General features: G+C 36.1%; 1 protein-coding gene and 1 non-coding gene across 3 annotated transcripts; one reads left to right on the top strand and one right to left on the bottom strand.

Moving 5' to 3' along the window:
- Positions 1-21087: 21087 nt before the first annotated feature.
- Positions 21088-69408, bottom strand: Itgb1 (integrin subunit beta 1). 2 transcript variants are annotated; one of them, XM_076832388.1, is made up of 17 exons: positions 69286-69408; positions 51520-51586; positions 48715-48800; positions 46986-47208; positions 44684-44854; positions 42861-43099; positions 39646-39801; positions 38498-38593; positions 37980-38069; positions 36369-36509; positions 36006-36205; positions 34667-34905; positions 34236-34458; positions 32335-32567; positions 27082-27248; positions 25900-25980; positions 21088-21452 (listed from the first exon to the last, which is right to left on the bottom strand). In XM_076832388.1, exons 2-16 carry the CDS (start codon positions 51584-51586, stop codon positions 25906-25908), a joined length of 2406 nt encoding a protein of 801 aa, XP_076688503.1. In that variant the 5' UTR covers positions 69286-69408; the 3' UTR covers positions 21088-21452; positions 25900-25905. The 2 variants fall into 2 exon arrangements, with proteins under 2 accessions (XP_076688503.1, XP_076688502.1); XM_076832387.2 differs by lacking the exon at positions 25900-25980 and having other exon boundaries at positions 21297-21452; positions 69286-69369.
- Positions 62312-62384, top strand: Trnaa-ugc (transfer RNA alanine (anticodon UGC)). Its single transcript has one exon. It is a non-coding gene; the product is annotated as a tRNA-Ala (tRNA).
- Positions 69409-72089: the final 2681 nt, after the last annotated feature.

Here is a 72089-nt window from a genome sequence, read left to right as displayed (position 1 = left end):
GTAATGGGGCTATCCCTGAAACACCATGTCATGCTCCTTGCTGAGACAGCTGCTGGCTCTTGAACTGGTTCATTCTTTTCTGTGACACTCTCATGACTATTCCTCCTCTTTCAGTGACAAACAGGTTAAATTCTTGTTCTGTAGGCAAGTTGAGAGGAAGGTCTTGAAGTAAGGCCCCTTTTAATGCTTTAAAGGTTTTAACACTCACTGGTTCCCATATTAGGGTAATTGTTCATTATGTAGAGTTTCCTTAAGGAATTTAAAGAGGCTTAACTAATTCCCCATACCCAAGGACCCAAAACCTGCCATATCCAGTTATTCCTAGGAAGCCTCTGAGTTGTCTTATGGTTTGGAGTAGAGGGTATCACCTTATGTGGGTTGTCCTCTCTTCTCCTAGCTTGATTCCCTGAGACAGCTGGAATCCTAAATATTAAACCTGTTGTTGACATAATTGAGCTTTCCTTTTTGAAACCTTATATCTGCTATCAGCTAAGAAATTTAGGAGTTATGTAATGACCTCCTGGTACTCTTCCTGGGTTGTGGTACACAGGAGGATGTCATCTACATATTGATGAAAAACCAAAGATGACATTTCTTTGAATCTGTTAAGTCCTTGGCTAGGGCTTGTCCAAACGGATGGGGAAAATCTCTAAATCCTTGAGGCAACACTTCCCAGGTTAATTGAGATCCACTATCAAATTCCTTGAAAGCAAATAGTATTGTGATTGAGAGTCTATGGGTATACAGAAAAAGGCATCCTTTCAATCTAATACAATAATCCAACCTGTAGAAGTTGGGATCTCAGATAATAGAGTATATGGATTAGGAACCACCGGATGGAGGGGAATGACTGCTTCATTAATTATTCTAGAGGTCTTGAACTAGATGCCATTCCCTTTTTGGCTTTTGAACTCCTAAAATGGGTGTATTACATGAGCTGTTGCAGGGCAATAGAAGTCCCTGCCTTTTGAGGTTTTAAGTGATATCCAATAAGCCCATTTTTGCTTCTGGGTGCAGGGGTTATTGTCTCTGATGTGGAAAAACAAAGGGATCCTTTAAGACTATTTTTACTATGACTGTACTTTTTTCTCACCCAGTCTTGCTGTCAGTGACCCAAACATCAAGGTTTATATCACATTCTGATAGAGGGAGACATAGTGGTCCCAGGGGTCCTAGATTCATCATGATGGAAGCCTGAGGCTTTGAAAAGAAATCTTTCCCCATAGGTAGAGCACTTGGACTATAAGAAATGCATGAGAAAACGTCATTCTATCCCACTCAACTCAGTAGGGGGAGTGAAGTTCCTGAATAGACCATCCAGACACCCCTTGCACCATCATAGTATTAGAGGAAAGGGGTCCAGGTAAAAGATGAGTACCGAAAAGCTAGCACCAGTGTCCAGGAAGTAACAGACCTCTTGGGGTTCATGTGTGGTGACAGGAGTTACAGGAGCCATTAGAGTCAACCCCCGGCCCTGTCAGTCCTGTGTGGGGAAATCTAGCTGCCCTGAAAGCCTACACACCTAAGGAAATTCATTCCTCCAGTGATTGCCACAGCATATAGGACAGGGCCCTGGAAATAACCATTTGGCCTATGGGCATTCCTGTTGGTATTGTTTCTCATTCCCATAATGGAAGCAAGTCCTTTTTGTGACTTAAGGTCCACTCCATTTCTCCCCTTTCTTACCTGGGAAGCTTACTCTTTGCAGGGCCATAATCAATGTTTCAGCCTTCTTTTTGTCTCTATGTTCATTTTCCTTCTTTTCCCCCTGATCTTTGTTATAAAAGATGAAAGTTTCAAGTCAGAAGATGTTATCTAAGGATTGTTCAGGGCCATATGCCAAGTTTTGTAACTTCCTTCCAATGTCTGGGACCAACTGAGTGATAAATTTATCTTTTAAAATTAAGTGGCCCTCTGTGGGCTCAGGATCCATGGTGATGTGTTTTCTCAATGCCTCTATGACTTTCTCCAGAAAGACAATCGGATTTTCCTGAAGGCCTTATTATGTCTCAGACAGCTGGGAATAATTAATAAGTTTTTGTCTGGATCATCTGAGGCACTCGAGGATTAATGTCTGGAAATGTCTAATTTTTCAGTTTTCCTGCTCATCATTTGGATCCTTTTCAGCATCAGGTCTAGGAACCACTTGTGCTCCAGATGGATAATTAGGTTTGCTTCTAGTTTGTGCTGCTGGGGCATTACTGACATGCAGGTCACCCCCAAAACGTTCAGCCTCAATGGTAGTTAAAGTCTGGTTATATCTGGTTACAGCATAATATCCTGCCAGGTGAGATCAAATACCTGACATAAGTTCCGAAACACTACGACATGTATTTAAATCCTCGGAAAACCTCCTTAAATCTCTCTTTATCTGTCTAAGTCTTCTTGGAGGGAGAAAAGGGTACGTACTTTAATTAGTCTGAATTCTCCTCCTGGCAGAGGGGCTTTTGGTGGGTGAAAGAAGAAGGTGGAAATTCCTGGGGTCTTTTTAGTTTTTCTCCCTCAGTAAATGATTCTTTAAGGCCTCCTGTCATGGTAGTGACCACAGAGTCTAATCAGCATTGTTGGCATAATTTGGTGTTTTCCCTACAAGCAACGAAAGCATGAACATAGGGAACTTCAGATCATTTCCCTTCCCTTTTCTGAAACACACTAGGCTGTAAAATAGTATTAAAGTTCATACTTCCCCGTGGCAGTCAAGATTCCCCATCAGAGAGTTTGTATTGAGGCCAGGCCTGGCATCAGAAGAAAATGAGATGCTTTTTCTCAAGAAAAATTTATGGATGAAATTTATCCCAACTTTTCAATATGGTTTGGCGTAGAGGGTATCACTTTATGGGCAGGCCAGTGGTGAACCTGGCATAACTGTTACTCCCACCTAGGTAAGAGAAAACAATTCTGGTGCTCACACCAGAGAAACCACCCACTCTGCTAGGGACATCTCCCTTATGAGTTTTTGATGGCCAGCAAACCAATTTATCACTTTTATGTCCTGCTGTATTTATTGCAGCATCAGCAGTAAGGATGTGAGGGTCTTTGCTGGCCACGTGTCAAAGACCCAGAGAATTCAGACTCAGTGGCCCTTACTGGTTTCCCCGCACCACTATGAAAACTTCCAGATGTGATGACCCATGATAAAGAAATGACCTATGATAGGATGCATTCCTCTGCTCAGTGCATCTATATGATTATGGAGTCTGGTCTGTAAAAAAGTTGCCACTCACGTAGACTGGAGAGCCAGAGTCGCCAAGGGTAAAAGCTGGAATAAAGAGATTATGCTTAAAATCACTGTAGGTCAAAGGAATCTCCCGAGAGCAAGGAGGACATCTAGTGGTTGTTGAATGTTTAGTGTCCTGTTTCTGGAGTCATCTAAGGAAAAAGTGAATTGAAAGGGTATTGGCCCTGTGATCTTGGGAGTGTCGAGAGGAGATTGTAATTGGGAGGCTTCATCATCTAGAGGGTGATGGGTTAAAATATGTCTTCCAAGATCTCTGAAAAATAGGAAAGTATAGGTATAAATCTCCCATCTGCAGCCAAAGAAGCACAGAAACAACAATGGGGACAGTCTCTATAGGCTTGTGATGGCTCAATGTAAGAACCCGGGACTTTCTTATGAACATTCCATGTAAAATGTCCCTCTCTCAGTTTCTGGAGTCTCACTGGTGAGGGAAGGAGAGTGCTCATGAGAAGCAAGTGTGGAAGAGTGTGGTCAGCTCATACAGAAGTGTTTTACTGGGGTGTTTACTCAGCACCACTTAATTGCTTGGTCACTACAGGATACCCAGAGGGCTTTTGGGAGATGGAATCAGACAGAGATCTGAGAATCCCTGAGGAGTAGCTTTAGACAGGACCTCATAATTGTTCCCTAATTTTGCCCAAATCCTCACATCCAAAGGCAGGCCAGGATCAGGGGCCACTGTCTACTAGTGCCAGACATGCTCCAAGCCAGAATAGGAAAGTAGGAAATAACCTTTGCAGAGCCCAATATGTCTGACGTGCAGGGCAGGTGATTAGGAACCCAAAAAATTTTGAAATTTTTCACCCGAGATTTAAGATTGACAGCCTTCACTGACCATATTTAAATGACTGACAGGTGCCCTAAACTGTCATCCAGAAAGAGAAAGAGACAGAAAAACACACAGAAAGATGTAAGGTATGGTGAAACAGCTTATCTCCATGACCATCCTGGGTGAGCCTCCAGCTGATACAGGTCCATTGGACTACCACTCAGTAGTCCATTCAAATCATTAATCCATTAAGTGGATTAATTCTCTTCTCTTCTTTCAGTCTAGCTTTCAGTCCATTGGAGATCAGGAACTGGTCCTTGTTCACTAGTGTTGAAGATGAAACACCCAAGAAATATTGAGCAAGCATACAAATAAACTTTTATTTAAGAAAGGAACAGAGACAGAACTCTCTGAAGAGAAGGGGCCCCAGAGTTGGATGTCCATGGGCAGGAACGGTCTTGTCTCTCCTATAAATCCCAGACCCTCCTTTTAATTATTGTCTTCTCTTTCTTCTCCATGTATGTGTTAGGGCAGGAAGGAGCAGAGCACAGAGTCATAGTGTTAGCAATGCATTGTTCTTTCTTTGACAACCAGGCAGGCCTCATCCTCTCATCCCCGATCATTCATTACCTACACTGAGTACTTGATCTTCTCCCTCTATCTCACTGACTGGTATTTTTTCCTAGTGAGTTATTGCTGGCTATGAAATTTTTTGATATTATTAGTAGAGATTTATCTGACAATCTTCTGAACTATTTTCCTGATCTTAGTAGTTTTTCTGTGTAGATATCAGCATGTCATTCTTTTACAAATCTTTTATCTATGTTGCCTCATTGGTTCTCCATTTTATAAAAGTACTAGTAATTAAAGAGGTCATCTTTGTCTTGCTCCCAAAAGTAAATCAAATCAGTCTAATTTTCTTTCTATTGAATAGATATTATCTTTATATCTATGAAAGATGGGCTTTTAAAGTAAAGGATATCATGATATAGTCTTATTTTTCTTTTATGAGATATCATTGACAAATTAAGATTATATTTAAGGTATACAGTATGATGTCTTACTTTGCACAAAACACACTGTGTGGTATCTTTGGTTGTTGGATGAAATTCTCAATAGATGTCTGTCATGTGGTCTAGGGTACAATTTAATTCTGCTATTCTTTGTTGATTTTCTGTCTGGATCACTAATCCATTAATTAAAAATGTTGTGTTAAAGTCATCTACTGTTTTTATATTGGTTTCTATCTCCCCCTTTTGTACCATTAATATTTGGGTGCATGGATGTTTGTAACTGTTATTTCCTTTTGTTGAAATGATCCCTCTATATAATTATGTTCCTCATTGATTTTTACTGCTTTTGATTTAAAGTCTAATTTATCTAATAAAACATGGCTACTTATGTTTTATTTTGGATTCCATTGGCATGGAATATATTAATTATTCAATCTCTTCACTTTAGTCCATATGTGTCCTTACAGTTTAAATGTTAAGGAAGTTTACATATATATTCAAAACGTATTGGGCTGTAGTTTTCTTTTCTGTGTTGATGTTTATAGAGTTGGGTTTTGTTGTTGTTGGTGGTGGTGGTTTGTTTGGTTTTGGTTTTGGTTTTGGTTTTGGTACTGGGGATTGAGCGCAGGGGTGCTTAACCTCTGAGCCGTATCCCCAACCCTTTATACATATTTGCTTGAAGACAGGATCTCACTGAGTTGCTTAGGGCCTCCATAAGTTACTGAAGCCGGCTTCTAACTCACCATCCTCCTAATCCAACCTCCCACAGGTGTGCACCACCTTGCCTGGCTTTTATAGAGTTTTTGCATCCAGATAATGCTGGCCTCTAAGAATTAGTTACAAAGTGCTCCTCCCATTTCTATTTTTTTTTTCTTGGAGCAGTTTGAGAAGTATTAAGATCACTTCTAAAAATATTTAAAAATATTCATCAAATGAAGCCATTCTGGTCCTGCACTTTTCTTTCTTTGAGAGGTTTTAATTACTGATTTAATCTCAACATTATAGGTGAAAGAATGAACAAGGCTCGGTGTCGGAGAAAATGCCCATTTATTGAGGAACAGCTCTGCATATTTATGGAGCCGGAGGTAGTTTGACAGTTATGACAGTTTAACAGCTTAAAGGTTTGGGGTTGGCATGGGGTGCTTTCTGATTTGTGGGTAAGGATCATGTGAGCCAGCAGGGCTAGTCTGATTGGTGGGTAAGGATCATGTGAGCCAGCAGGGCTAGTCTGATTGGTGGGTAAGGATCATGTGAGCCAGCAGGGCTCACCATTGGATGGCTCTTCTCAGCGGATGGGGAAGTTAATCTTTGGAGCTGGGGCCACTCCCAACAATAGGTGTGTTCAGATTTAACATTTATTTCTGAATCATTTCATGTAATAGTTGTGTTCCTAAGAATTTGTCCATTTCATCTAAGTTTTCTAATTTTTTATCATAGAAATATTCATATTATCCTTTAAAAAATCTTTTTAGTAAGTTTAGGTATAACATCCCATCATGTTTTTCTCCTTTTCTTTCAGTCTAGCTAATGGTTTTGTTAACCTTTACTAAGTATAAACTTTGTTTTTTTTTGAATCTCTCTTGTTTTTCAATTCTCAATCTTTGCTCCAATTTTTATTATTCCTCTCCTTCTGCTAGATTAGGGTTTATTTTTTCTTTTCTACTTTCTCAAAGTATAGTTAAGTGATTGGCCTGAGGTAGTTCCTATCTAATACAGGGGTGGATACCTATAAACTTCTCTCTGAGCACTGCCTTTGCTAAATCACATACATTTTAGAATGTTATTTTTAAAATTTTCATTAGTCTTCAAGTACTTTCTAATTTCATTTGTGATTTCTTCTTTTTTTTGTGGTATTCTTTTTTTATTGGTTGTTCAAAACATTACAAAGCTCAAGACATATCATCTTTCATACATTTGATTCACGTGGGTTATGAACTCCCATTTTTACCCCAAATACAAACTGCAGAATCACATCGGTTACACATCCACGTTTTTACATAATGCCATATTAGTGACTGTAGTATTCTGCTACCTTTCCTATCCCCTACTATCCCCCCTCCCCACCCCTCCCATCTTCTCTCTCTACCCCATCTGCTGTTATTCAATTCTCTCCTTTGTTTTTTTTCCCCCTTTCGCCTCACAACCTCTTATATGTAATTTTGTGTAACAATGAGGGTCTCCTTCCATTTCCATGCAATTTCCCTTCTCTCTCCCATTCCCTCCCACCACTCATCTCTGTTTAATGTTAATCTTTTCCTCATACTCTTCCTCCCTGCTCTGTTCTTAGTTGTTCTCCTTATATCAAAGAAGACATTTGGAATTTGTTTTTTAGGGATTGGCTAGCTTCACTTAGCATAATCTGCTCTAATGCCATCCATTTTCCTGCAAATTCCATGATTCTGTCATTTTTTAGTGCAGAGTAATACTCCATTTTGTATAAATGCCACATTTTTTTTATCCATTCATCTATTGAAGGGCATCTAGGTTGGTTCCACAGTCTAGCTATTGTGAATTGTGCTGCTATGAACATTGATGTGGTAGTATCCCTATAGTATGCTCTTTTAGGGTCTTCAGGGAATAGTCCGAGAAGGGCGATAGCTGAGTCAAATGGTGGTTCCATTCCCAGCTTTCCCAGGAATCTCCATACTGCTTTCCAAATTGGCCGCACCAATTTGCAGTCCCACCAACAATGTACAAGTGAACCCTTTTCCCCACATACTCGCCAGCACTTATTGTTGTTTGACTTCATAATGGCTGCCAATCTTACTGGAGTGAGATGGTATCTTAGGGTGGTTTTGATTTGCATTTCTCTGAATGCTAGAGGTGGTGAGCATTTTTTCATGTACTTGTTGATTGATTGTATGTTCTCCTATGAGAAGTGTCTGTTCTAGTTCTTGGCCCATTTGTTGATTGGGTTATTTGTTATCTTGTTGTTTAATTTTTTTAGTTCTTTGTATACTCTGGATATTAGGGCTCTGTCTGAAGTGTGAGGAGTAAAGATTTGTTCCCAGGATGTAGGTTCCCTGTTTACCTCTCTTATTGTTTCCCTTGCTGAGAAAAAACTTTTTAGATTAAGTAAGTCCCATTTGTTTATTCTTGTTATTAACTCTTGGGCTATGGGTTCCTATTAAGGAATTTGGAGCCCGACCCCACAATATGTAGATTGGAGCCAACTTTTTCTTCTATCAGATGCAGAGTCTCTGATTTTATATCAAGCTCTTTGATCCATTTTGAGTTAACTTTTGTGCATGGCAAGAAAGGGGTTCAGCTTCATTCTGTTGCATATGGATTTCCAGTTTTTCCAGCACCATTTGTTGAAGATGCTATCCTTCCTCCATTGCATGCTTTTAGCCCCTTTATCAAATATAAGAAAATTGTAATTTTGTGGATTGGTCTCTGTGTCCTCTATTCTGTACCATTGGTCAACCCGCCTGTTTTGGAACCAGTATCATGCTGGTTTTGTTACTATTGCTCTGTAGTACTGTTTGAAATCTGGTATCACTATACCGCCAGATTCACAATTCCTGCTTAGAATTGCTTTTGCTATTCTGGGTCTTTTGTTATTCCATATGAATTTCATGATTGCTTTAACTATTTCTACAAGAAATGCCTTTGGGATTATGATTGGCATCGCATTAAACCTGTAGAGAACTTTGGGTAATATCGCCATTTTGATGATGTTAGTTCTGCCTATCCATGAACAGGGTATATTTTTCCATCTTCTAAGATCTTCTTCTATTTCTCTCTTTAGGGTTCTGTAGTTTTCATTGTAAAAATCTTTCACCTCTTTTGTTAGGTTGATTCCCAAATATTTTATTTTTTTTTGAGGATATTGTGAATGGGGTGGTTGCCCTCATTTCCATTTCAGAAGATTTTTTGCTGATATACAGGAATGCCTTTGATTTATGTGTGTTGATTTTATATCCTGCCACTTTGCTGAATTCATTTATTAGCTCTAGTAGTTTCTTTGTAGACCCTTTTGGATCTGTTAGATATAGTATCATATCATCCGCAAATAGTGATAATTTAAGTTCTTCTTTTCCTATTTTTATGCCTTTAATTTCTTTTGTCTGTCTAATTGCTCTGGCAAGTATTTCAAGAACTAAATTGAATAGAAGTGGTGAGAGAGGGCATCCCTGTCTTGTTCCAGATTTTAGAGAGAATGCCTTCAGTTTTTCTCCATTTAGAATGATGTTAGCCTGAGGTTTAGCATATATAGCTTTTACAATGTTGAGGTAAGTTCCTGTTATCCCTAGTTTTTCTAGTTTTTTGAACATAAAGGGATGTTGTACTTTGTCAAATGCTTTTTCTTCATCTATCAAGATGATCATATGGTTCTTATCTTTAAGTCTATTGATGTGGTGAATAACATTTATTGATTTCCGTATATGGAACCAGCCTTGCATCCCAGGGATGAATCCTGGTGGAGGCGATCCCCCACTCACTGTCTTGACAGGGTCACAGTGAGGATGAATGCTGGCAAAGCCACGCTGGTTGGTGGGTAACCGAAACCATGAGACCCTTTTTTATGTAATTGGGACTTTGCATTTTCATACTTATGTTTCTCACAGGAGGCATGAGTATGTTAAATGCCAAACAAATTAAATTTCAGATGGCTAGAACAGAACAGGTAGTTCATGCCTTGGAGGCCGTTCTACCCACCCCTCACCATATCAAGGACAAAGTAAAAGGCTATTCTTCTATCTTAGTACATTGTGAACAAACCTAATAATGGACAACAATCATCCTCTGAAAAACAAACTCTTTGAAAACTAGTGCACCTTGACTGAAAAACAAATTCTTTGAGAACTAGTGTACCTTGACTGAGAAACAAAGAAACTCTTCGAGAAAGCAGCTCAACCAGTTTTATGAGAATAAATTTAGGAATCAATTAAAATAGGTTTATAAGACACAGTTTTAGAATAATGTTAGAAATATTATTTTATTTAGATTCTTAAGTTTAGAAATTCTTAAGTCTTTAAGTTGTATAGGTTTCTGATATGTTTTAAGGATGATTCATAAACTTTAGGATATTTTAAATATAAGATTTAAAGGGACTTTTTTAGATGGGAATTTTAGATTAAAAATAAAGTACAAGTGTACTTTAGGTTAATGATTGGCTAGGAGACTTAGAGTCTGGTTACGTAGTTTGGCATTAGTTAATAAGGAAATAACATATCTTGGGAAAAATAGTAAATCTTGGGAAAATCTGAAGGATGTAAATTGGTGACATGTTTTATTGATGATTCTGTACTTTGATGATTATATGGCTGGGGGTCATATCCTGGAAGAATGTAGATCGGTGTGCTCTCAATCATGTTTAAGGAAATGTCATGTCTTGGCAAAGTTTTAAATTATATAATCAATGATGTATTGTGAATCTATAATGATGAGAAAATTGTAATAAAAAGGGGACCCAGAGAAAGCAGCTTTAGCTCTCTCTCTGGAGATTGCTGAAACGGAACGACTCCTGTCTCATCATTTCGCCGACGCCACTCCTCCTTCAGGACTCCCTGGACCCCGCTGGGGCTGGAACCCGGCAGAATCCTACTTGATCATGGTGCATAATTTTTTTGATATGCTTTTGTATTTGATTCACCAGGATTTTATTGAGGATTTTTGCATCTAAGTTCATTAGAGATATTGGTCTATAGTTTTCTTTCTTTGAAATGTCTTTGTCTGGTTTTGGGATCAGGGTGATGTTGGCCTCAGAATGAATTTGGAAGAGCTCCTTCTTTTTCTATTTCTTGAAATAGCTTGAAAAGTATTGGTATTAGTTCTTCTTTGAAGGTTTTGTAAAACTCTGCTGTATACCCATCCGGTCCAGTGCTTTTCTTGGTTGGTAGTCTTTTGATGGCTTCTTCTATTTCTTCCTTTGTTATTGGTCTGTTTAAATTGTGTGTGTCTTCCTGACTCAATCTGGGCAGATCATATGACTTAAGAAATTTATCGATATCTTCACTATCTTCTATTTTATTGGAATATAGGGTTTCAAAATACTTTCTAATTATCTTCTGTATTTCTGTAGTGTCTGTTGTGATATTGCCTTTTTCATCCCGTATGTTAGTAATTTGAGTTCTCTCTCTTCTTCTCTTCGTTAGCATGGCTAAGGGCCTGTCGATCTTATTTATTTTTTCGAAGAACCAACTTTTAGTTTTATCAATTTTTTCAATTTTTTTTTTGTTTCAATTTCATTGATTTCCGCTCTGATTTTAATTATTTCTTGTCTTCTACTACATTTGCTGTTGTTTTTCCTCTTCTTTTTCTAGGGTTTTGAGATAAAGTGTGAGTTCATTTATTTGTTGGTTTTTTCTTTTTTTGAGGAATGAACTCCAAGAAATGAATTTCCCTCTTAAGACTGCTTTCATTGTGTCCCATAGATTCTGGTATGTTGTGTCTGTATTGTTGTTTATCTCTAAGAATTTTTTGATTTCCTCCTTTATGTCTTCTGTAACCCATTGATCATTCAGTAACATATTGTTCATTTTCCAGGTGATGCAGGATTTTTCCTTCCTTCTTTTATCATTGATTTCCAGTTTCATTCCAGTATGATCAGATAAGATGCATGGTATTATCTCCACACCTTTATATTTACTGTGAGTTGCCCTATGGCATAATATATGGTCTATCTTTGAGTAGGATCCATGTGCTGCTGAGAAGAACGTGTATCCACTTGATGATGGTTGATATATTCTATATATGTCGGTTAAGTCTAGGTTATTTATTGTGTTATTGATTTCTATAGTTTCTTTATTCAGCTTTTGTCTGGAGGATCTATCTAATGGAGAGAGCAGTGTGTTGAAGTCACCCAAAATTTTGTGTTGTGGTCTATTTGACTCTTGAACTTGAGGAGAGTTTGTTTTATGAACGTTGTAGCACCATTGTTTGGTGCATACAAATTGATAATTGTTATGTCTTGTTGGTGGATGGTTCCTTTTAACAGTATATAGTGTCCTTCTTTATCCCTTTTGATTATCTTAGGTTTGAAGTTGATTTTATTCGATATGAGTATGGCCACTCCTTGCTTCCGAGGGCCATGTGAGTGGTATGATTTTTCCCAACCTTTCACCTTCAGCCTGTGTATGTCTTTTCCTACTATATGAGTCTCCTGAAGGCAACATATTGTTGGATCTGTTTTTTTAATCCAGGTTACTAGCCTATGTCTCTTGATTGGTGAATTTAAGCCATTAACATTTAGGGTTACTATTGATATATGTTTATTTATTTATTTATTTTAATTTGGCTAGTTTTTCCTCTTTGGTTATTTTTCTCCCCCTTTACTGAGATACCTCCCACTGTTTGTTTTGGGTGCTATTTTTCAATTCCTCTTCTTGCAGTATTTTGCTCAAAATGCCTTGCAGTGCTGGTTTTCTGGCTGCGAATTCTTTTAACTTTTGTTTATCATGAAATATTTTAATCTCATTGTCAAATCTGAAGCTTAATTTTGCTGGATACAGTATTCTTGGTTGGATACCATTATTTTTCAGCGTTCAAAATACGTTGTTCCAGGATCTTCTTGCTTTCAAAGTCTGTGATGAAAAATCAGCTGTTAACCTAATTGATTTACCCCTGAATGTAATCTGCCTCCTTTCTCTCGCAGATTTTAATATTCTCTCCTTATTCTGTATGTTGGATATCTTCATAATTATGTGTCTTGGAGTTGGTCTATTATGGTTTTGTATGTTTGGGGTCCTGTAGACTTCCAGGATTTTGCAATCCATTCCATCTTTCATATCTGGGAAGTTTCTAAAAATTATTTCATTCAACAGATTGTTCATTCCTTTATTTATTTTGAATAAATAAAGGAATGAATCTCTATACCTTTATTTTAGTCTAATTTATCTAATAAAACATGGCTACTTATGTTTTATTTTGGATTCCATTGGCATGGAATATATTAATTATTCAATCTCTTCACTTTAGTCCATATGTGTCCTTACAGTTTAAATGTTAAGGAAGTTTACATATATATTCAAAACGTATTGGGCTGTAGTTTTCTTTTCTGTGTTGATGTTTATAGAGTTGGGTTTTGTTGTTGGTTACAGAACTTGAAGGGACAGAGTATAGTTATATACATAAAGTTAAAGTAATTGTTACTTTTCTGGATAAAATCTAGACCTTGACATAGTTTACCAATTTATGTAAACACTGTTTGTTATAATATTCTAACACGTGTAGCTTCTGTAACAAATATTTTTAGATTCTCAGGTTTATAAACAAACAGTCCTTAGAACATGTATATCAAATCTTCCAATTAAACTGAGACACAAAATTGATTTTGCCATACAAAATAAGATTTAACCTAATCACTATGGTAAATTTTGTGTAAAGATTTAGTAGTAGTTTCCTGATCTATCTAGCTAGAAGATGTAATGACTAGCTAAATATTTTCTTCTCCAAGCAAGTGCTTGGGTGAATTACCTCCTTTATTTTCCTTTTTTTTAAAATGTTTCTTATTCTTGCCTGCTCTGTTACAATTTCACACCAGGGCTAAGTGAAACAACCTGGAGTTTATAATTTTGTTTCTATACTACATGTATTTTTAATAGGGTCATCCTACCCTTACAAAAACAGGTTCATGCAATATTTATTAGTTTGTAACTTTTTTTCCTAACAAAGTATTTTAAACATCTTTCCAGTTACAATACAGACTTCATAAAACTGGTCACACAGTATTCCATTTAACACCTAACTTCCTGTTGCCATATTACCATCAACTTAATGGCTTACAACACAAGTTTATTAACTTCCAGTGTCACAGGTCAGACATCAGCCAGTTGAGCTGAATCTCACCTGCCAAACTATTGGGATGAAGACATTCCTTTCTCAAGGCTTCAGGAGACAATCTATTTCTGTTCTCTTTCAGGTTGTTAGCAAATTTTTTCTTATAGTTAGAGAGCTGTTCTCATCTTTTAGAGGTTACCTGTATTCACTGGCTTATGTGTTACTTTCTCCATCTCTACAGTCAACAACTGGGTGGGGAGAGGGATTGTCAGTTTCCTCTCATGCTTTGATGCACTGACTGACTCCAGTGCCTTCCTTTTCTGCTCTTCGGAACCAATCCAATTTCATCAGGCCTACTTAGGTAATCCCTACCTTAAGGTCAGCCAATTCGCAATCTTAATTCTCTCAGGCAATATAGTACAGCATATTCACAAGTTCGACACTCAATCATGGATAATGAAATCTTGCTGACTCTAATATATTGCTCTGTTGTTTCATGAATTAATGATGGTTAAATATTTGTTGCTTCTAATTATCTGGTATTACAAAGACTTGTAATACAGTTACATGCATCTCACATCTATTTTTAAATGGTTACCACTACATTCACTTTCTCCCCCGCTTATCAAGGTATTATTGTTAAATAAAAATTATTGATATTCAAGGTGTACAATGACTTGACACCCACATGTATAATGGTTACCACAACAAAGTAATTAACATAGTCTCTCCACAGTTCCCACTGGGCGTGTGTGTGCTGTGTACTATGTACATGTGGTAAGGACGCTTAAGATCTGATTTTAGTAAACATAGTCACCATGCTGTACATTAGATCCCCAGAACTTACTGATCATTAATTGACATTTCATCATTTCTTCCACCCATGATCTTTGGCCCCCACCCTCTATGCTTCCACAGTAATTCCTTTGAGTTCAACTTTTTTTAGATTCCAAATAGAAGTGAGATCATACAGTATTTGTCGTTCTGTGTCTGGTTCATTTCAGTTAATATAATGTCCTCCAAGTTCATTTGTTTTCCTTTTAATGGCTGCATAATATTGCATTACACATACGCATTCTTTACTTTTTTCTAATTATTTATATATGACAGTAGAATGCATTTTCAAACATCATACATAAATGGAATATAACTTATCATTCTTCTGGTTGTACATGATATAGAATCACACTGGTCTTGTAGTCACATATGCACATAGGCTAATAATACCCAATTCATTCAACTACCCTTCCTACCCCCACACCCCCTCCCCTCTTTTCATTCCCCTCTGCCTAACCCAAAGTACCTCTATTCTTCCCTCGACCCCTCTCTATTATTGTGAATTAGCCTGTCAGAGAAAACATCTGGCCTTTGTTTTTGGGGGATTGGCTTATATCGTTTAACATGATATTATCCGGCTCCATCCATTTACCTGCAAATGCCATAATTTCATTCTTCTTTAAGGCTGACTAATATTTCATTGTGTATATATACCACATTTTCTTTATCCATTCATATGTTGGAGGGCATCTAGGTTGGTTCCACAGTTTGGCTATTGTGAATTGAGTTGCTATAAACATTGAACTCACTGCATGACTCTAGTATGTTAATTTTAAATCCTTTGAGTATAAACTTAGGAGTGAGATGACTGGGTGAAATGGTGGTTCTATTTCAAGTTTTCTGAGGAATCTCCATACTACTTTCTATAATGGTGACACCAATTTGCAGTCCCACCAGCAATGTATGAGTGTGCCTTTCCCCCCACATCCTTGTATTCTTGATGATTGCCATTCTAACTGGAGTGAGATGGAATTTCAGTATAGTTTTGATTTGCATTTCTTTGATTGCAAATATTTTTCAAATATTTGTTGATTGTATTTCTTCTTCTGTGAAGTGTCTGTTCAGGTCCTTAGCCCATTTATTTAATTGGGGGGGGGGGCGGTGTTGAATTTTTTGAGTTCTTTATGTATCCTAGAGATTAATACTCTTGAGGTGCATGTGGTAAATATTTTCTCCGATTCTGTAGGCTCCCTCTTCATGTTATTGATTATTTTCTTGGCTGAGAAGAAGGTTTTCAGTTTGAATTCATCCCATTTATTCATTCTTGATTTTACTTCTTGTGCATTGGGAGTCTTGTTAAGGAAACCAACATGGTGAAGATTTGGGCCTACTTTTTCTTCTATTAGGCACAGGGTCTCTGTTCTAGTGCCTAAGCCTCTGATCCACTTTGAATTGAGTTTCTTGCAGAGTAAGAGATGGCAGTTTAACTTTATTTCGCTACATATGAATTTCCAGTTTTCCTAGAACCATTTGTTGAACAGGCTATCTTTTCTCCAATAAATGTTTTTGGCACCTTTAGAATGAGATTACTGTATTTATGTGGGTCTGTCTCTGTTGTGTCTTCTATTCTGCACCACACTGGTCTACATGTCTATTTTAGTGCCAATACCATGGTGTTTTTGTTACTATGGCTCTGTAGTATAGTTTAAGGTCTGTTATAGTTATGTTTCCTGCTTCACTCTTCTTGCTAAGGATTGCTTTGGCTATTCTGGGTCGCTTATTTTTCCAAATTAATTTCATGATTTCTTTTTTTCTGGTTCTATGAAGAACGTCATTGGGATTTTAGTAGGAATTGCATTAAATCTGTTTGCAGCTTTTGGTAGTATGGCTGTTTTGACAATGTAAATTCTGCCTATCCATAAGCATGGGAGATCTTTCCATCTTCAAAGGTCTGCTTTAATTTCTTTCTTTAGTGTTGTGTAGTTTTCATTGTAGAGGTCTTTCATTTCTTTTGTTAGATTGATTCCCAAGTATTTTATCTTCTTTGAGGCTACTGTGATTGAGATAATTTTCCGTATTTTTCTTTCACTGGATTCATCACTGATGAATGTGTTTGATTTATGAGTGTTGATTTTATATCATGCTGCTATGCTGAATTCATTTATTAGTTCTATAAGTTTTCTGGTGGAATTTTTTGTATTTTCTAAATATAGAATTATGTCATCAGCAGATAGTGACAGTTCTTCTATTTGTATCCTATTTGTATCCCTTTTATTTCTTTCTAATTGTTCTGGCTAGAATTTCAAGGATGATGTTGAATAGAAGTGAAAGAGAGCATCCTTGTTCCAGTTTTTAGAGGGAATGCTTTCAAGTTTTCTCCATTTAGAATGAGGTTGGCCTTGGGTTTAGCATATACTTTCACAGTGTTGAATTATGTTCCTATTATCCCTAGTTTTTCTAGTGTTTTGTACATGAAGGGGTGCTGTATTTTGTGAAATGCTTTTTCTGCACCTATTGAGATGATTATGATTCTAGTCTTTAAGTGAATTGGTGCAATGAAGTATGTTTATTGGTTTCCATATGTTGAACCAATCTTGCATCCCTGGGATGAATCCCAATTGACCATGGTACACTATTTTTTCAATATGCTTTTGTATGTGATTTGACAAGAATTTTATTGAGAATTTTAGCATCTATGTTCATCAGGGATATTCATCTGCAGTTTTCTTTCCTTGATGTGTCTTTGTCTGACTTAGGTATAAGGGTGATACTAGCCTCATAAAATAAGTTTGGAAGGGTTCCCTCCTTTTCTATTTCATGGAATAATTTGAGGAGTATTGGTCTTAATTCTTCCTTGAAAGTCTTATAGAACTCAGTCAAGAATCTGTCTGGCCCTGACTTTTCTTGATTGGTAGGCTTTTGATGGCTTCTCCAGTTTCACTGCTTGAAATTGATCTGTTTAAATTTTCTTTATCTAGTCATTTACTGATGAACACTTAGGCTGCTTCCATTCTTTGGCTAAGATGAATATTAATACTAATTTCATTCCCTTGGATATATATCCAGAAGCAGACTGTTATATCGTACAATAATATTTTTAATGTAGGTACAGAATGAATATAAGAATAGATATACAATCAATACCTACAGAATTGCCTGGGGTCCAACAGCCTCTTGCCTTGTGTAGGTGGCCTCTTAATTTTTTACTTTTAAAGTGACTTTTTTTTTAATATCTGTTTTTTCAAGTGAAGTTGGACACAATACCTTTATTTTATTTATTTTTATATGGTCTTGAGGATAGAACCTAGGGCCTCGCACGTGCTAGGCAAGTGCTCAACCACTGAGCCACAACCCCAGCCCCTAAAGTGACATATTTTACCTACTCATTTTTCATAGACCTACATGGAAACATAGAACTATGCAATCAGCATGTTTAAATTGTTAAAGACTTATGTGTCACATTAGCTTTTCCGTTACTGTGACTAAAAGGCACAGATACATATTTTGGGCAAATATTTCTCTCATTCTGCAGAATGAGACATGTCTTTGATACACAAAAGCTTATATCATTACTCCTGTTTTTGTTGTCATGTCTACAAACCTTCTGCCAAATCCACAGCATGAAGATATATTTTCTTCAAAAAATCTTATTGTTTTAGCTCTTATATTTAGGTCTTTGCTCCATTTTTAATTAGTTGTTATATTACAGTGAGAGCTAGGGATTCAACTTCACTTTTTAATTGTTTTTAATGGGTGAATTCCAGTTATCCAGCACTGCATACACAATCAAGTGGACAGAGATGTATGGGTTACATTACTCTTGAGTTGTATAAGGGAAAGGGAAAACAGAAATGGTAACTATAGCATGTTTGTTTCTGACAGGGATGATCCAGAAGAGGGGGAAACTGATGACACAAGAGAGAACTGAACTGCATCCCTGAGCAGGTAAGAAGGGAGGGCACCTAGAATCCAAGTGCAGGACAGAGTTCCATCTACAGGAACTGGTAGCAAGGCAGAGTATATCACTGATAGGTAAACATGGCGGGAAAAAGCAGATCCATCTATTCAACAAGTACTCTGTGCTAGACATTGTTCTTAGAACACAATGGTGAATCAAAACACACAGGTTCCTATCCCAATTGAGCTATCAAATCTAAGGATAAAACAAAGTTCAAATACAAAGAATGTGTGCAAGTCTTAAGGATCTGAAAGTCAGACTCGAATGGGGGTGTTTAAAAATTTGATCAAGTTTACATTTAAAATGCTGCCGAGGGGCCAGTCAGCTAGCAGTTGCAGGAGACCTGAATACCAATCTCTCTCTCATGAATAGTTTAAGTCATTAAGCAACACTAATATTATCAATGTGTGAAAACAACATGTTGCCTTTTACCCATAAAACTGAATACAACTGTTTTCTATAAACTTACAATAAAGTTGTAAAGAAGTAATGCATTAAATTATGAAATTGAAATCTTTTGAATAGCAATTTTATACAAATAAATTAACTTAGTTTTTGTTATGCCACTATGTTTTAGAATTAGGCCTAATAAGACCATAAACCCAGAATATGTAGAAAGTCAAATAAAATTAAATGAATGAAGAGTGACTTTTTGTTAAAAACTTTATGTCCTTAAAATTTTCATAGAATTTTAAGTCTGGGGATTTAACTGAGTTATATTTGCTGCATGCCTTTTCCTGGCATTTTTGCACCCCACCAGCTCTAGTTCAGATGAGATACTACCCTCACAGTGGTGGAGCCTTATTTCATCCAGTTTGGATATGTGTTCCCACTTTTCACTCAAAAGCTACTTATAACAATCCTTGAATTTTTAGAAAAATTCTGAGGCATGAGATATGTTTGATGAGCAGGATAATTTTTTTTCATGAATCTTAGGAATTTGTAAAAATGTATGATTTTCTTCACCTCAAAGATACTTTAGTCAAAGTTAGAAAACACATCTAAATGAAATAATTTTTAAAAATCAATTAATAATGATGCATGGGATTAGGTAGAAACTATAACACAATCTTTCCCCCCTAAATCATTCTGACATCTGTTGTATGCTCAAGAAAGGAATACATCTTTCTTTTAAAAAACACAAGTTTTTAGTTTAGTTTGTTTGTTTGTACTGGGGATTGAACCCAGGGACATTTTATCACTGAGCTACATTCCCTGTCCTTTTATTTTTTTATTTTGAAACAGAGCCTCAGCAAGATGCTGAAGCTGGCCTCAAACTTGCAATCCTTATGCCTCAGCCTCCTGAGTCTCTGGGATTAGGCATGAGCCACTGTGCCTGGCTTTCACACAAGTATTTTTTTATGAATATATACTTTACACAAAAATAAACCAAGACCAAAATAATAAATAAATAAAAATTTCCCTTGTTTATCTTATGATTATGATCCCATCTCTAAAATTAAAATTAGAGAATTTCCAGTTTCTAGTAACAGCTCTAAGACGATGTTCATAAAGAATTATGTCTGCTTAATATAGTAAAAAAACTTATCTCCCAACACAGGGAGATAAGGATCTAAGTCCATATTTTACCCCACTCCCCCCAAAAAGAACTGCTTTCGTTTCTCAAGTGGAATACCAACAAACCAGGAATGCTTTTCCTCAACTTCTTTAATTGAGAAAAATTTTGTGCACACAAACTAACAAGGTAGATCAATATAGCACCAAAACATACAATTTAAGTATTTTAGGCATTTTTATTTAATAAATAACTTCAGTAAATAGCATTGTAAAAAGTGAACTGTTAAAATTAAAAGGCACTTAAAACAAGAATGTGACTAGTATGAAACAAAGAGGAGCAACGCAAGCAGTGAGAAGTAAATACACAGTGGTCTGTTAGGACACCAACCGAAAGTAAGACTTGTCCAAAGTGACTGCTGTCGCGAAAACCACAGTATAACATCACACAATCATGAAAAAGGCAAATTTACAGCCAAAACTTTAAAGAAAAACGTATTGATTAAAAAAAAAAAAAAAGTTTTACCCCCAAATTGCAAACAAATACACTAAAAGATTAGAAGAGGTGATAAAAAGCACCAGGAATTAAACAAAATAAAAATAACAAAATAAAATAAACTCAATCCAAAAGGTCCCCATTCAGCATATACTATGTAAATCATGGCCTTTAAGTAAATAGTGCTAAATCAAGGCCTCTTCAGCAGAAAATTTCCCAGTACTTTTATAGAAGGCTTGAATTTATAAAGGCATAAAAGTTACCAAGATTAAGTAACTCTTAAAATGGCACACAGGTTTTAAAGCTATTTGTTTTTCCTTCCTAACTCTGAATTTTTCCCATGGCCTTTGGAGATCAACTGTTCAAAACTGTTTCACACCAGAAACTCTCAACATACTTGTCTTTCAGATATGTCATAAGTCATGTCTAACAGGCAAACAGCAAATAAGATGTAAAAACAATCCTAAAGTAGCTAGCAGGACATTTCCTTTGGATTCTGTATAACTGAAAACTGACATATCTGTAATATCAGTTTTAATACGTGATTAACAAAAATTCTAATCATGCTCCTTCCTTTATGCCCTTTCAATCACCCCAGCAGTATCGCTTAATCCAATGAGAGCTTGATTTCAATAGTCCAGGAAGAAAAGGTCAAAAAAGGCACAATGTGACCTTAGCTGACAAGGATACTGATCCTGTCTCAAGTCTTTTGTCAGTCCCTGGCATGGATTATAACATTATTTTCAAAATAATAAAAAAAATTAAAATTATACATATTGTACATTTTCAAAACCTGCACATGAATAAAACCATGGCAATAGTGCCCTAAAGCTACCTTACTGTGAATGAAAATTGCTACTTTGTATTCAGTGTTGTGAAATTTGCACAGGTAATACTCATTTTCCCTCGTATTTTGGATTGACCACAGTTGTCACGGCACTCTTATAAATAGGATTTTCACCCTAAAAAGAAGAAAAGAAAAAAAGTGAGTAAAATTATCACTTTGCTAAAACTAGATAATATTATTTTATAAAACAAGATTAAGAGTTAAAGTCATCTTAAAAATTAATTTCTGTTTTATCTGTTCAGCTATCACAATTTTTTAGAAGACATTATTAATAATTGCTTCTAAAGATGAAAAATGAAACTGCTGTGCAAGTCTAATGATATCTCTGTTATCTGGCATTATTCCTTTCCTGAGTCCTTCCTCTGTTGGAGGGTTGAGTTAAGAATGTCCTCCATAGCAGAAACTATACTGCTATCATGGTGGATTCTCTCCTTTGAACAAGTTTTTAATGCCCAAATCATAAAGAATTAACTCTGCCTGACTCTTATACCCTTATTATACACAGAAAGTACTTATCAAATTGGTATTCCTTGGCTTCTTCACTGTTTGATGAGTTCCTTCTACAAAAGTTAATGACTGAGGGCTTGTGGCTCAGTGGCAGAGTGTCTCCTAAGCAGGAAGCCCTGGTCAACCCCCAGCACCACCAAAAAAACAACAAAACAAAACAAAACTAAAAAAAACAAGTTATTGATTTAGAGGTCTGAATAAGGATGTTGGTGTCACTGAGGGTACTCCTCCAAGTCACACTGCCAATTTGCTTAAAATGTTAATTATCATTCTTCATGAAATTTTTATTTTGGTGACGTTTTACTACAATACTATACATTAGTAAAAAGTACTGCAAGTCCAGCAAGAGACTCCAAGCTATAAATATAAGAGATCTTTCAAGATCCAAAAATATACTGACAATGATGTTTTAAGCAGAAAAATAGCATACAACCAAGTTTCTGCCCTCCAGGGGTTATAGTTTTGTGAATGACAGTTAAGAAAAATATCACACTCTGATACGTACAAAATAGAATTATGTATGTAATATGGGAATAGTATTAGAAGAGTTTATCTGTGATTAGGACTCCTTTCATAGTGAAATAAACTACAAATAAATTACTGAAAAATAAATAAATACATGCAAAGTCAAGGTTCGGGGAAACAATGGCAAATGTACACAGAAACACATATATAATTCAGAAGTTTTAAGTATGAGTGTGGGGTGGCATAGAACAGGAGACAAGACAAAAGGAGAGCATTCAGAGGCTGGGTTCTGTGACTTCAAATAAACTACTGTGATTTCAGCTCAGCAAGTAGCATAAATGCCAATTAGAACAAGACCTTACACCTTAGCCCTCACCTAATACTCCTTAAAATGCAACTTAGTTAACTATTTCCCAATCGAGATCCCTCAGGAAAATATGACCTGTATGCTAGAATCATACAAAATCTCAAATTCTACTATCTAATCCAATCCCAACTGGAGATTATACATTATTATACTGACATCAAAGGAGACATTTCAAATAGGGGTCAGGGAACAGGATTCTAGCAACTAGCTTCTTAGGAAGTTTTAGAATACAAACAAGTTAGACTTATTATTTCCATCCCTCCATCTGCATGTGAAGCTAGTACTGCCTTTTTTTTTTAAGTCGTGATGATAAGTTACCATTCACTTAGGTTTTTATAAAAACTATAAATTAGACATACCTCATATTTTAATTTTAGAATTATAAGAACAAAAAAAATTTTTAAACCTATTATTAATTAATCCAAAGCATAATTTATATGGAGGAACTTACCTTTGGAGAAAAGTTTGCTTTGCTATATGTACAAACATTTTTATTATATTATTTCAAAGCCCATCCAAACAAAAATTTAACATGCAAGGTTAGAGGTAAAATTAAATTCACTATCTGTATTAGGCATCAATTTAAATGGAGGTGAACTAAAGTAATTCAGATTAGTGTCCGTCATTCAGAATGCAACCTCACCTTGCAACAAATCAAAGCTTATTTTATAACTAGAGAACAGGGCTATATTCTGAAATAAGGTCATCTGTACTCAGTTAAAAACTCTTCCTTGTTCTCTGGAATGGCAGTGGGGCTGTAAAATCCTTTCCATAATACATTAGGCATGCAGTGCATATGTGAGATACGGAATCCACATGTAAATCTGCAAAACAGCAGAGGAAGCTAAACTAATTTTTTAACCCACTTTAATGGTTATAAGTTGATAACTTAATGGGTTTCTCCTAATGCTCCAACATGGTAGTCATGCTAAAATAATTACAGTGCCTGCTAATAATGTAAATTAGTTGACCTATAAACCTCTGTCCCATACCAGAAAAGTGTGTTACAATCTATGATTTGCTTTAATTTCTCAATGCTTATTTAATAATTTCTATTATGAATTTCTACTTTAATTTTTTTTTTATAGAAAACACCTCAGGATATTCTCTAGCTATGAATTTGCCTGGAATTCACCAGTACATACAGAAATTTTTATCAAACATTTACTTCTTAAATTATGTGAAATGCTAATTTTGGTTAAAACATTGAACATTACAGCTAAGAAATTAAGTAAACAATAAAACATTATGTATAAATAAAAATTATATGTTGCTAATTTATTTTGAGGTAAAATTAAATATTTACAGTAAGGGTGAAAATTTCATCTTACTAATACAAGTAGAAATTGTTTCTCAATGTGATTAAAAAACACATGAAATGGTCAATATATGACTTTTTTGAACTATAAATTTAAAAAAAGTATCATGTCTCAGACTAACACAAAAATGTACCAATTTTCCCACATATGAATTTGACTATAATTTTCTGCAAACAAAATTAACTTTAAATATAATCTGCTTAGAAAAAAATCCCCCAAATCCAACAAGTCATGATCCTAGTATTATTGAAGTTCCAACATGCCATAAAAATAGTTAAACATTGGTAATGTGACCTAGGGTTCAATTCCCAGTACCAAAAAAATATATATATATTCTCAACAGAGCAAATAAGCTATAGTGAATGGATTCCATGTAACTAAGTAATTTTCCTATTACATTTGCCATAGCACAGAGTCACCCTAATTTACAATTATCACAAAGCTACAATTCTTTATAGTGAACTACCTCTTCCTAATCAGATAACATAGTTTTCCGTAGATAAGTGGCTGCTAACCAGTACCATGTAGAGGACTAGAACTAGGACCTGGAGTCCAGCTACCCGGGTTTGGTCTCAGTTTTCCCATTAACTTGTGAACTTGGTCAAGTTACCTAACCCTTCTATGCCCCAGTATCCTCATGTGTAAAACAGACATAAAAATAGTTCCTACTGTTTTCACTAGTAAATAAATATAGAGTATTGAAAAGTGTGTCTGAGACATAAGGATTATCATGTATTTTCTATTATTACTAAAATTATTACCAACACCATCATTACCTACACAACAAAGTAGGAAGTAAGAAAAACTAAATTCTTCCAGGCTGTATTACATTCAACTGGTGAAAAAAGCATTCTGAATTATCAGGAGAAGTTGGTTCTAAACTCAATTAACTTTTTATTAGAGAGTTTTAGGGCTTACACAATTATATTAAATAATGCTGGAAGTATTTCATAAAAATCCATATATGAATAGTTTGTATAAGAAAGAATTCTATCCACTGCTGATATAAGAGAAAATGATAAAAAACAGAACAAAACAAAAAACCATGTCATCTATAAAACATAAACTCACCAAAACAAGACCCCAAGGTATGGAGAACAGGATAAGTCTTATTACAACTGTAAATTTTTCAATAAAGTTTTTATTTAAAAATGTAAAAATATTCTTCTAAAATATTTGTTATAAAAATATTCAATCTTAGTATTGAATGTTAGAAATTTTGAATCATTTAATAACTAAAGAGAAATACACATACACAGTCTAATGACTCTTATTGGAATTTCAAGTTATGATCAAAACCGAAAGAATCTCAAAATATTTATAGACTCAATAATGATATTGTAGATGTAAACCACATAAAAAAATTATTCCATTTTACCTTGATCTTCCTATTTTATAATTTGGACTTTACATTCAATTTTCACTACTCAACCCTAAAAGTTACACATAGTAATTTGTTATTTCAAGATAACACCACCAAAGGCATACAACTATAATGAAGATCATTTGCCAAGAACCACCACCCCCAATTAATAGATATTACCCATCCCTTACTACAAATATGAGAAATTGAATCTCTGTGTGGTGAAGTGACTCAGTGCTCTTCTACTTACTAAATGGAAGAGCTGGATTGAACCTAGGTCCATCTGATTGGAAAGAACATTTTCTTTTCACTATGACATAGTCATTGCTTCTGTACCACACAGTTTATTTTAAAATTCTTCTAAATGATGTTAACACACAAAATGAAAAGCCAGAAGATAGCCATATAAAAAAGCCAGAATTAAAAAGAATAGCAATGGTGAAAAAGGACACACGGTGCAGTAAAAAAAAAAAAAATTAAAATAAATAAATAAAAGATAAATGTTCACATGCAAAGACAGAAAGTGAAAGGAAATACGAACGGCAACTTAGAGACCAGCTTTACGTCCATAGTTTGGATTCTTGAAATTATTAATAGGACTCTTGTAAATCGGATTTTCTTGCTAAAGTAAAAGAAATAGTTTCTAATGACTTCACCAGAAAATGACACTACAAAAGAGAATTTTAACTATTTCTACCCCTCTGAAATTCATATTTAAAAAAAAAAAAAGCAAATTGTAGTAAAATGCAAATGACTAAAATTCATTTATAATTTAAAAATACTTAACATTGTCATTACCTTCTTGTGTAAAAAGAGGAATATATGAGGGCTGATCATTTAGCCACCCCACCCTCTGATTTTTTATCCAAAAGCACTAAATGTTAAGCAAAAATTTTCAGTCATCTGTAGTTTTTAAATTTTCTCAGGAAGCAAGGTCTATCGAGATTTACTTTATATAAATTATACTTTTTTCAGGCAGAGTTCCATGAGTTTTCAAATGCATAAACACCTATAATCAAGATCATCCCCAAATGATCTGGTCAACCTTTCCCTCAACTCTAACCGCCAGCAATTACTATTATGATCTCTGCCCCTATAAATGTGTCTTTTCCAGAATGTCATATAAACGGAATCGATATTGATAGTCTTTTGAATCTGGCTGCTCTGTGCTTCATGTTCTTTGTTTAAAAAAGAGGGTGGTGGTAGACAGGCACAGTGGCACACACTTATAATCCCAGTAACTTGGGAGGCTGAGGCAGAAAGACTGCAAATTTGAGGCCAGCCACAGCAACTTAGGGATGGCCTATCTCAAAATGAAAAACAAAAAGGGCAGGGGATGTAGTTCAATGATACAGTGCCCCTAGGTTCAATTCCCAGTACCACAAAAAGAGACAGTGTATGAATGGTTCCATTGAATAGCTTACTGCACAGAGAGCATTATTGAGGATTCTGTTTTTCATTAGACAAAGCAAAAGAGCAAATTTAGGATCAAAACTATTAAAGAACTAAAAATACTGGCCTCTGTAATTAAAATATATTATTATAATGTTTTGTTTCAAAGGGACATATTTACAATACCTTCTGTTTTTCACTAAATGTAAATCCTCTCTGAATAATGAACTTTTGGGAAAATGAAATATTTAAAGAAGACTTTAATAATCAGTCTTTCAGTTAATAAAATAGTGTTACATTTATTTTACTTTTTAGATGTTTTACAACTTACCGTGTCCCACTTGGCATTCATTTTCTCCTTTTCGAATTTAGCAAATTCCCTTCTGTCATGAATTATCATTAAAAGCTTCCAAATCAGCAGTAATGCAAGGCCAATGAGAACAATTCCAGCAACCACACCAGCTACAATTGGAATGATGTCTGGACCAGTGGGACAGTCTGGAAAATCAGAGGGTTAATAATGAGCATACAGGGACTAAAATGTTCAAAGTCCAATCATGACCACAAAGAGCTGGGCAGTATCTTATAAAATAAATAGGACTAAAAACCTAAGATGCTAGGCACAGTGGCTTACACTTATAATTGCAGCAGCTTGGGAGGCTGAAGCAGAAGAATTGCGAGTTCAAAGTCAGCCTCAGCAAAAGTGAGGCTCTACACAACTCAGTGAGACTGTATCTAAATAAAATACAAACCAGGGCTGGGGATGTGGCTCAGTGATCAAGTGTCCCTGAGTTCAATCCTCTGTACCCAGTCCCCAGCAAAAAAGCCAAGGTAAGTGAATGGATGCTATCCCCCAAAAGCTTAAAAAAAAAAAAAAAAAAAAGACAAAACAGGTAGTTTATAAGGTGTGACATGATTAATAATCAAAGATCATGTATTTTTTAATACATATATGTTTATTTCTCCAAGAAATTGAAATTTTTTAAAAAATCACTTATAATAACATCAAAAATCATCAAAAACTTACATATAACTCTAATAAAATATGTGCAAGATTTGTACATTAAAATTACTAAATAATGATAAAAGAATCAGAGAAGACCTGACTACATTAAGAGATATTCCATGTTCATGAATTAGAAGATCTAATACTGCCAAGATGTTAATTCTCCCCCTTTTGATCTATAAATTCAGTGCAATTTCATCAAAATTTTGGCAATATTTTTACAGGTATCACTCAGCAAGCTAATTCTAAAAGGTGCGGCCAATTTGGAAAGCAGTATGGAGATTCCTGGGAAAGCTGGGAATGGAACCACCATTTGACCCAGCTATTGCCCTTCTCGGACTACTCCCTGAAGACCTTAAAAGAGCGTACCACAGGGATACTGCCACATCGATGTTCATAGCAGCACAATTCACAATAGCTAGACTGTGGGACCAACCCAGATGCCCTTCAATAGATGAATGGATAAAAAAAAATGTGGCATTTATACACAATGGAGTATTACGCAGCACTAAAAAATGACAAAATCATGGAATTTGCAGGGAAATGGATGGCATTAGAGCAGATATGCTAAGTGAAGCTAGCCAATCCCTAAAAAACAAATGCCAAATGTCTTCTTTGATATAAGAGCAACTAAGAACAGAGCAGGGAGGAAGAGCAGGAGGTAAAGATTAACATTAAACAGAGACATGAGGTGGGAGGGAAAGGGAGAGAAAAGGGAAATTGCATGGAAATGGAAGGAGACCCTCATTGTTATACAAAATTACATATAAGAGGTTGTGAAGGGAATGGGAAAAAAAACAAGGAGAGAAATGAATTACAGTAGATGGGGTAGAGAGAGAAGAGGGGAGGGGAGGGGAGGGGGGATAGTAGAGGATAGGAAAGGTAGCAGAATACAACAGTTACTAATATGGCATTATGTAAAAATGAGGATGTGTAACCGACGTGATTCTGCAATCTGTATTTGGGGTAAAAATGGGAGTTCATAACCCACTTGAATCTAATGTATGAAATATGATATGTCAAGAGCTTTGTGATGTTTTGAACAACCAATAAAAATAATAAAAATTTTTAAAAAAAGTTACATGGAAGGCAGAAAAATAGATTTGGCTTAAAAATAGACAGACCAATGGAATAGGATAGAGGGCCTAAAAGTAAATCCACACATCTACGCCAAGTCATTTTTGACAAAGATGTTAAAAACATACACTGCAGAAAGGAAAGTCTTTTCAATAAATTGTGCCGGGAAAACTGAATATCCACATGCAGAAGAATGAAGCTAGACCCCTATATTTGACCAGTGACAAAAATCACCTTAAAATGGGTTAAAGACTTAAATGTAAGATCTGAAAGTGAAACTTCTTGAAGAAAACAGAAGGGAAATGCTTCTGGACATTAGAATGGGCAAAGATTTTTGCTCCAAAAGCATAGGAAACAAAAGCAAAAACTGACAAATAAGACTATATCAAACTTCTGCACAGGAAAGGAGACAATCTTTAACATTCAGAGACAATCTAGAGAATGGAAAAAGAATGTTTGCAAATTATACACCTGACAAGGAATCAATATCCAGAACATACAAGCAACTGAAAAAATAAATAGCAAAAAAAGACACACACCAATTTAAAAATGAGCAATCGACCTAAACAGACATTTCTCAATAGAAGAAATAAAAATGGCACAACAGGTATATGAAAAAATGTTTAATATCACCAGTCATCACAGTAATACAAATCAAACCACAATAGGATTATCACTCCAATCCAGTAAGAACAGCTACTATTAAAAGATACAAAGTGCTGGCAAGGATATGGAAAAATGACAACTCTTGAACCTGTTGGTAGGAATTTAAATTAGTACAATAATTATGGAAAACAATATGAAGGTTCCTCAAAAATTAAAGACAGAACTACTAACAACCATTCCAACAACATTCCAACAACCCCATTCTTCAGTAAATACTCAAAGGAAATAAAATGAGTATGGTAAAGATATCTGCACTCTCATTTTTATTGCGGCACTATTCACAACAGTCAAGAAATGGAAACAACCTAAGCATCTATCAATAGATGAGCGCATAAAGAAAGTGTGATACATATGCACAAACAGAATACTATTCAGCCATGAAGAAGAATGAAATTTTGTCATTTGCAACAATATAAATGGAAGTGAAGTTTATTATGTTAAATCAAATAAGCCATGTACAGAAATACAAGTATCACACTGTTACAGAGTTTGGGCCTTCCATGAAATTGAGATAGCACAAACACACCCCCAACCCCGCCACTAAACCCTGAATTCTTGCCATCAAATCAGAAAGATTTCAGACATGTCACTCAGACTAACAGCCATGAGTTTAGTTTTTTAAGGGACAGGAAAAGGAAACACTCTTAAGGAAGAGAGTGCTTCCTCTAAGAGAGGAGCGGGAGAGTTGCCTCTCCTGCACGCCAGTTTTATTGGGAATCCCAAAGAAGGTCCCATAGTCCCACCCAGGTCTACCTCTAGACTTTTGACTAACAGCAGGACGACTTCAGACCTTCAATTCCTCACTGCCAAGACAACTCTAGGTCACTTTGGACCAAGCTGATGGGTTCTAATTGTATTCTTTTTTTTTTTTTTTAACATCATTCCTTTTTTCTTTTCTTTCTTTTTCTAATAGTATTCTTAACCATAAATTCTTACAGATTTTTTGGTAAAGAGGAATTATCCTTATCCCTGAGTTTCAGGATTTGGTCTGTGAAAAGGGCCACAAAAGTCTCCCCCTTCAGAGTTACTTGGGTTTCTTTTATTGACATTTCAGGCCTGTATTTCTCCTGAAGGAAATAGAAGAATGTGGCATATCCTGACCACTTAAGTCAGTCATGGATGCAGGTAAATTGATACTTAAAAAAGAAAGCATGTAGGGGTCAGCACAGTGGGCCCATTTAATAGAATTATTCCCTTAACCTGTGTTCCCACCATTTGCATCTGTCTGTGCCCTATTAACATGATCTCACACATATGTAAAATCTAAAAAAGTTGAGATCATCAAAGTGGAGAGTAGCATGTGTATTAACTTACAGTGAAGTGAGAACAAGAAGTTTTGGTATGCTATCGCACAGCTACAGACAACAATGACCTGTGTTTTTCAAAAAGCTACAAGAACATATATTCAAAGTTTACACTATAAAGAAATGATAAATATTTGATTAGATATGTTGAACTGAATTTAAACATTACAAAATGAATACATGTACCCCAAACATTCCATATTTGCCCCACTTAAAGACATTTTTATATTTTATGTATCAGTTAAGAAATGAATTTAAATGGAAAAAAAAGAGACTAATCATAAAGCTATGAGACAGCTAAAGGACCGACACATAGATTAATGGAAGAGAATAGAGAAGAGAGTCAGAAACACACCTACACACATTAAGTTCACCAAATTTTCAACATAACTGGAGAAAGGACAATCTTCAACAAAAGATGCAGGACCTATTAGACAATCATGCAAAAAGTTGTCCCTTACTCCATATACTAAAATTAACTGAAAATGGGTTATAGGCCTTCATGTAAAACCTTAAGTTATAAAATTTCTAGAAGAAATCACAGGAGAAAACCCTTTAAAATCTTGGGTTATGCAAAAGAATTCTTAGATACAATAGTAAAATCAAGGTCAATAAAAGAAAAGTTGGGGGCCAGAGTTGTGACTCAGTGGTAGAGTGCTTGCCTGGCATGGGCAAGATGCTAGGTTCAATTCCCAGCACCACATAAAAATAAACAAATGAAATAAAGGTATTGTGTCTATCTACAACCAAAAAAAAAAAAAAAAGTTTTTTTAAAAAATTAAAAACTTGGTAAACTGTATTTTGTCAAAATTAAAACTTCCAGGGCTAAGAGTAGTAGAGTAGCTTGCCTAGTGAGTTTAAGTTCTATCCTCCAAAATACACATAAATAAATAAAACTTCTGATATCCAAAAGACAATGCTAAGAAAATGAGAAGACAAGGAGGTAGACTAGGAAACAAAATCTGCCAAACACCCACCTGATAATATAAAATTAAAGAGTTTGGCAGTTTCCTATAAAGTTAATCATGTTTATCGTATCTTCCAAAATATGTTCACACAAAAACCTGTATACTGCTGTAGAATATTCCAAAGAATCTACCAAAAAGGCTATAAGAAAAACAAAGATTGAAAAAAAAAATGCTTCATCTTCAGAGAAGGTGATCAAGTTCAACACTTAATAATATATTTTAACAAATTATATTTCCCACTATCCAAGGTTCAGTCAAGCTCAAATTTAAATATCACCTGTGACAACATTCTTACTGAGTACCTCCTGTCAGGCATGGTTCCACGTTCTGATTATTGCCATTTCATCTTTAAACACTCCCCTCAGAAAACTTAAAACTTTACTTCTCCTTATTTCTTAGTTAAATTTTAAAATTTGCGAAAAGGAAAATTACCCAATTGAACCTGAAATAATATAGCTGCTGAAGGCTGTTTCTGGGTCTTAGGAAACCAACCTTACAACAGGCCTGAAAAGTAAGGAATAAAAGAAAATGAAAAGAATTTTTGACATTATGAGATTTTTTACCTGGAGTCTCCACAACATGAACAATGGCTTCGTTGTTCCCATTCACTGAATATGTGAAGTAGAACCAGCAGTCATCAACATCCTTCTCCTTACAGTGGGACAGGGGATCAACCTGTACTGGCTGGGGTAATTTGTCCCGACTTTCTACCTTGGTCAGGTTGAAATGTGAACATTCTTGTGCACATCTGTCTTTCTTTTCTCCTTTGTTGAATGCTCTGCACTGAACACATTCTCTGTTTAAAATATAAATTGTTAAATTTAAAATGTAGTATTAAGATAAATTTTCCTTAAAGATTATTTTCTGTGCCAAACTCGTGTCCAAATTCAACCAAAAATAATGAAGAAGGATTTGAATGGTAAATTAATAAAAGAAATGCTAGTTTCAAGCAGCTATGACCCCACTGCTGTCAGTGGCTAACCCCAGCACCACCTCTGGCTCTCCAAGTCCCAGTTGAAGGAGAACAGAGTAGGAAAGAAACCTGTATTACGTAGCTTATAAAAAGCCAATTGCTAGCAAACCTATCAGCAAACCAAGTAGTGGCAAAGCACCCAGGAAGCAACTGGCTACAAAAGTTGCTTGCAGGATTGTACCCATTACTGCAGGAGTGAAGAAAACTCACTGTTAGAGGCCAGGCACTATCAGAAGCCCACTGTACTGATTCAAAAACTTCCCACTTCCTGTGGGAAGAGAAATTGTTCAGGACTTCAAAACAGATCTGGGGCTTTGCAGGAGGCAAGTGAGGCCTATCTGGTTAGCCTTTTTACAAAGATATCAACTTGTGTGCTATTCATGTCAAATATGTAACAATTATGCCAAAAGACATCTATCTAGCATGTGGCATACATGGAAAACGTGCTTAAAAATACACTTAAGATGAGAAGCATTTCATTATCAAAATGACCAAATATTTTCTCTTCTCCCTGCTGTTGGTAGTAATGAATGTAAGACTTTTCACCCCATGGGGTCAAAAAGTAACCAAGTATATGCCTGTGAATGGAAAACTAAGGGACAGAAATCAAGTAATTACAAGTTTTCTCATTGTCATTCATGTATGGATTTTTAATATAAATGCAGGGATGTAAAGCATTAATGCAGTTCAAAACGTTTCAATGAACAAATGTTAGCAGTTCAATTTTATAACAATTATAAATAACCCAAACAGACTTTGCTGAACAAAGCCAGCATCTGGGTATTTTAAAACAAGTAATTTCTTATTGATGGTCAAAAACAGATGTTAGTTAAAAACAAAAAAAAAAAAAAAAAAAAAGTTTTGTCAAATTCTATGCTTTAAATATGTCAAGTTTTTGTATGTCAGTTATATCCCATTAAAGCTATTTTTTATAAAATTCATCAAATTAAAAAAATGCTAGCTTTCCAAATCAATTATAATTTCATAAGAGTTTAAGTTGAAATACAGGTAATAAAGTTAACCCTATCACATAATGTGTGTGTATATATACCTTAATTTAAACAATTTACTACTATTATTATAAGAATCCTGCGAAAGAAAAAAACTTTTACAAACAGTAATTGGACTCAGGAGTATAGCTCAGAGGTAGAGCACGTGCCTAGCACACACAAGGCTATAGTTTCACTCCCAGAAACAGCAACAACAAAAAGATAGTAATGCTAATTTAACAAAGGTAACCACACAAATTCAATTATAGAATAAATTCAGATCAAAGTAATAATGCAGCTCTCATGTGACATACACTTCAATATCATGCAATACACACTGCCTATTAAGAACGAATCTTTAAGGAAAAAAGTTGGTTTCTTTGTAGTCAACATTTCATTTATAACATATTGGCACCTGTTATAGTTCTATGGATAATGACAACACATATTTAGATCAGCAGAAAGTAAATGTTAACTATATCAAGAATTAGGAAATACTTACTTATGCTCAGCACAGACGCCAAGGCAGGTCTGACATGTCTCACAAGTTTGTCCTTGAAACTTTGGATCTGTACATTTACAGACACCACACTCACAGATGCCCCGGCCATTGCAGATCTGTCCATTTACAGCCATACATGGTGTAGTATCCAAAGAACAGTCACACGCACTGCCAGTGTAGTTGGGGTAGCATTCACACACACGACACCTGCAAACACCATTGCCTGCAATTAAAAATATCATTTCTCAAAATAGTGGTAAAAATACAAAACCACAGCATTTATTTAAAAATAAGCAGAGAACAAAGTGTATCTAAGTGATGGACTGACGCTGAATGCCACCTTTTTCTAATTACTGAACATGTAAAGTCCTAAGATGTTTTATCATGTTGGAGGGGTCATATTTTATACCTATTTCAAGTGCTTTTCTCACCTCCACAAATTAAGCCATTGGATCTATCACAGTTGAAATTATCACACTCGCAGAATTTGCCAGAATAAATTTCATTTGTATTATCCCTCTTCCTACAAACACACTGTCCACAGACGCACTCTCCATTGTTACTACAGATTTCTGAACTGTTTTCTTTCCTGCAGTATGCATCCATGTCCTCACTGTTAACTTCATCTGTACTACATTCACAATGTCTACCAACACGTCCCTCGTTGCACCTGAAGAAGAGTTCAAAATTGCAATCAGATAGAATAAAAATAATTACAAATAACAACTCACGAGAGAGAAAACAAAACTATGAACAAGCCTTTCAAACTACCAATATATCAGATGAGAATATATTATGCAAAGAATTTTCAAGGTAAACTTTTTGGTTAAATGAGATTTTATTAAAAATAGATCTTCATGACTCAAGCAGGAAATGTACAACATGAAAATAAAACTATAACATTTACATTGTTATTTAGAACAGGCAATTAATTGATGGTAAGCCATGCACAGTGGTGCACATCTATAATCCCAGCAACTTAGTGGGCTTAGGTAGGAGGATTACAAATTTGAGGCCAGTTTGGGCAACTTAGCAAGACCCTATCTTAAAATTAAAAATAAAAAAGGGTGGGATCTATTTTAATAGTGGAGCACCTCTGGGTTCAATCTCCAGTACTGAAGGAAAAAAAGAAAATTGATGGTGCATTATAGCCATGTATTTTCCTCATGACCAATAACTCTTCTAAGCATAGTCATCTAAGGCTGATATTTAAATCAAAATATCTTATTCTCCTGTTCTTTTAAGGAGAAAGATATCCTCAGTACATTCAGCTTTATATTTTAATTTAAAAAGGTAACCATATTATTAAAATGTTTATATAATTTAAGTTGGTAGATTCTATATTCTAAAAATATCATTTTCTGGGTAAACATCCTTCAATGCCCCCTAATCTTCCTTCTTAGATAAAAATCACCATTATCAGTTTGGTATGTTTTTCTAAAACATATTTTACGTAGGCTCTTTTTGCTCTAGAAAAGTGCAAATGCTATCATAAGAGAAAAATCCAGATACTACCTTAACAGTGTATTGGGTAACTTCTTGCAGCACTATGAAAGCATTCATTTTAGCACTTCGATTTAGTAGTAACTTATGAGTACTCTTCAAAAATCAGCACAAAAGGCCATCAAAATGATCCTTTAGTTATGAACAGTGGTTGGAACAAATAATTCATTTTTGTTCCAAACAGAGATTTTCTATGGTATCCCAAAATACAGCCTGCCTAGAACTTTCTAAATCCATATAACTATCACTCGACAACTCCCAGCTTACCTACAAGCTCCACACTCAAATGTTCCATTTCCTTCATGACACTTTGGACTTTCAGGGATACCTTCACTTTGGCATTCACATTTACAGATGAACTCAAGAATAATCTCCACTTCCTCAGTGAAGCCCAGAGGCTTAATTTTAATGGTTTCAGATTTCTTATTTGGACATTTATTTGCAGTTATGCTAATTTCAAATTGAACCTTCAGGGAAGAAAAACTAGATTAAGTTAGCAAATTAGCAATGAATATCACAAGTACTTCAAAAAATCACTGATTTGATTTTTCTCAAATTAGAAACTAAATTTACTTTTCTATAAACAAGTAATTTTTTTTCTTTTATAAAGAAAACATTTTTAGAAAATACCTCATCTCCAATGGAAATATTGGAACATTTTCGCCCATTTTCCCCAGTTCCATTCACCCCATTCTTGCAGTAGGATTTGTAATTTATTGTTACTCCTTCTGGCAACTTGCTGTTTTCCAAAATGACTTCTGAGGAAAGGGACTAAAAGAAAAATGAAGTATAAATAGGGAAGTCAAATAAAATGCTAGTTGAATGCATATCAGATGAATTGTTAAAAAGAAAAAAAAATCTTTTCTTTTTTTTTTTTTGGTATTGGGGATTGAACCCAGGAACACTTAACCACTGAGCCACATTCCCTAGCCTCTTGCATTTGACTTAGAGACAGGTCTCACTGAGTTGCTTTAGGGCTTCACTAAGTACTGAGGCTGACTTTGGACTGACAATCCTCCTCCCTCAACCTCCTGATTACAGATGCACGCCACCATGCTAAAACTGTCATTTCAGTAAAATATTTTGAAACCAAATCCAAATGACTAGAAAACACAGAACCTAGAGAAACAGGTTCTAATTAATAAAGGGTCCAATCTTCAAACTAATATACACAATTGAAAAGGTCATTTGTTTTAATTTTTCAGTTAAAATATTAATGATCATACAGCACAGTGGCAGAGTGCTTGCCTAGCATGTGTGAGGTCCTGAGGTCCTGAGGTGAATTCAAGTCAATCTTTATTTAAAATATCAGCTCTCAGAGCAAATGAAGGAGGTTGCAGTGACAAGCTACCTCCTGCTCATATCACTACTAGACTAGGAACTAGGAAAATGTTCTGTTTAGACAGAGAGAGACCAACTATGGGGAAGACATAGAATGACTAGAATCTTGAAAATCTGCAAAAACCTTCTCAGATAGTTCTTTCCAAAACATTTGGGAATACCCATTGCACAATGTAAAAAATATCTAAAATTCAACCTACCAAAGGGTTATGGAGGAATATGTGAAATTAAATGCAATGCACAATATTACAAAGTATTATAAAAGCCTTCAGATTATTTTAAATGATTACTAACAAATGCTCAGTACTGAACTAAGATCTAAAAGGGAAAAACAATTTGTCTTTAGTATCAAATCCCAAGTTAGGCAAGAACAATCCTATAAATCTTTTTAAGCAAGTCACATATATATTTACATTTTTATGTATTTTAGTCATGTGTGCATATATATCTGTATATATAAATGTGTGAGTGTGTGTACCTATTGAAAATAGAAAACTATATCCTCTGAATATCTGAGACAAGAGGAGAAATGGTAATAAAATTTTTCCAGCATAGTTCATCAAAATAGATGAATCTATAAAGGATACTTTGGGGAAGAAAAAGATTAGGGGCAACCTGTAAATTTAAATGTGAGTTATACTTGCTCGCCAACATATACATCTACTGCTTAATGACATAAACAGATACTCAAAAATTTCCCCACATGCCTTTATCATATTTTTTCTTGACTTAGGCCATGTTTTGATAAGATAATATAAAAATTTTCTTTCAGATACAGAATTTAAATTTTTTTGTTGACTTACTGGCTTGCTAAATTATTCATAAAGAAAGTTTTACTTTCTTTGAGCCAAGTATTCTCAGTAGGGTTTTGTTCAAATTTAATCTACTTAATGTACTCACATTGTAAGCATCAATGATCAACTGTATCACATTGCTAGAATTTGCAGACAATGTCCCAACTGCTGATTTAGGGATCAAATTTTTCAGTTCCTGAAATTAAGAAATAAAACAGGTAAAATACAAATACTATTCATTTAAACAATTAGAGTCCATTGAGCAAGTATCAGTTATCTTTAAATATCAGTTCCCTACAAGAATGGAATCCTAATTAGAATTTTATATTTCACCTATGTAACATATGTCAAAACACACTCTACTGTCATGTGTATCTAAAAAAATTAAATAAAGAAATATTAGTTCCCTACATATGTCATGAACAATTTTAGGAATCAAACTTGAGAAAAAGACAACTGTTTCATAATATGTAATTAAAAATTAATATAAATTTCTGTAAAATTAGTCCACCTATCAGTGGACTAGTCCACACATTTCAATTCAAATATAATTTTGCCTCTAATGATTAAACAAATGAAACAGAAAAAAAGTCTAGAACTTTTTTCGATCTCACACATATTTACCTTGTAAACGGGCTGAAATTCTTCAGTCACTGCAAAAATCGTCTGAATATTATTTTCACTGAGTTTCTGGACAAGGTGAGCAATAGAGGGATAATCCTAAGAAATTAATAACAAAATTTAATATTCCAATTTGTTCCATTTTTTAATACTTTTTGAAAATGGTAATTATTTGCATATATAACTGCTTACACAAAAGTACTTTCAAATAAGAGTATCAAATGCATATAATTGCTGAGGTGGGTTATACGTTAATGTGGGTTTCTAATCTTCATTCTACTTTTTGTTTATATAAGAATTTTCATATTAGGCTGGGGTTGTGGCTCAATGGTAGAGCACTTGCCTAGTGTATGAAGGCACTGGGTTCAATCTTCAGCACCACATAAATAAATTAACAAAATAAAGATATTGTGTTCATCTACAACTAAAAAATTTTTTTTTAATTTTCATATTAAAATGTCTTAAATAGTAAGATAATCTATGTTCATTAACTATAAGGACAATTAAATAAAATATTCTATCAACTATCACTTAAGATCAAGAGTCACCAACATTTAAATTTCTTTTGAATCTTGAGTAATTCACCCATCTTTATTTTCAATAAAGACAATTTGCCTGTTTTTAAAAAATCATATAAAGGAAGAAAATGAAAGTAAAGCTAGCTGGGCTAGTGATACACGCCTGTAATCCCAGCTACTCGGGAAGCTGAGGCAGGAGGATCAATTGAAGTTTAATGTCAGGCTAGGCAACTTAGCAAGATCCTGTTGTCTCAACATAAAATATAAAAAGGAATGGGAATGTAGCTCAGTGATAAAGTGATAAATTATTTTGGAACAATATTAATATTGCTACCATAAGTTGTTGGCAAGTGAGATGAGACGGGTATGGATTAAGACAGGGTCCAAGTAGTCTCTTATGTCTCCTTTTATCCAATGAGGTCCTTGCCTACGTGCAAGGAAGTAAACACAGCACTACATCTTCACCAACAGCAACACTAGCTTTCCTGGACACCAGGGTAGGACCCATACTTACCTAAAAGACACTATTCCAAAGACTGAAAAACCCAAAAGCCAGTCACCCACAATACTGAACACTATAAACACTAAAACTCAACATAAATTCATTCACCATGTAAAAACTTGAGCACTTACATAATAATGGCTCATTGTGTATACATTATTTTCTAGGTGACATTGTCCATCATTTGGTAAAACAATGCCACCAAGTTTCCCATCTCCAGCAAAGTGAAATCCAGCATCCGTGGAAAATACCAGTAGCCGTGTAACATTCCTCCAGCCAATTGATGACTTAAATAAATGAAAATAAAAGGATTTCAATTTTAAAATGCTACTCACAATAATTTGACATAAATCTTTGACACAGACTACCACTGTACTTTTAACCTAATTCTGTATCTTTCTCTTTCAACAATGAATGATGGTTATCCACTCCACAGCTATTTCTTGCTAGATGTCCACATACCTTAGCTCATTTTAAAAAGTATTTAAAATGAGCTGAGGTATGTGGACATCTAGCAGGGATTACTGTACAGCAGCATGCACAGGGCACCTGCCTTGTAATATGAGCTTGGTGAATATTTATGAGTAATAAGTGTTCCAGCCTACACCTTCTTTTATGCTACCGCTGTGTCTTGTTCCCATCCATCCTCCATCCATTCTTGCCCCATCTTGAGTACCATATACTTCTTAATCAGCCCTCCACATGAGGCCTTCCTTTTTTATTAGAGAAAAATTTATCCAATTGTTGTTTATTTCTACTCATCTTAACTCAATATTATTTATTTGTTCATTTATTTTATTCTGTACCTAGTCAACAAAGAATTTAAAGTAGCAGTAAGTAACATTCTATTTCATAATTGTGTCTAAATTTAAATTAACTCAATATAACTGTTTATACTCTTCAAGTCTAAACTCCTTGTCGAAAGGAATTAAGTTAATTAATGTTAACAATCTTTTTAAAAGTAGAATGTTGTCTTTTTCACCTCTAGAGAAGTAGAGCATGACAAACACAGAAAGATAGCCATCATGACCATGAATGCTATGATTGGTTTGATCCCTCTGGTTAAGAGGTAGATAAAGGCAGTCCAAAGAATACTGTTCCTACAACAATTGAAAATAAATAGCCAGAATGAAAAGAGGTAACAGGCCAGATACTACCTGGAAACTACTTTCTTCAGCTTTAAAAACTTGAGACCAATCTTAAGTTATAAACACTCTAGTGAGAAGTCAAAATTACCAAGACAGTAGTTAATATTTGCTGAGTGAATACTGGTACATTAAATGGATTACTGCACTAGAATTTCATAGCCCCATGAGTATACTATTATTATCCTTTCAAAAGAAAACAGCTATGTGCAGTGGTATGTTGCTGTAATCCCAGAGATTCGGGAGGCTGAGGCAGGAGGATTGCAAGTTTGAAGATAGCCTGGGCTACCTTAGCAAGACCCTGTCTCAAAATAAAAATTTAAAAAAGAGCTGGGGATATAGCTCAGTGCTACAGTGCCTACCTACCATGTACAAGTTCAATCCCCAGTCCTGAAAAGAGAAAGGGGGGAAAGGGAGAAAGAGAAAGAAGGAAACAATCCTAGAGAGGCTAAGTAAATTGCCTAGGATGGAGAGGATAGGAAAATTCTTAACTACTGCACTAATTACCATGTTGTTTCACTTATTATCTTGAATAACCATTAGCACCTTAGCAAGGGAGAAAAAATGAGACAACAGTAGGTCCTCCAGACAAACTTGTATTTACAATGTTTTCTACTTTGAGCCTCGACTCTATCATTAAAAGTTTACTGCAGGGGCTAGGATTGTGGTTCAGTGATAGAGTGCTTGCTCAGCACAACATAAAAATAAATAAATAAAACAAAGGTATTGTGTCCAACTACAATGAAAAAATACATATTAAAAAAAAAGTTTATTGCAAAATACTAGGCTGGTACATGGGTCACAAAATGCTATCACTGGCCAATTAGAGATGAAGTTGCTACTACTTATAACCCTGCCACTAAAACCATAAATGTAGCTTATAATCTAAAGCTTTACAAGTTCTTTCCTTTTGAATTACCAAGACACAGAAGAAATATTTGTCTTTCAAAGACAATGAGTGGAAGACAATTGACCAGAGAAAATGATATGAAATGCTATTCCCTCTGAGCATGTTCAGGATTTTTGGTGAAGCCTCAGATAACATTAATTCCATCTCCAGTAGAAAGTCTGAAAGTCCAGACAACTGAGCCTCTTCCAAAAATGCTGGTGGGTCTGCAAATTGGTGCGGCCAATTTGGAAAGCAGTATGGAGATTCCTTGGAAAGCTGGGAATGGAACCACCATTTGACCCAGCTATTCCCCTCCTCAGACTATTCCCTAAAGACCTTAAAAGAGCGTACTATAGGGATACTGCTACATCAATGTTCACAGCAGCACAATTCACAATAGCAATACTGTGGAACCAACCTAGATGCCCTTCAATAGATGAATGGATAAAAAAAATGCGGCATTTATACATAATGGAGTATTACTCTGCACTAAAAAATGACAAAATCATGGAATTTGCAGGAAAATGGATGACATTAGAGCAGATTATGCTAAGTGAAGCTAGCCAATCCCTAAAAAAACAAATGCCAAATGTCTTATTTGATATAAGGAGAGCAACTAAGAACAGAGCAGGGAGGAAGAGCATGAGAAGATGATTAACATTAAACAGGGATGAGAGGTGGGAGGGAAAGGGAGAGAGAAGGGAAATTGCATGGAAATGGAAGGAGACCCTCATTGTTATACAAAATTACATATAAGAGGAAGTGAGGGGAAAGGGAAAAAAAAACAAGGGGGAGAAATGAATTACAGTAGATGGGGTAGAGAGAGAAGAGGGGAGGGGAGGGGAGGGGAGGGGAGGGGGGATAGTAGAGGATAGGAAAGGCAACAGAACACAACAGACACTAGTATGGCAATATGTAAAAACGTGGATGTGTAACTGATGTGATTCTGCAATCTGTATATGGGGTAAAAATGTGAGTTCATAACCCACTTGAATCAAATGTATGAAATATGATATGTCAAGAACTATGTAATGTTTTGAACAACTAATAATAAAAATTTTTAAAAATGCAGAACTTCAGTTAATGGTCAGAATTCTAGCTTTTAAAACTCTGTATGCCTGTTTTTAAATAGAGACATAATGATTAAACGTGATTTCCCTCCACCTGCAGTTGGAGGCAATTTAAGAGATTACTGCCTGTACTTCTCTGGAGTAATTTAACGACATGGTAATTAAGGTAATTTTTGATGTCACACTAAAATGCACACAAATAATACAAATGATATCCCCTTGTAGAAAACAAATGCACTTACTCCACAAACTGCAACTTGCATGATTGCATCAAAACCACCTTCTGGAGAATCCAAATTTCCAGATATACGCTGTTTACCCACAAGTTCGTTAAATATTTCCCCTTTATCAGTAAGACTGAGTACATTTTTGTAGCTAAATGGACTGGTACAGTTCTGTTCACTTGTGCAAGGATTCCTGAGCTTCGCTGGTGTTGTACTAATGTAAGGCATCACAGTTTTCTCCACAAATGAGCCAAATCCTAGGAGAAAAAAAAAAATGCACATGTACATAGACTGATGCAGAGATACAGATAAGCTTGTATTTTTTCCAAAAGTCAAATATGTTATCACATATAGGTTTCTATGAAATGAATATATGTGAGTCCCACCCCCAAAATTCACATGTTGAAAACCTAATACCCAATGTAATTAATATTAGAAAATAAAGCCTTTGGGAGGTGATTAAATTATGAAAGTGGAGCCTGCATGACTGGGATTAGTAATCTCATAAATAGTGACCCCAGAGGGGCTGGGGTTGTGGCTCAGCAGTAGAGCACTCGCACATGTAATGCCCTGGGTTTGATCCTCAGCACCACATAAAAATAAATAAATAAAATTAAGGTATTGTGTTCAATCATAACTAAAAAATAAATATTAAAAAAAAAGAGTCCCCAGAGAGAAGATACAGCTAGAAGGACCATCTGTGAACCAAATGGTGGATCCTCACCAGACACAGAATCTGATTTGATGCTGAATTCTCACTCTGTAACTGTGAGAAAAAAAGTTCTGTTGTTTATAAGCTACTTGGTTTACAGCATTTTGTTACAGAAGCCCAAAGAGACTAAGATATAAGTCTACCCACTTTGAAAATAACTCGGATTCATTTTCTTAGTGTACCAGCTCTCAAAATCAGCATGATAGAAGGAATATTCTAGATTTTGGACCACCTCACAAAAGACTAACTTGGTAAAAGCTTCCAATCTCCATGGTCAATTATTTTTACTGAATGAAAGTATATTTTAACCAAGCGCTATTTTTTTTTTTTAATGTTTCCACATAGAGTTAATTTTTGAAAGGTATTTTTAGCCTCAAGAAGATAGTCAAGTCTTTCCAATGTTCTGTTTCTAAACTTCTGCTAGACGAGTGGTGAAAAGTGGCAGGAAGAAAGAGGTTCACTTGGGGATACACTGAGATCACTATAATATGAAATCCAGGTATAAAATGAAATTAGGACATGACATACAAGCAAGTGTGCTCACACTAGTTGATAATGAAATAGAACCTGAGGTACGCAACACATGTCTATAAAATAAATCAACAGATGAATAGATAAATTCCTGTGAAAACAAGCATAGATTTCATTACCTATAAGGAATAATCTGTGTCAAATTACATAGTATCATAAAATAACAGAGGAATGAGAAAGCAGAAAGAGCATTAGATGTACGTCAAGAATATCAGTTTCCTCTCAGAAAGAAAAAGCTACAAACTGGCAAATTTATCTCACAAGAATGTTATAAAGAATAAAGGAGGAAAACTGGCTGGGGTGGTGGCACGCACCTGTTATCCCAGTGGCTCAGGAGGCTGAGGCAGGAAGATGGAAAGTTCAAAGCCAGCCTCAGCAAAAAGCCAGGCACTAAGCAACTCAGAGAGACCCTGTCTCTAAATAAACAGAGTTGGGGAAGTGGCTCATTGGTCAAGTGCCCCTGAGTTCAATCCCCAGTACCATTACCACTACCCCTGCCCCCCCAAAAAACAAAAGAATAAAAGAGGAAAACAAAAGGACTTTGACAAGTGTCAAGACTTATACATATGAAAATTATTAATTTTCCCAATAGTCCTACCAATTCGGAAGTCTGAAGTAATCCTCCTCATTTCATTCATCAGATCTGTTCCAAGACTTTTTACATTCTCCAAATCATCTTTCATTGAGTAAGAGAGGTCCATAAGGTAATAAAGATCAATGGGATAGTCTTCAGCTCTCTTGAATTTTAATGTAAACATCTGTGGCTCTCCTGATTAAAAAGAGATTAGAAAATGAAATTAGCTCACCAATAATCCAAAGCAAATAAGCTGGGTGCAATGGTACACACTTGTAATCCCAGTGGCTAGAAGGCTGAGGTAGGAGGATCACAAGTTCAAAGCCAGCCTCAGCAATTTAGCAACACCCTGAGAAACTTAGCATGACCCTGTCTCAAAATAAAAAATAAAAAAAGGGCTGGGAATGTGACTCAGTGGTTAAGAGCCCCTGGGTCCCTGGGTTAAATCCCAAAAAAGCAAATGGAAAAAAAAAACCCAAATAAATCTGACTTACATGGCAAACATTATAAAATGAAATATATTAAGTATATACTTTTCACAAAACCTGAGAATTCTATAATTAATTCAATGTGTACTGTACTAAATTTTGTTCAACAAATACTTAAAACACCTGATCTTAGAGAAACAAAAATGAAAAAGACAACATTCCCAAAAGTTGACTGTCAGCAACACAATCAATCTTTCTGGATCTGGAATGTCCCCAAAGGTTCATGTGTTAGGTCTCTGGGGGGCGTGCCCTTAAAAGGGGTCAGTGGGATCCTGTTCCACCTTGCCACAGGCCCAGAGTAACAGAACCACTCAACCATGGACTGAAATCTCCAAATCTGAGAACCCAAATAAACCCTTTTTCCTTATAAGCTAATTATCTCCAGTAGTTGTTATAGTAATAAAAAGCCAACTAACACAAGTTTTTAACTATGAGAGAAAAAAACAAACAAAATAACATCTATTAGACTGGGGAGGACAAAGCAGGGTACAACTAATATGTGGAGACTGAAGCTGTAAGTGACAAATCTCTGTGTAATAGGATGTCACTATATGTTGAGTGAATAATATGATTTTTACTTCAGAAAACGTGGCAAAAAGAGTTTTAAAAAGAAATTATACAAAGATTCCAGCTAAGAAACTATAGAAAAATTCAAGAGAAATGAAGCTCTGACCAATGAGGAAGGAGAAGAGGAGAGAAACACACAACATGATAAATGTATTCACTCAGAAAATATAGGGGCTGGAGACGTAGCTCAGAGATAACACACTTGTCTACCACTTACCATACCCTGGGTTTGATCCTCAGCACCTAAAATACACGCACACACACACACTCTATGACACTACAGGAGAAAAATAAAGGTTTGGATGAAAACTTACTGGTTTTTATTATGTTGATTTTTCTGTATGAAATGGTACAGAGCTCAAGAGAAAATTCTCTGTTGTTTCAGCATATGAATGGTTTTAAAGCCATGGAGGAAAAACAAATTTTAAGAGAACTTCAGAGAGAGAAAAAAATAAGACACAAAAAGAAACTAGAAAGCAATGGTGAGATGAGAACAACGAGGAGTTACATCACAAAAGCTAAGGGCTAAATATCCCAAGAGGTTCAAAGCATCACTTAGTACAGAAAGGTTTAAAAGTAATAATAATAAATAAATAGATAAATATATAAATGAATGACTCTGACAAGGATCCCTAAAGGTTCAAGGTGATAATGGCACTTTACAGACCAGGTGTGGAAGTTGAGGCCTGACTGTACAGGTTGGAGAGCCGAAAGAACAAGGGTCATGGGACAGGAATGTGTACCATTCTTTCTAAAAGGATAGAAATGAGAAAGGATATGAAGAATGCTTGCTGTTTCTTTGTTTTTAATTGTGGGATTGCAATGCTAAATAAATACAAAGGAAACTGTTAAAATTTGATTTTATATTATGAAATTATAGCAGAGGATGGACATAATTATTTTTAAAATTCATTTAGTCTATTTAATAACTTCTGAATATTTAACAAAATTTGCTGCTGACATTAGACATTTAATAATATTAAGTATACACACACACACACACACACAATGCACATATATTTTTTAACATTGCAAAAAAAAAAAAAATCCTAAACTTAAGCCTACTCCACATCTTGGAGTGCCAGTTCACATGTGAAAAGGAGCCTTCCACAGAACTAATTAAGAGGCTTGTATAAAGATGGTGTCAAAAACTCAAGTAGAAGATTGAAGGTGTATCTCCGTAGTCTTGGGTTCCATTCTCAGCACCATAAAAACAAACAAACAAAATACCCAAGTAAAAAGGAAGGTATTCATAGAGTTAGATTCTATACCTGATCGCAATTGCAAAACTAACTGCTGTGGCTGGATCTGAGTAATATCTTCTGGCTGGAGCTTCTCTGCTGTTCCTTTGCTCCGGTTGGTTACATTTTTATTTTTCTTTATAGTTTTGGAGCCTCTGGGATTTTCTATGTCATCGGGATGGCAACCCTTCTTTTTTAAGGCTTCTAAATCATCACATCGTGCAGAAGTAGGCATTCCTTCTTGTAAAAATGTCTAAATGATACATAAAATACTAGTATAAATAAGCAAACTTTTTACATAATATAATTGCAAACACACAAATTACAAAAAATAAATGACACCCAACACATTTCATTTTGGGCTTTTACAACAAAAAGCTCCCTTTGTCCAAACCATAAGTCCTCTTGTTTAAAAATAGTAAAATCAATTCTAAGAAAGTAATAAATTTCCCAGTACTTAGCTCAGTGTATTATTTTAAATAGTAAACTTCAAATTAAAATCAAATCAAACTACATTTCTTTCAGTGAAATCACTTATTCAGTATGGTTGACAACTATTAATCATGTATAAATCCAAATATCAAACAGTAGTTATGTCCAGAGCTCAAAGGCTAAATTATCTAAGGAATAGTTTGGCTAGAATAATCCTCAACTACAAATAAACTATGGCCTTTATGAAATAATGTTGATGATAATAGCAGCTACTACTTATTTAGAACCATCAAAGAAACACTACTACAGGTTATCAATTCTAATTGAAGCTACAGATAAAGGGGGCAACATCCTCATTTTCCAGAGAAGAAAGCAAAGAGGTGCAGTTAAGTAAGCCTTGCCTAAGATAAACTCACAGCACTCTTTATTCCACTGTTTCCAAGTTAATACCAGCTTATCATTTTAAAAAACGGTAACAGAAAAGAGCCATAAGAAATAGTTTGATATAAAACAAAATCCTCTCCTTAGATATGGTCACACCATCTGACATGCTTGACATTTGACCAGTTAAGCCTATAGTTAGGCACTTACAATTTGGGTCCAAATGCCTAGGTGAAGACATAATCAATAATCCTTTGACTTTATTATTTATTCATTATTTGAATAAATTATATAACCTCAAAATAACCTCTCCTTACTTCCTATTCTTACATATTCATTTATTTACTCAATGAAATTTGTAGGCTTTGTAGAAAGCATCATATTAGGTAAGGTACAGAGATTTTTCTCTTTTTTTAATTTTTCAGTTTTTGGTGGACACAACATCTTTATTTTATTTTTATGTGGTTCTGAGGATTGAACCCAGCGCCCCGCGCATGCCAGGCGAGCGCGCTACTGCTTGAGCCACATCGCCAGCCCGGTATAGAGATTTCTAAAATTAATCTATACCTCCCCACTGAAACAAGGGAAAAAAATCTACAATAGTCAAACTAAATAGCTAGACATTTTTCTGGAAAGTTATCCAATAGAAACAAAGAAATGAGAAATTAATTTTAACACTTATTACATGTTTATATAAAATAATTATTTCAACACTCATTCTTTTATACTGTCTTCAAATCTGTACTTGAGACTTAGAGCAACTAATCTGTGTCACCCACATCACAAGTGCTCAAGTGGCTACTGTACTTAATAGCACGGTTCTAGACCATCACACACTATTCAATAAACACTTAAGTGAAAATTCATATCTAGTACTTCGCTAGGACACTGCATTGGGCAGTACTCAATAATCAGAGAGTAAATGGAAAGGACATGTGCAACTTACTGAATTTGTGCACCACCCACAATTTGGCCCAGCTTGTATACATTCTCCACATGATTTGGCATTTGCTTTCAGACATCTATTTTTATCTGTCCAGAAAAGGAAAGAAAGCCAATTTATATGAAGTTTCAGAGAAAAAAAAATGACAAATCAGATTATAATGACAAATGATGCAATTTATACGTATGTTAAATATGAAAACTCTAAACTAGTTACCAAACTAAAAGAGAACTACCCACAAAAGACTATGCATGTTAGCAATGGAAGCCATATAAGAACACAGCTATGAGCAAGGAGTGCTGGCCTATGCCTGTAACCCCAGTGGCTCCTGAAGGTGAAGCAGGAGGATTACAAATTCAAAGCCAACTTTAGCAATTTAGTGAGGCTCTCAGCGATTTAGCGAGACTCTGTCTCAAAATAAAAAGGGCTGAGTATATGGCTCAGTGGTTGGTTAAGTATCACTGATCTCAATCCCTGGTACCAAAAAAAAAAAAAAAAAAAAAAAAGCCCAGAACAAAGAACACAGTTATCTTTCTTGTATTTTATACCAAAAACTAGGTACTATTAATCTAACTATACATTTATCATTTTTTTCAAAGGTATAATTTCAGAATCTATTCATCTGGATGGTATTAAACAAAATGAGTTTTCTTACAAATAGGTAAAGTATTACTTCTTTTCATGTGATTCAGGACATCACACCCATACTCCCACAAATGTCTTAGTAATTTGCATTTTTAATATGTTAAATAAGTGAAAAATCCACACTTATCCAATTCAAAATCCCATGAATTTTTAGGCTCTGTGTTCAAAATAAGTCTTAAATATTTCTTATGCCACCTAAGAACTCACATGCCTTTCATGTGGCAAACACAAATAAGAACTGCATTCACTGTAACTTTTCTTATTATAAACCTAATATTCTATATAGAAAATTGGAAAACACATGAAAGCATAACAAAAATAATCATTCACAATGTGCTCACTGAGCGATAACCACATTTTTTTGTATATTTCTTCGTAGTCATTTTTCTGTACAGACATATAAAGAAATAGCAAGCAAACAAGCACATACAGACATTATTTTAAAGCAATTGACAATACACTTCATACAGTTTTATATACTGCTTTTTAAACATTATTCTCAGTGTTTTATTCATGTTAGAAATACTTCAAAATGTGGCTTTGAATGACTATATAATATTTTATTATATGAATATAATCTAGGTAATGTTGGGCAAAAGGAGACAGTTTCCAAGCACATGTGTGCACAGCTCACAATAGCTTGCTCACACACACAAACACTCCAAATGTACACTGTTGAGGGCCACAGCCGAGTGGGGATGGCGCATGGCATTTTGCCAGAAGGAGTGGTTAAGAGGTGATGCCAGTGAGCCATTGAGATGATGATGGTTAAGTTAAGCTGTGTATTCAGTTGTATATAGACCTTTGCTGTCCGGCAATAGGGCAGCTCCTGCTGCCTTGGGCCCCTGTTCGTTGAGTTCTCATGGGGTTCCAAGAGAGTGGGCGCAGAGCCCGGTGGAGGGTAAGAGTGTTCCCAGGAGGTGCAGGTGGAGTGCTGGTGGAGTTCGGGCAATAAAGAGTTCCTGTTTGAACCTACAAGTGCCTCGTGGGGGCTCGGTTGTTTTGTGCCCAGCCAGACTGCAGCAGTACACATGCACTTTGATGACCATTCTTACATATAAACCTTAGTACAGACCTAATAACTTTCTTATAAAAATGTCCAAAAAAAGGGCTAGCAAGTTGAAGAGTAAATTAACACCTCTGAGATCCGCAATACACACTAATTTTTGCACAGAAGTAATATACTAATTTCCATTCCACCATGCAACACATACATATTATTTTGCCACAACTCCAATTACACTAAGTACTTAAATATCAAAAACTTTTATTCATTTAAGAGGTATACATTAGAATATTAATTCAATTGTCAGTTATTTAATGGATCATATTTGTTGTTTGTATTTACTGATCATTTCTTTTTGTGAATTTTCTGTTAGGTCTTTTTGCAAGTTTTTCTATTATCATGTTCATGATCTTTAGTGGCTTCCCATAAATATTAAAGAAGCTAAGCCTTTGTTTAGTTTTTCATTTATGGTATTCTAACATACAGATATTGGACTAATGATTTTTAATAATTCAAATTTATCAAGGTTTTTTTAAAGGAGTTTTCCTTCACTTTTACATATAATAAGTCTTTCCAATCCTGAGAGCAAATAATTCTAATTGTTCTATTCAATGTACTTTTTTGAGATTTGGAGAACAGATTTGGTATCTACTATTCCAGATGTGGATACACCATGCTTCACAGGATTAAATGTATCTTTAGCTTTAGTTTCACTGCTCTTCTAGATGATGCCAACATTTTGGAAAACTTTTTCATCCAAGGGTAAGAACATTTAGAAAGGTAACATTTTTTTAGGTAATAATGGGCAGTTCTTAAGCCACCATTCTACAGATTTACTTTATTTCTTTCTGAATATATTACATGCTTTTGCCTTCTCTCTGCTCACTCAAACACTTTATACTTTCAAAAGATTTTTGTGTCATCTATCCTGCTCCTCTATCATTTCAGCATTTCACTAGTCAACCTGCCTATCAGGCAGCAGGTTAGAGGCAAGCCTGACCATGAAGGAACTGCAGGCCCTTGGAAGGGATGTGACCACTGCAGGGCTTTTAGAAGGAGCAGCGTGATCTGACTCAGGTTTTCCAGGGATCCAATTGATCAAAGAGTGGCATAAGATAAAAAGATAATTAGAAAAGCTTTTTTTTTTTTTTTTTTACCTGTTTGACCAAACACGCAGCAAATTGAACTGATCAGTCCAATCCAGAAAAACAGTTGTAAATTCATCTGAAATATAAAAAATGTGTAACGTTATATTAAGAAAATAATAAAAAAATATATTAAACATAACAGGTGCCATGCTCCTTATCTTTGGTTGATTTTATAAACAAAATACCTCTCAAATCATTCCTCTAATCCTCTCCACATCCCCATCATTTCTCCCCACTAACTAGCTATCTCACTTTTTACTTATACTACTCAAATAACTTGCACATCAGATCCCCATAAGTCATTCTCCTCTAAATAAATGTTTTTTTAAATATTTGTTTTTTAGTTATAGGTGGACACAGTATCTTTATTTTATTTTTATGTGGTGCTGAGGATCGAACCCAGTGCCTCATGCATGGTAGGCAAGTGCTCTACCTCTGAGCCACAATCCCAGCCCTAAATAAATGTTTTAACATTGAACTAACAGTGCTCTAAAGAAGAAGAAGAACAATATCAAGTACTCCCCAATGCCAGAAAACTATAAAAATTCTTTCTTTGTCCCATATAATTTCCATCTCCATGGTCTCCTGTGTCTCTCAGGAGCAAAAACATGCACATCCAGATGCCTCAGTTACCTGACTACTATACATCAGTTTCAATGAACTTTTCAAAACCTGTTCTAGTCATCCCTCTTCATCAACTCTTCAATAGTCCTCATTTCTCCTCAGGTAAAAACCAATATCGTGTAAAGGCCCTAACTCAATTTTCACTTTGTTTCCTCAAAAGTACAGCATTTCCTTTGTTAAGAAAAAAAAAATGCATGGAATTAGTAAAATATTCAGTTTAATTCCCTACACTTTCTAGATCTACAAACTAGACTTAAAGAGAGAGAGAGAGAGAGAGAGAGAGAGAGAGAGAGAGAGAGTGTGTGTGTGTGTGTGTGTGTGTGTGTGTGTGTGTGAGTGTAAAAAGACCCAGGAAGAGTCCTGAGTGTCTTTTAAAATTCCTACAGAAAAAAAATCAGGTAACATTCGGTATATTAAACAGACTACCTCACCATCCAATCATTAGCTATATAACTGTTTTATCTGAATCAAAGTTTTCAGAGTTTCACAATCTATACCTTACCAGATGCTCAAAGATGGCTACAGCTGAAGGTTCCTAAACCTTTCTACCCTTTAAATACTTACCAGACCAGCACCCAGTCTAATAGTTATGCATAAGCATCTGCCCCGCCACAAGAATATCAAAAAAAGCAAATGTATACCCGCCAAAAAAGTTTAGCTTTACTAGTTATCAACATTCTCTCTCTCTCTCTCTCTCTCTCTCACTCACACACACACACACACACACACACACACACACACACACTATAAGGAGAACTAGTGAGGGGGGGGGAAAGGGTTTTTTTTTTACCCCCCCCCCAAAACCTACTGCAGATAGCTGTAAGAAAGTGGTAGCTCTGTAAATTGCTGTACTTTTGAGGAAAAAATGCAAAATGTGTAAAATATGTGTCATAAAATATGTAAAAATAAAAAAGCATAAAAAATATTTCTCCCAACTTAGTAAATCAGCTACTGGGGAGTTCATCCTATGGTGAATAAATAATTTAAAATATGAAGAGAAATCACCAAAGAGATAAAAGATGATACACGTGCAGACGTGTTCAGTATAGTACTCTAGTACATTTATACTAGGCAAAATGGAAACATTGGTGAACTCTGATTGCATCAATTTTTTTAACTATTAGACAATCATTAAAATAATAACATGCTACAATATTAGAAGGTTTACAGGATGTTGTGTGCGAAGTATATACCAATATCAAAGGAATGCAAAATACCAGTACCTAAACATATAAGAGAAACCAAAGAGATCTGGAATGACAAAGAATTATATGCATAATATAAAGGTAATGGGGATTTTGTTTTTCTAAACTCTTACAGTTTTTCCTTCTATTCTTTTTGCTCTCTTATTAAAAACACAGATAAACTGTGTGAAATTTTTTTCTTAGTAAATTTCCTTGGATAAGAAAAAGTTCATTGAATTCCACATTAACACTGAAGAGAAATTTTAAAGAATCCTCACCATCAAAGGCCTACATTTCATGATGTTAGTCTGATAGTTCAGACAGAGGGCTCTAAGCTCTAGTCAGAGCACCTCTAGGATACTTGCACTCAATGTTGCACTCATCACAGAAACTGCAGATAAGAACAACTTGTGTAGTCACGTACTTCACAAGTGGGCTCAGACCAGAAAGTTGTGTTATATCCAAGTTGGTCAGTTGCGTTTACATGCAACTACATCCAAGTGACTGACAAAACCTAAGCATCACAATTCATCTTTTAGAACCTGCCTAAAAGCTTAATGTGTAGTAAATCCATACAGTCTATAATGCTAAACAATTCAAATAATGTAATCAATTCCAAAGCCAAGATGAAAATAATGTGGAACATGAAGATTTCTGAGGAAACGCATCACTGTGGTAAAGAGTATGTGGGCAATTTCTATAAAAAGTTGGAACAAATATTTGTCCCATATAAGGATGAATATATATATTTATTCAGGCTACTTTAAGGAACACTGGAGAGTTTTGAGAAATCTTTCAAAATATTATATAATTCAGAGAATAATACTGAGATAAAACTATTAGGTAACATAAAATGTTTCTTAATATTCTGAGGCTACATCCCTTTAGAATATTGCTTTATCTGTCATAGCTCCTTTCCTTCTAAGAACCTTGACAAGTCAAACAACAACTCACCACAACCCTGGCACTGCTGAAAGAGCTCCAAGCCCAAAAGCAGGCAAAAATGTGGCTCAAGGCCCCAGTGGTTAAAAAAAACAAAAACAAAAAAACAGCTGAGAGAACAAGGATGATGGCTGCAAACAGATTGAGGACAAATGTCAACTCTCCTGACTATTCAGCACACTGGCAGAAACAGAGAGGAGTTGACACTGGCTGTTGGAGTCTGTAAAAGGCAAGGTCAGGCTTTCAGGGAAATGAAGAAGCAAAAGAAGATGACAGCAATTAAGAATAAAGATCTATGAGGACAAAGAAGAGGATAGTAAATAAGAAAATGACCAGGCTGCAGTGAGGCACACCTGTAATCTCAGTGACTCAGGAGGTTGAAGCAGGAGGATCACCAAATTCGAAGTCGATCTCAGCAACTTAGCAAGGCCTAAGAAACTGAGTGAGATACTGTCTCAAAATAAAAAATTAAAAGGGCTGTGGCTATAGCTCAGTAGTAAAGTGTTCTTGGTTCAATCCCCAATACCCAACCCCTACATACACACAAAAAGAATATGCACTATGAGGACAATTACAAGAACTTATAATTAGGAGAGGCCACAGGGGAAGCAAGCAGTAGAGCATTTTATGTAAAGAGCCACAGCCTCCCCTTATCAATCCTAACAGTCTTCAGAAGGTACTAGGAAATCTCTTGTGTGTGGAGAAATGGAAAGAAGACACACCAAGCGTCTTATATTTCAAAACCTCTTAACGGAGCACTTCCCATAGTAGCTTGGGAACAACCCCATAAGACTCACCCGGATACCCTCCCCAAGCCAAAAAACCACAACCTTTGTGGAGCAGGACCTGTTTATCAGGTGATTCTTATGTTCAGAAAAGGTACTAAAATATTTCCTACCAATGGCTTTCCACACAAGACACCCTGTTAGAAGACAACAGGAAAAAATGCCATTGAGACATTGTCTCATTCTATTTGGGTCTCTTTTTCATAGTCAAAGGTCTAAACTTCTTGTCTACACTGGTCCCCATTTCCTAATCATTTCCCCTCTCCTCAACCTACTACAACTGATGTATACTCCCTCCCATGCGTATGAAACTCACCATATAAAAAAAAAAAAGAACTTTTTCTTGGCCTCATCTACCTGAATCCCTTCATTCATAAATTCTTGACTGGCTATAACATGTAAGGTACCCTTAATCTATTTTCTTGGTTTCTACTTGTTATTCCACTCTGCGTCACTAGAGGTCACTCCTCAGGTTTTGTGCTATATCTGGAAATAAAAATATTGCTGCCTCAAGGAACTTTGAGTTCAGTTCAAAGCAAAAATACAAATAATTACAGTATGATGTGATGATTTCTGTAATGAAGATAGGACACAGCACATTGAGGACACTGAAATCCCAACAGGTGTGAAGGCTTTACAAAGAGGCAGGATTTCAGACAGAATTGAAGGCACTTACGAGGCAAGAAGGAAGATAAATGGAGAGATGATACTCCAAGCCAAAATCTGTGCATGCACAGTGTGGGTCCTAAAGAGATTATAGCAACTCCTTTCTAATCTGATTGCCAAAAGTACATGTTTGGGTGTCCCATCCCCAAGTTAGAATTTTTTTCTCTCTTCTTTTTCTGGAAAAAAAGACCAGGAAAAAAAATTATGTGTTTCGTAGTTATATCTTGTTGATGAAATAATAAGCTATTACTTTATTCTTATCATTTTTTGCCATAAGCACAAATTATATTATTTTAAAACACTAAAAAGGACAAAAAGAATCCTCAAGTGCTTAAATCACTCCAAGATTTAAAACACAAGTTGAAACAGCAGAAATGGAGAGCAGGCAGGCAGATGGAGCTATATGACTGAGAGCTTTAAATGCTATCTATGCTGAAAGAGTTTAGATTCTATTGTATAAATAGTACGGAAACTAAAAAAAAAAAAAAAAACCTTGGGCAGGATAGCAACATAACTGCATATACATGGTAGGAAATTAGCATGAAAAAGGATGGGTGGAAGACAGGCGCTAGAAGATAGGCCTAGCAGTTACTGCAAAGGTTTTGCATAGGAGGTGAATTCGGACAACAGTAGTAAATGAAATGACAAGGGAATGACTAGAGGTAGCTAGCTAGCTACGTGGCTCTAATAATTTGCTTGAATAAAGAGGGGGCGAAAGAAAGAAATCTAGAATAAACAACAGAATAATTTATGGTGTTCTGTTTTTCTCTGTCATAGTTAAAAACTTGCATTTTTAGGGCTGGGGATATAGCTCAGTTGGTAGAGTTCTTGCCTCACATGTACAAGGCCCTGGGTTCAATCCTCAGCACCAAAAAAAACAAACAAAAAAAAACTTGCATTTTAAATAAAGAACACAGAAAAAGGGAATGGAGATAGGGAAGAAAATGACACGTTTTTTCTTGAGAAATGTGGAATGTGAAATGTCTGCTTGTAGTCTAGGGAAAATACCCCCAAGGAGGTGAAGACACCTCCTGAGAGGAAAAGATACATGGCTCAGGATCTCTGGAGATAGGTCAAAGTTAGAAATATAGACATTGGAAGTGTCATTACTGAGGTGGTAACTGAAATTAGGAAAATGAGAGAAATTTTGTGAAGAATGCTCAGGAAGAAAGGAGAGTTGGTGGCAGACTTGAAGGGTGAAAACACAGGAATGAGGGAAGAAAAGGAGCCAGGCATCCAGACCCAAGGAAGTATAATACCCTGAATACAGGAGCAGTACATTTTTTCCAAGGTGGAGAAGAGTTCACTCAGGACAACTGCTGGGAGAAACTGATGTGGGGCTGAAAAAGAGCCAGGTGAAGAAAATTAAAAAGACACAATAGACCTAGAGAGCAATGCTGAGGGCCTCGCAGGTATTGCACATCCTAACTTAGAAAAGTACATTTATAAAACTCATCTCACTTGTACCTATCTTTAATATTTGTCTTCCCTGATGGAGTCACAGCTCCAAGAGAACATGGCCTCAGAACATGTGTCTTATTCACAGCTCTAGCACTTAAAATTACTTGGCACAAAGTCAATGCTCAAATTTTTTTACTGAACTATATAAAATTATATATTTGTTTTCTAATATCACTCAGGAAGTAAGGAAAGAATAATTCTTCTGAATTAGTTAATGTGCCAGCCCTTTCTAAATAAAAAGAGTTACTGTAGATACCCTAGTGATAATAATTTTCAAATTTTTAAGCCATCTTAAAGCTAGCTGTAAAAGTGTCTCATGCTTATGGTTCTTAGACATTATGAAGCCAAAACTGATTAACAAATAAAAACAACACTAAAACAATAATTAGTTCTAAGGTAGCCGACCAGATAATACAGAAGTATTATCTACCAAAACAAAAACATGAATTTTTGAATATTCTCTAGAAATGTTCAAATCTCTGAGAATACCTCCATGGGTCCTAAGACACTGAATCTGAAATCAGTGAATTATTTTACCAGTTTGCAGGGCAAGCACAGGAGGAAGAAAAGGGGATAAAGAAATAGTGGTGCTATCAAAGGTCACATCTTCTCTCTGTTGTCTGGGTGCTAACACACAAGAGGAGAAGAGGGGAAGAATAGAAGTTCAGTGGATTAGACAAAGGCGACTGAAGGGAAGGGGGGATGGGAATACGAAAGACAGTCAAATGAACTGGACATAATTTTCCTATGTACTTATATGAATACACCATCACTGTAACTCCACATCATGTACAACCACAGAATGGGATCCTAATTAGAATAAGTTATACTCCATGTATGTCAAAATACGCTCCACTCTCATGAATATCTAAAAACAACAAATAAAAAAGTTAACAAAAAAGAAATAGTGGTGCTGACAACAAGTTAACAACAAAGAGGAAAAAGTTAAAGGACTAGAAATGACAATGGGAAGGTAACACTGAGGGAATGACTAAAAAACAAGGAAGTGGAAAGTGAGCCAGCTAGAGTTTAAGTCCCAAGTATTCAAGTCTGCAAACATAATAACCATTCAGGTAGTATTTTGAAGTTATCCTAAGTGGCATATCTTTTGCTCATTTTTTTTATAGGTGCTCCACATCTGGAATAACTGGACATTTCAGAGAAAGGAAGTCTTAGGTGAAAAGTCTTAACTTAAAGTACATATATCAGTGATTGTTTCGAAAACAGGGCCCGAAACAAGGAATGCGTACAGGCAGTTTAATCCGGAAGATGACTCCAGGGAAAGAGGTACTTTGAAGAGAAGAACTAAGATAAAGAAAAGGTCAAAATAAAGACGCTTAATTTATCACAGTGGACACCTGGGAACTTGATCATGCATAAAGACCCAGGGAGGGTCAACAGGGAGAAGTAAATTCATCACCTCCACTCCCCACAGGTGAAAAAGCTGTCCATACTCCCCACATTTCCCAGAACTGCAGCTCATGTGCCCAGAGGGTTGCCATCCACTTCTCACAGGGACAGAGAGGCCCAGGGGAGAAAAGCAAGACTAGGGCAAGATGAAGTCAGCCAGAAATGAGTCACAGGACTATTCCCAGTAGCAGAGGCTGGAACCAGAGGGGAGGTAAGAAGATGTGAGAGGAGCAGGAGAGGGTCCTAATATAGTGAATGAAGGCCAATGGAGTTGAAAAAATTAAAAATAAAATAATTGTTAGAATAGTGAGAAGTTTTATCAGCACGAATTCTTGAGGATCCTAATGATAGCAAGAATTGGGAAGGAAAGAATGAATAAGGTGATGATTCAAATGTAGCCACACATCCATGTATTAAAACAAATATAAAGATGTATGGAACTCGCACTCATCTTCTGTGAATGTGTACCGTTGACTTGCCTGAAGAACTGTCATCACCTCTGTAGCACAATGTCTTAATAGTTAACAAGCGAAGAAACAAAATAAAGACAAAGATTTCCTGAGGTACCAAAAAACATAACAGGAAATTTCAGAAGAACAGGCAATGTGTTGTACCAACCATTGCATAATGATGGACAGCACAGAAATGAGTGTATGGATCTGAAACCAGGATGCACAGCCTCAAACAAAGGTGGTGCTGGTATTAGCACATGATCTAATCTGTATCTCAGTTTCCTCATCTCTAAAATAGGGACAGTAGTATTTACTTTATAGGGGTTCCTAAGTCTAAATAAGTTGATACATATAAAACAATATCTGGCATATCATAAAGAACTAGATGTTACTTGTTACAATTATTAAGAAACATTACAGCAAGAGCTCCAAAACAACTAGATTAAATGAAGTAACTATGTTTGAAAATTTTGTTTTTTTCAACTGAAATTATAGAAAACTTTGGATGGATCCACTTTTGGGAAGACATAATACAGAAGGACAGTGAAAGGGTCAGAAATAAAGCCACTACAAAAAGATAAACTGATGTCAATTATAACCATTCAGTTACTCATTTTGAATCTGATGACTTCAGTATCAAAACCTAAGTATTATGCTATTCTTAGGTACCACATTCTTCAGTGGGATTATTCTATTTAATATGCTTTCTCACTTAATAATTTGTATGTAAAACAATAAAAGCAACAAAGTCTAAGTAAGTGTTTAATATTAAACAAAACAGTTATTTCTGAAAGCTAATATCACAGACCATCTTTTTAAAAAGATCAAAAACAGAAATAAGGAAGAATAACTAAGGATTGATAGATCACGGGAGAGCAAACTTAGCAGAGTCTAAAAGAAAGAAGGAAATCACCCTTGAAAAGACATTTTACTAGTAAAAGCCTGAATCAGAATTCTGTGGCATATTACTCAGACAAATCTATTAGCCTGCCTGGGCTGAGAGCAGTGGAGCATGCCCGTAATCCCAGTGACTCAGAGGCTGAGGCAGGAGGATGACAAGTTTGATGCCAGACTCTGCAACTCAGTGAGACCCTGTCTCAAAATCAAAAATTAAAAAAGGTCAGTGAATATAGCCCAGTAGGAGAGACTTTCTAGGTTCAACTCCCAGCAAGTAAAAAAAAAAAAAAAAATACTGGCCTGATTTCATTCAGGGACTACTCCCCATTGTGGACTACAGAAAAAAGGAAGATCTATTTGGCATTGAGAGGGTCACACTAGGCATTAAATGATTTAAGGTGATTTATAACAAAAGATATTTCATTTACTTTAAAAAAAATAGATTTATATTTCAACACAATGACTAGAACAATAATGATAAAAATAATAGCATCTAACTATCTCCTCCAAAGAACTGTATGAGATAGAGAACGATATCATCTTTGTTTTACATTTTACAGATGAGGAAATCAATGCAGAAAAGTTTAAAAAAAATTCACAGAATTTTTTCAGAATCAAAAGTTTCAAGAATTGAAACTTGACACCTGAAATCAGAAGTTGTAACTCAAAGCCGACTTTGTGCTTCACTAAAGTGTTATTTTAAAAGAAAGAACACTGAGTGTTAGAACTGACTCAGAGCATAGAAATGGAACAGGCTTATAATGTTCTATGAGTTTGTTTGCTGGGCATTCAAAGTGAGAAGGCCAACAAAAGTTATTTTAATTGTCACATTTCGCAAGTATAGACACAGGACTTGTGTCTTGCTCATACAAAAGCATTTCATGCTAGGATCATTTTTTATCACGTTTAGTTTTATCTAAGGAGTCATATTCATTCCTTGAGCAGTAAATGTTCTTAAGAATATTCTGCAAATAAGCTCATTTTCATGGTACAATTGTTCATATACAACTTATACGCATAGCCTCACAGTAATTTTATGCAATATTTTTAGTATATCTGAAAATGACTGTCATCTGTGACATGAATTCAGTTGTAGAATTTTCCATTTGTGCCATGCTGGTGCTCAAAAAATTTAGAATTTTGGAGCATTTCAGAATTTTAGATTCGAGATGCTCAACCTACACTATCTTTGAAGGAACATTACACTTCAGAGAAAAATTAATTTTTTACAAAAAGTAATAAGTTGTGTTTATTTCAGTTTTAAAATAAGCCAACTCTCATAAAAGCAAACTCATATAAAAAAGAAGTGCATACCAGATTTCTTCCTATCTTCGTACAAGGGCACATTTGCATTCACTACAATTACATCCAAGCCAACAAACATTTATTACATACCTACTATGTGCCAGACATGTAAGTGACAGAACTATGATATGAACCCAGGCCTTATTTGAAAGCCCAAGCTTTCGATGTAATTAGGTATCTAATGCAAAAAGCTAAATGTTCTCATCATTCAAATATTTCCCTTTTGTCATCATACCATTTTAAAATCTTTTCACCTCAATGGTGGTGAAGATCTGATACCTCTATCAAGGTATACTTTAAATCTCTTCTGTCTGGCAGGAAGAGGTGTGGTGGTGACTACAAAGGTGTTAATGGACCAAATAATATTCAAGAATTAATGATTAATACAATTTAGTAGAAAGAATGGAGAAGAAAAGTAAATAGAAGGGGTTAGAAAAGAGGATAAATAATCTAAAACAAAATGTAAGTAACATTTAATTTGAAGTGTTTTCTCCAATCCCCTATAGATAAAAACAAAAATAGTCTGAACTAGAAAACATCCTAAATTTCACTACTCAGCAGAAAAATGGCATTTTAAGGTAACTGAAGCCCTTTTTTCCCTAATGATAATGAGGCTACTAACTTCCAATAACAACGTTTGATTGTTCCAAAGAGACAAGTTCAGAAAACAACTGAAAATGGCTTACAAAATGGTCAGACATACTTTAAGACAAGTATAAAAGAATAAACTTCATCACTAACAACTACTCTACTCACCATCTCCAGGAATATGAGGATACAGATCAACCATCATCACTACACAGAATAAAAGGGCAAAGGAACTATGCAGAATGGACATACTTCAGGTTAGGTGGAATAAAAAAAATCGTAAAAGATAAATGTCTTGGGGAAGGGAGGAGGTAAAGGCTGGAATGATAGCACCTAAGAAAAACTTTTATAGACAAAAAGTGAAAATAAGGTGAAGGATCTTCTATGAAAATATAATAAAATATAGATAAACTCATTATACTCATCAAAGAATTTAGAAAATCCCAAGTAAATCTCACAATGATTAAAAATAGTAAGGCTTTGGGCTGGGGATATAGCTCAGTTGGTAGAGTGCTTGCCTTGCATGCACAAGGCCCTGGGTTCAATCCCCAGCACCACCACCACCACCACCATTCCCTAAAAAGTAAGACTTTCTGGGGAATATAGCTCAGTGGTGGAGCTCCTGGTTAACATGCTGGAGGTCCTGGGTTCAAGACCCAGTATAATAAAACAATAAGACTTCAAAACTAGAAGAAAAGTATAGAGAGATAAAGAAGGATTAATTTAGATTGGACTCCTTCAGAACTGACAAATGTTGAGGAACAGAATCAACATAACAAGAAAAATCACACAGAACTCAATAATTCAAGCCAATCAGATAACAGAGGTGGATGGACTTGGAAGGCTAAGGCAGAAGGATCACAATTTCAAAGCCAGCCTCAGCAATTGAGTAAGGCCCTAAGCAACTAACCAAGATCCTGTCTCTAAATAAAATGTAAAAACAAGCTGGGGATGTGGCTCAGTGGTTAAGCGCCCCAGGGTTCAATCCCCAGTAATCACCCCCCCAAAAAAAAATCCAAAAGGAGGTGGGGTACAAAATAAATTCAAAGACTGCAGATGGATAGACTTAAAGGTCCAAAGTGGGGGGGAAAAAAAAACACTGTAAGCAAACTGTTAAGCCATAATAGGAAGGGCTAATCCAAACTGATTACCCTTTGTCTGAACTTAATTCTTCTGAGTTAGCAATTTAGGGGTAAGAAAACTTGCTTTGGGGAAATTTACAAAGGTAACTACGAATAGAGGAAGCAAAAGCTAACCATTCTGATTAATCAAAAGTACTTTTGCACTACATAATTTTAGTTAAGGAGAATCTTAAAACTATGTTCCCCAAATGCATAACTTTATCCACTTTTTAAATAGATTATTCTAAAATTCTTCCTTGATCACATTAATTTTGACTACATATTTTGTCTTATCTCCCAGCATGGAACAAGCAGAGCACTGGGTATATTTTAAATATATAAATGTTTTAAAACCAAACTAAAACAGGGAAAAAATCAACTTTTCATTTTACTAGCTAGGAATAATATCTACTTCAGAATTGTTGGCAGAATAAAATATAATCATAAATATAAAAGCTCTTACCAAAATTTATCTTTATAGTTATAATTTACTAGATTACTGAATTTTTTTGTTGCCTACAGTCATTCACTGTGGTCATGAGCTTCTAAAATAAAATTCTGAGTGACTATTTAATAACTGTCAATTTCTTTGGGGGTCGGGTAGGCGCTGTGGACTGAATCCAGGGCCTTGTACATGGTAACCTTTACAGTCTACCAGATTAGAACCTATCCCATGTAACCCATGCTTCTTTAATTAAAAAAAAAAAAAAAAAAAAAAAAATCACTATTGTATTTTTGTTACATTTTCCTGACATAACATTATAATATAACATAAAATATACTAAATGTGCTTTCTCAAACTAAAGTCTTCTTCCCCAATAACCAAACAAGACCATACACTTCCTTGTTAAGAGAAGCAATGAAATAATGTGATATGAATACTGGATGTAGAGGGAAATACTGGATGTAGAGGGAAAGCTAATAAATCATTAATAAAGAACATGAAAGCTTATTTATATATTCATTCAATAAACAATTATTATACACTGAAATGTGACTTCTATACTTCAAGTGGTACATATCTGGTTATGCATGTAAATATTTTCCTGATCCCATTTTTAGTAGACTAAAAATATATTCCCTAAGCAAAACGGAATATTAATTAGTCTTCTACATTTCTAACTTATTTTGGTTGGTCTTCATTAGCTCTCTTGAGTCTTCAACAACCACAATAAACAGAATTAATACTCCTGCTGTGGTCTTAAAACATACTCCTGATGCTGCCTAGCACAGTGAATGACAAACTTTCAATGATGCTCAATAATTGCAGTGTTATTTTACTGTGACATAGTGTTATTTTTATTCAAAATTACAACTAAATGCATTCATGCCTGTGTCCCTTGTCAGTCTAGAATAAAAATTCAAGCCTTCATTTTATATTTCATATGTAATTATGTATATATGGGTACACATTTTTTCCATGGGTAACAAAGTGGCCAAGTAATATTTGCTAAATTAGTCAGGATTCTGCCTTTAACTGTACTGTCCCTTGAGTATCCCACACATCAGTCATCCATATCTTGGCTCAGACAGGCACACAGTTCAATCCCTGGTACCAAAATATATATATATATGTATGTGTGTGTGTATGTGTGTGTGTGTGTGTATATATCTTTGCTCTTACCATTCCAAACTCAGGCCTCTTCTCCTCTAATAAGTCTTTCAAAACCACTTAAGTCAATATGATGTTTTTTCTCAAAAACTATCAGCAAATATTATCTGTTTCAGTACATTGTGTAAAATATTCTTCAGTATGTGTTCTATTTTCCTGAGCTGAAAACTACTTGTCCCAGCTAGATAATTCACTCAATATCAAAGACCAGACCAACTTCTTGATCTATGCTCACTCAGTACACCATTTTTGTCTCTAGATAGTGATAATATACTGATAGACTAAAATGTAATGTACAACTGAGCTACACCCCAACAAAGACAGCTGATAGCAACAATTTCATCCGTCAGCACTGGCAAATATTAGAGTGGTAATTTGGCACAGCACCTATGCTCTCTGGTGATACAAAAAAAATGGTTGCTCATGGAAAGAAAAAGAAGTGCACTCTACAGTACTCAGATCAGACAGTAACTATTCAATTCACAGAATGACAGAATGAGAAATGTAGCAGATACTTTATAGTGTGGTGTGAAAAAAAAAAAAAATCCAGAAGGTGGAGCATTTTGACAAAGGTCACAAAAAATTCAGTGGCAGAGCATGCCCAGGTTTCCTACCCTCTGTTCTGTTAGTCTTTAAATAAATTACCAAAGAGGGACATAAAGTTTCTCCGACTTTACATTAAACATGCTAATGACTGGGAAAACTCCACAAATCCCAGCCACTAAAATGTCACTCAAAGGAACCACAAGTTCAGACAAGAAAGAGGGAAGGGAAATGCTTTTCTAGATCCCTCTTCCTCCGCTTAACCCATCCGCTGGTAAATACTGCCCAGGTTCTGGCCCTTTTCACTCCTTTGGTATTTTCACCCTCAGCGAACAGCTTCAATTAGCACTTGCAGGCTAAGAATTCCCAAATCTAAATCTCTCAACCAGACATCTTTTTAATTTTCTGATCTCTAATTTCAGCTACACTCTAGACATCTCTGCCTATGCCCTGTGGTCACCTTAAAAAAAAAAACAAAAAAACCTCAACATTATAAATTCATCATCATTTCCCCTCCTCCAGCCAATGAGGACTACCCCTTGTGGTCATAAATCCTACCTTGGTGAATGGCACCACATAGCCAGAACCCTGTGTCACACCAGGCTGCTTCATTTCTCTAACCTCAGTCACCAAAATTTATCAGTTCTGCCTCCTAAACATTGTAGTTCTTATGTTCCCAACCAGACCACCAGCTATACCCAGGATTGCCAAATCTTTTGATTACTCACCTTTATCACTAAAAAAATTTGGAATATGCATGTAAAATACACATAGCTTTATGGCAACAGTGTAAGATATTGTAAACCATAATAAATTTTTGAATTTTAAAATGATAAAATTTTAAAACATACATAATAGTAAGCCTAAAATTTTCTTCCTAATACTCTTGTGAGTCATTTTACATATCCCTAAGGATCAGAAAACTGCACTTTGGAGACTCACATAATCAGACTGGTCATGTAAGAAATGTCTATGTGTGGGGCTGGGATTGTGGCTCAGTGGTAGAGCGCTTGCCTAGCACGTGCAGGGTGCTGGGTTCGATCCTCAGCACCACATAAAAACAAAATAAAGATATTGTCTCCAACTACAACTAAAAACCAAAATATTAAAAAAAAGAAATGTGTATGTGAGTGTGTGTTTATACATGAATGCACATATATTTGAAGCAGCTTTTTTTCCTTTCTCACACATTATTTTATTAGTAAAACATCAGTCCTTAAAAACCTTACAAATAAGCATTTTTAAAACAATGAGAAATCAACAAAGTATAAGAAGTATAGCTTGGCTCCTTTTGCATATAGCTCCTTAAAAGGATTCGTTTTGACCTCTACTGAAATATCTTAAGACTACCAATATTATGAGTTTTATGACTTGCACCTTCTTTAACCTCAATACATTTCAGCATGCTACAGCTGCAGATCCTGCTATTATTTCAGAATCCAGAAGACTAAGGCATTCTTTTTTTCCTACTCTTATCCTCCCTTACCCTGGATTCTCACCTCTGCAGCAACAATATAAAAGGACAAATGAAAATCTCAGGAGAACATATAATCAGGAACAGAATAAACACTAATATTATAATACAAATTTCTGCATATTTACACAATGTAATTCTCTAGGATTCTACCTACAACTTGACAGAGCCTAACGCCCACAAACAGTGGGGAAATCTAAAATTAACAAGTCCATCCAAATTCACTTAGATAAATTCAGCTTGTTACACATTCAGAATTCTAAATATAAAATCTCAGAACTCAAAAGTTCTCTGAAACTTTGGCCAGTTACAAGCTGTTTACTGTATCAGTATGGCAGAACAGTTAAGAACAAGTGTGTTTCAGAATATAGTGAAAAGAACATTTTCTTCAGAGAGAATACTACACTCCCCCCATCCCAACAGTCACAATTTATTTATCAAGAAGCCAAATAGACATTACATTAATTGGCAAACACTGTCAAGAAAAATAGCAACTGGTCAAAAATGTTTAATTTTCATTAAGATAAAGTGAAGAGAGGTCCCCAGTGTCCCTCCTGGAGTTAAGAATTTAGAAATACCAAGTTAAACTACATTTTCATTCAGTGACGATAACTGGGGGCAAATTTAAGTTATACTAACCAGAAAACTAAGAAAGCTGCCTGAAGGTTGAAATTACTAAATGCAATGATTTTTTTAAATTGTTGATTCCATCCTATCATGCATAGAAAATTGAGAGGATTAAAAAAATCTTAATGTAGAATTTCAGTCTTTAAAAAAGAAAACCAATATACCAAATACTTAAAATTGTTGGTCTGGGAAGTCAACACACATGAGTTAAATTGGAATTTATGTGTTTTCTAGTTACATAGTCTTTCTAGTAACATCATCTACTCTCTGCAAATGTCTATAAACAAAAAAAATACTGATCTGCTTCATTTCTTTTCTATTTCTCACTTCATCATCTTCAGTTGCTTATTTAATATTGATCAATATTCCAAAATTACTTAAAAACATGAACATCACCATGAATCTCTTTAAGTCCCTCTTGGATACTTAAGTCTTTGATGTCCACAAATATAGAATAGAATAGATAACTTTCAACTAATATTTCTTAATAGTTTATTAACATGTTCTAATATATAACCTACTGTAAAGGGTGTGTGTCATATAAGAAAAAAGTCTAATAAAAATTCATTTAGTATTTACTTTTGTACCATCAAAACAACAATAAAAAATAACTTCCTAGTAATTCTATTCATCTAAACACATGGAATACAGACCCCAAAAAAACCTTACTAACGGTGCTATCAATTACATTGAGACATTTTTACAACCAAGGAGAACTGAAGAGGAGTCAATATTTATTGAGCATCTACTCTCAGGTAGGTGTTTTTTTTACATTTTACATTTGATTTTCACAACCATCCTGCAGTTAAGGTGATTACATATGGTTCAAACATAGGCTCTGGAGCTAGATCCCATGGGTTCTCCAGGGTCTCCTGAAGATCACAGGCAATTTACTTATGTTTCCCATACCTCTGTTTCTTCATTTGTAAAACAGGTATAAGAACAATACCTAAGCCTCAGCAGAGCCGATCTAGAAATTCAATGAGATAATATGTGCAAAATGCCTAGAGCTAAGCATGGTCCTCACTGTCATTATAATAATTATTATTCTTGTTCCTATTTTACAGATGAGGAAACAGAAGCAATATAATTGGTGTGAGTTTTCCCATTCAAAGTACAAAGTTGATGAAATAAAAAGTCTTCAGGTTTTAAATATGAGAATTCTCAGAATCCAACTTGTTCTGAAGCGTAAGAAAGGGCACGCAGTGAAACGAGAACAGGTAGGGTTTTAAGTCTTGCGGACAAGTGGACACCTTCCAGGAGGGTCGGCCTTGGCCCCGTGTCCTGGTTTGGTCCTGGTCCCGGTCCCGGTCCCAGTCCCGGGGCCGCCCCGCGGTGGACCGTGTCCTTTGTACTTCTAAACACTGAAGACAGAACACACGCCGGCTCTGCGCCACCCTTCCCCAGCGGCTGCGGGTGCCAACTTCGGCCCGGGCCTAGCCCGCACCCTCCCACGCCGCGGGCGCTCGGGGCTGCCGCACAGCTTCAGAAAGTTGGAGGCGGGAGCAGTTCCGATCCCGGGAGCAAGAGACCAGGCTCCATGTAGCTCACAGAAAAAGCGGCCAGTGACAGAAACAGAGAGAAAGGGCTAGAAGGCGTCCACAACCATTCAAAGCCTCCTCGGAGGCTTCGACCCCTCTGGCTCCCACACCACAGCCGGCGGTCCCAATTCCCGCACCTTAACCGCGGAGCTCAGGCCCGCAAGACCGCCGCAAGGGTCGCTAGAGGGGGCACGTGTGAGAGTGGCCAATGGGGGCCACCACCGCCCCCCGACGTGACAGCGCCCAGGCCCGCGACCCTCCCACTCAGACCTGGGCTAGGACCGGCTCTACTTCCAGAGTCCGCCTGAGCAGGGGAAGGGGCGGCGGGACAGGGCCAGTAAAGGCAGGAAGGGCCGGGAGCCGGGCGGGGGGCGGGCGGCGAGCTTCCACTTCCTCTGGTGCCTGAAGGCTGGAATCCCGCCCTACCCCCTCCGCCCCGTGGCCCTGCCCGGCCCTGCCCAGCCCCGCACAGAGGTCCGAGCCCGGCTCGGCCGGCCCGGCAGCCCGGAGGCCGCGCGCCCTCCCGCAGGCCGCAGCCCCTACCTTCTCCGGGCGGCGTCGGGTCCCGGCACGGTCGGCTCGGGCCTGCTGCTCCGCCGCTCGCGCTCGGCCTCTCCCGCGGGCTGTAGCGGCCTCCCGGTCTCGGGCGCGGCGGGCGGCGGCGGCTCCTCCTTCTCAGGGGCGGGAGGAGGAGACTCCGCCACCCGAGCCGCCTCCCGGCAGGAAGCGACCCCTACGGCACCGCCTCCTCCGCGCGGCGGCTCCTGCTCCTGAGGCAGTCGCCGCCGCCCTCTCCCTCCGGAAACGCATTCCTCCCGGGCCGCGTCAGCCGAGCCTGAGGCGAGGAGGAGAAGGAGCCTGTGAGGCCCGGGCCTAGACAAAGGAGCGGGCCTGGACACGAGTGGGCCTGGGGAGGCGGCGGAGGCCGGGGAGGGCCCGGTCGAAGCCTTGGCTGTGCCTCAGTGTCCTCTGCCAAGGGAGGGAGGTGTGGGGAGGGACCCAGCGCTCCGCAGGCCCTGGGTGAGCTGTAAGCCTCCCCGAGACTGGATCACTTTCCTGTTAGGCTCTTCCTCAAAGTCGCACCTCCCCGTTTTGATCCCTGAAAGTCCCGGGAGCCCCCCCCCCCCCCCCCCCGGGCAAATGGAGAGGGCTAGTCCTCCACCCTGCGGGGCCTCTTGGGGACCAAAAGGACACTGTCCTCTCAAAAGGGAATTAGCTAGCAGCAATGTTTTTCGGTGTAATAGTGGACCTGACTTGTCTGTAAGAAACTTGAAGACTTAGAAAAGAGCTGAGTGGCAAGAAAGGGGAGGGGGGGATGAGGAACTTTTAGAGAAAAACTGATGAATTGAGAAGATGCTTTTGGTAGATTTATCTGGAAGTCCATGTGTGGGGAAATAAAGATGAGAAGGAAAATTCTCATCTTTAAGAGTACACATTCTCGTTTCTCCTCATTTTCCCCCTTTTTAGGTGGAGTTGGGGGCCGGAAAAAGAACATTTAGAAGAAAAGGGAAACACTCATTATGAGATTGACTGGGCACATTTTGATTATAGAGGATTGAAATCTGTACCAACCAACATCATACTGAAACCTGGTAATGCAGAATATGTGGCTGGCAAGCTGCCATTAGGTTAGCAGAAAATGTGGGTTGCCACCTGGGGAACTGTAGCACCCTGTTGGGAACAGAGCTCAAATTACCAGATTTATGAACACGTCAAGTAGTATTTCTGTTGTTAGAGATTAGAGACTGGGATGCTCATTTGGCCGTCAATATTAAATAGAAGATGAAGTGATCCCATCTATGGAAAATCTGCACGTTGTTCACCAGCAAAATCAAATCTATTGTTTAGCCAGTCTCTGAAGACCTCTAAGAAATGAGCATTATTTCTCCTGCCTAATGATTGGCAAGCTTAAGAGGCTAAATGATGTTTCTATATTAACAACCTGTTAGAACTCAACATTCTTGAATTTAAAGGTATTGGCTTCACCACTGTTCAAAATTGGTCCAGTCTTAGCACAGGAAATTGTATAGTTTGAGATAAAGCACAATTTATCCATATTTGACTTGCAAGGATCTATATTTCCCAGAATTTCTTCCCTATGTGTGATTTGGTGAGTTATTAACAATTTTTGCCACAAAAACCTTAGTAATGTTCACATTTACATAACTCTAAATTAGTCCCTCAAAGTATCAAGCAATGTTCCAAGACACATAATCGGGTTTCAGCTAATATTTGATAAATGAACGAATAGATTCTCTTGTTCTCAACAGGATGCTACAGTTCCCCAGGTGGTAACCCACATTTTCAATCTAGAGCATTTGCCTAAACTGAATTGTGAGTAGCAATTTACATGCAGAATTCAGGAGCTATGAGGAAAAATGAAATTAAAGAAACATATTCTCTGAGAAAAGTAGTAGTTGGTCAGGAGCATGACTACTTGTGATCTCATTCAAATATTGACAAGTGCATAGTTAACTAAAATTTATGAATACTCCAAAGGAAAGTTGGTCTGCCTTATACTTAAGGGGAAATCCTATTAAGTAGATATAGTGCTGGTTACATTGCTAGATCACACCATGATAGTCCATTAAATTCAAGATAAATCCATACCTTACCCACGAAATTTCCCAATTGTCATAAATTGTTTTCTACTCTTTCATGTGTCATCATTATGTTAAATAACTAGAGTTGTCCTTTTCTTTAGTTTTGGCATCATATTACTTGCTCTTCAAAATATACAAGGTTCTTCAAACCTACTATTTTCTAAAATTAAGTTTCAAAGTTGTTCACTGAAAATGTTGTGATGCCCAGGTTTGTTTCAATTAGCCTTTTATTCCTATTTCTAAATAAAAGTATAAAAAGGCTTCCACAAATAAAAGAAACCTTTACCATTAAGATGCAAAGGAGGCTAAAGGCTTCTCTGAAAACTTTATTTTCTCCTTGCAACAGTGGGACCACAGTCGATTACTGAGCTTAAATTTAGTAAATTGAATTTAATCATGATTATGCAGTACTGGATTTGAAGTATAAGTGAGTCAATGTTGTCTTCAGGAATGGACAGCTATCTCTCTCTTGTGGATTGAGCACTCTTGGGATTTAGGCTCTCAAATATTATCCCTTCAGTGAGCCACAAATCATCCCATGGTAACTTGAAGGCTTTTCAATCTTTGAGAGTAGAAACCTCCTTAAACAGTATAAAATTTTATGGGTCAATAGTTGAGTGCACATCCATTTATAAATCATTTTGCAAGCACAATAACATTCAGAAGGTAAGACCACCTCCCCACCCCAGGGTTAGAACAAAGAATGAATACCTGCATTGTGAGAATAGATGCATACCCAAGAAC

Source organism: Callospermophilus lateralis, chromosome 13 (assembly GCF_048772815.1).
Source record: "Callospermophilus lateralis isolate mCalLat2 chromosome 13, mCalLat2.hap1, whole genome shotgun sequence".
NCBI lineage: Eukaryota > Metazoa > Chordata > Mammalia > Rodentia > Sciuridae > Callospermophilus > Callospermophilus lateralis.
This window is presented reverse-complemented; position numbering and strand designations above follow the sequence as displayed.

Excerpts from the sequence above, each read along its gene's own strand:
- Itgb1 (XM_076832388.1), bottom strand. The coding sequence starts at position 51,586 with ATGAATTTACAACTGTTTTTCTGGATTGGACTGATCAGTTCAATTTGC. Across the intron at positions 34,906-36,005 it reads TTTGAGTGTGGAGCTTGTAG|GTGCAACGAGGGACGTGTTG; the intron begins GTAAGCTGGGAG and ends ACTCTTCTTCAG. Across the intron at positions 27,249-32,334 it reads TCATGTTGTGGAGACTCCAG|ACTGTCCCACTGGTCCAGAC; the intron begins GTAAAAAATCTC and ends CTGATTTTCCAG.